This window comes from Leptinotarsa decemlineata, unplaced genomic scaffold, assembly GCF_025532065.1.
Source record: "Leptinotarsa decemlineata unplaced genomic scaffold, Ldec_3_MD MMD2_tig00026314_RagTag_RagTag, whole genome shotgun sequence".
Classification (NCBI taxonomy): Eukaryota; Metazoa; Arthropoda; class Insecta; order Coleoptera; family Chrysomelidae; genus Leptinotarsa; species Leptinotarsa decemlineata.
This window is the reverse complement of record NW_027412684.1, coordinates 7,162,547-7,234,635: the sequence shown is the minus strand read 5'-3', so window position 1 is coordinate 7,234,635 and position 72,089 is coordinate 7,162,547. Positions and strand designations below refer to the sequence as shown.

Genomic DNA, 72,089 nt, shown 5'->3' with positions numbered 1-72,089 from the left:
TATGTGTAAAATTTCAAAATCTTCGTTAAAGATGTGATTTTCTTCTAAAAGATGATTTGAATATGTTGAACTTGTTTTCTTATTTACATAGCTCACATAATGTTCTCGGATTCAAATGCTAAATGTTCTGCCAGTTTGACCAATATATATCTCAGGACACGTTCCACACATTGATTCATTTAGGGGAGACCAGGGCAAGATGAAGTTCGGGGCAGCACGGGAAGTAAGCTTGTGTGCGTGAATAGTAATCGTGTTCGGAGCGGCAACAGCGCCATTTGCACGAACTTCACTCTCCGCTAGTGTGTCCAAGCAGAGCGAACAGATTAGAACGTTTTTGCGTTACAGAGAGAAAAAAAGTGATATTGCAAGTGTTTTACGCGATATTTGATTCGAAAACTGATGTACAGACATGTAAGTACCTGTGTTAATGTATTATTTCAATCCCGAGTTTATTATAGTAGTCCAAAACATTAAACTCAAACCAGATTTTTTCGCCGGTAAAGTTTGAGGTTAGAATTGCGTCATCTTTTTTACCTACGTGTGGATCGTGGCAAGATGATCGGGGCATAATGGGATGATATCCCGTTTTGCCCCGCCCTTGTGATTAAAATAACATTTTCTATGTACTGATAATCAAGTGACTGAAAAAGGTAAAAAACAAATAAAGAAACCTGGAAAAAAGACTGCAAAGAAGATTAAAAAGACAACTGATAAGGAAAACCTGCAGAAAAAGCGTCAAACCAAAAGGTGCAAAAAAGAAACTGAATCGGAAGATAGTTAACCAAGAAGAGGATGATGACTGTGCTTGCATCTATTGTGGGTACTTATACTCAGATTCAACCGAAGGTTGGGTCATCTGCGGCGTGTGCCACGGTTGTGCGCATAATTCATGTGCCGGAGTAGATGAGGAAGATGAAGAGGCACACATTTGTGAACGCTGTCTACCCGATTAAAAAGCGTACTCGTTTTGCCCCACAATTCACGAACGATAATCAGGTTGAATTGTTATCAATATTATGATAATTTCATTTATACAGGAACAGGAATTTATTTTCTTCATTTTGAACTCAATATCATATTGTTTAAAAATGAATTGAATTCCTGGTAGACCTGCAGTGATATCACTGCACGAACTATTCCAAATTTGAGTATGAGAATATTGGGGTGAAGCAACAAAAACTGTCAATTAACTCAAGTATACTTCAGTCACTCCGACGTGAGTCTAACACCGGAACTATAATACACTTCTCGACGCGCGTTTCACCAACTAAGTTGATGTCTTCAGAAGATGAAGTTTTCTTCATCTTCCCACTGTGTACGTTGGCTTGTAGTTGGTACTCAGTACTACTTTCATCGGAAGACAGAGGAGTCCCTTATGTAGTATCACAAGTTCTTTCCGTACTTGAGATCTATTCATCCAAAAATAAAGAAGCAAGAGTTGTCCACAACATGTCTGCATGGATCCTCTCTGGATGATCGCCGGCGTCCTTGAAGCTCTCTTAGTTATATTCAATAACGTACCATTCGCATATGATCAATGGATTCAGCTTGAGCTCTAGCGAATCATAAAGTAGAATATATCTGATGGCGTGTATTAATTTTTTTACAATGGAAAGTTGAGTTCATAATTTTTTATTTCATCAAGATCCGTTTCATTATCAGTGAAGAAATTGCTTATTCTTTTTATGTTGTCAGTTGTAGCAATTATCAAATGATCTCATCAGGAACTTGACCCTGATGAACGATAAATATGAGCTCCAAACAAGCATGAAATGAAAATGGGAATCCAAGATAGCAGCGCCATCATGTGTTCAGTTGCAGCTCCAGAAAATGAAAAATTTCAATCTCATATCAATGATATCCTTTTTATGTTGAAAACAAAGTGTGAAGGTTTAATGTCCCTAATGAATTCTCCTGCACTTGGTACTTCAACTCCTTTGGCTTATGTAACGAAGGGCGATGATATGTCCTCTTACAAAAAAACCATAGATGGTCCCCTCACAAAAAAGTCATCTATGGCTTTTTTGTAAGGGACATATCACACCTTTGTGCATCTTCAATATTCAGTAGATGGCGACTCCGTAAGGGGAGATGTCATCCCCCTTCTTTATTTAGGCTTGTACTTTACGGACAGTTGAGTCCAGTAATGTATTTGGTTCCAACCTGGGCAGAGGTTACCATACCGGTGTGATTTTCCTAGACCTCTTTAAGGCGTTCGATACAGTCTGGCACGACGAACTAGTGGAAAAAAATGACAAATTTCTGCTACACGAGACCTGTGTTGACTTATCGATCATTCTCTAGCGGACCGACGATGCCAATGCGAAGTAGGATTGGAACTCTTTTCACCAGGCGATTTCTGGAAACAGGAGTCCCACAAGTAACTGTTCTATCCCCAGACCTCTTCTCGGTTTACACAGCAGACGTACCTGAGTCGAAGAAAAACTCCAAAAAATTGACACAGATTGACTCTAGCTAGGTACAGGGAACCACCATGTGCACACTACACACAGTAGAGTCAGGTTTCACAAATGATCCGATATAAGGTAGTTAAAGCACTAGAGGCTGACTTTCGACCACAAGAGGTCAGATTTCAATCTTGCCTGAAGTGCCAAGCAGCAGCTTGAGGATCATTCGGTAGTGAGTGGATGTGGATTAATGAGATTTTAGCTTCTGCTACAGTGTGGGGAATATTCAATCTCAGGGCACTGAATCCAGATGGAGGGGAAATGATGGAAAGAATGCAATTCGAAGTCGAAACAGCGCTAGTGCTGAATAATAAATGCGTTGTGTTTGTGTTTGGTGTTCAGCTCCTATCAGCTTCAATCATTTGAGTATTGAACAGACATATTTGTTAATTGTCGGCCAGTTTTTCAGTTTAACAAATCGAAAATCAGTCAACGAGATGAGTCTTTTCGGAACTTTTATCATTTTCGTGAAACTATTATAACTTTCACAATTATTTTCCATCTTGCACTGCTTCTGATTACTCATTTCCAATATCCACTGAAATCACTGAGGTATTGGAATGAGTTTCATACTTGAATTTTCCATCCAAATTATATTACCGCTATAAATGTGGTGAAATTGAGGGGAAAAACTCTGAAAGCAGTTAATTTCTCTGGAATCTGAGCCCTGATAATGATCAAAATCATATCTTTTCTGAAAAGCACAGTCGAGATCGTACCAGTTGCTGCTGAAGATAGGATTCGTTGAACCGTTCGACTGAAAAAGAGAATATTTTATATAGGTAATTATTCGACATTGAAAATACGACTATATTATTCCACTTGAAAAATGATAATATGAATTCTCTCTGTGGAAAAACAGAAGTAGGTAATATTCTCATCATTTTAAATAACGAGATTTTTGCCTCGTCATGATTTAGACCGGTCAATATTAGCGAACAAAGTGTTAATCCTGTAACAATTTGCAAAGAGTTGAACATTGACATTGATCTTGAATACTCAGTTATATAGAAACCAAAATTTTTACCAATCCCAAGTATGTTTTGAATTTCATTCAGGGTCCAAAATAGCACTTTTGCATTTTTCCGTTAACAGAATGTATGTTCCAAATAGCTCAAATGAAAGTTTTAAATCAAACAATTTTGTACGAAAATATACCCATCTTCAGAGGTTCAGTATCAAGAGACTTCGCTTTGAAGAACCATTTAAACAGCGGCAATCGCTAACCCAGAGGATCACTGATTGTCGACACGAATAGAACTTCACAACGTGAGAGAATCTATCTCCAACACTTTTTTCAACAGGTGACGGGTAGTCTTCTTATCAACACATTTAGTGTGATCAAACTTCTGCTCGGCCTGGAATTTGACATAAATTATCAGGGGTATGTAGAAAATTCTACCGATGACAGTAATCAAACTATCAGTTCGACATGTCTGCTGGCCGGAAACTATGATAAAATTATGTCAAAAATTGTGAAAAAAAAATTCATCGGCAATTCATGCTCTATATGAATGATAACATAATTTCTGAATGTCAAGTAGGTTTCCGACCAGGCTATAATACATCGTCGGCTTCAATACAGATTACAGATGATATTATTAGAAATACCCATAATAAAGATCTCAGATCACTAATAACCCTAGATTTTTCGAAGTCTTTCGATACGATTAATCACACTCTACTTTGTTTTCATCTGAAATATTTCGGTTTTTCTGATGATACTATTTTTCTTATCAAATCCTACCTATCAAACCTTAACCAGAAAGTACTTATGAAAAATAGTAATGTAACTTCAGACGTACCGCAAGGTTCAATATTGGAGCCATTGCTTTTTATTATACACACAAGTGACATAACTTCGGTGAAGTACTGCAAATAACAGGCTTAGGCAGCTGATATTCAAATTTATTCAACATTTTTTGTATCAAGATGGAGTAGTAGAAAGCCAAAAACTTTCTTTTCTAAAAATTAGTCACTCCTAAAAATATAACCCTTTCAAATTATACTTATATGTCTTCTTTAATTTCAATGTTATGTGAAAAATCAATAACTGCGAATATTTCAGATGAACTAGCTGATAATGAACATGATACTAATTGAAACATGATTTCAATGATTCAATACCACTGAAACAACTTTACTGGATCAAAAATAATGATGAGTCAATACATTGTTTCTTCATGAGTTCATCTGCATATCCAGAATTTCGAAATCAAATATAATGTTTACATAAAATAATTGAACGCGATGTTACATCAGCAGTTATCAAAATGGGTAAACACGAAGTGTTTGAAAAACGTTGCTACGTTGAGTGACCGGGAGTTATAAACGATTCTCTTTTCTTTTTTATATATGGAGTATCAGAAAAACTGATTGCATCGACAACTTTAGATATTTAAATTTTGTTAAAAAACACGGGTGATTAAAAGAGTACAGATATCTTGTCTTCAGCCAACAGTTGATTCAAACGTGTTTTCTATCAAATTTTTTTGGTTTCGATAACCAAAACTGATCAAAACAAAGCCTTTATTTTCCTGTTAGATGATTGTATTGAGAATAGATAGTGAAAGCTAAATTATGAATATAAATTATAGACTACCACACTCAAACTAGACACACACACGGAAACGCATGTACACACCACATATAATTGATTTAAACAATCATCAACGCTCTAAAACGCAATTAAAACCAAAAACTGAATAATTTTTTTTTCAAACCTCTAATGTTTTGCTTCCTTTTAGTTCAGTTGGTGAAACATTAAACAAACGAGTACCTTTGATATTAATTCGCCCTCGAACTAGCGGAACTTGATATAACTTTTTTGCCTACTGTTAATTCTATAAACAAAGCCTTTTAAAGAAGTTTCACTCTTATTTTGAGGAATGAAAACATAAATTTCCATCATGTTCAGCAGGGTGAAATCAGTATGTCAAATTTCTTGAAGAAAGGTTTACAGGACTCTATGTAACTCATAGCATAAACTTCACCTGCGTTAGTTGACCAGAAACGGACACCACAGCGCAATCTCTACTTCACTTTAGCATAGTATAAAATTTTCAGTCGATCTAAAATGAGAATATAGCCCTGATTTTGTAACTTAAATGCTAAAGAATGCAATTTTGGTATACTTTCATTGCAATGTGTTTCAAAATTTAGGTTTTTATCAATTTCAACACCCATAAACTTGGTATTTTTCGACAATGAAAACGGATGATTATCCACATGATTATCCACAAGGTTCCAAGGCTGAACCTTGTGGTACTCTGAGTGATAGAGGTATCTGTTGAGAGTTAACTGTTCTTACGTTACCCTCAGTTACATTGATGATGGTTAATTATTGGCTTCTGCGAGACACAAATGAATCAATCCACTTATTCCAAATTTCCTAAAAACCTATCTCGTGTAACTTTTCTGAGAGTATACCTGAATGTTGATGCATGCCTTCCTGAAACAGGTCATGTGAGTAAACTTACTACTGTCCCAGAAATTTTATCAGAATCGTGAATACATAAATCTGAACTTGTGATGAACTGTTTGAAACCTTTGGTGTAGTAATTAATATTACTGGAGTTTTTTCCCAACACCAAATCGTAATTTTGACACCTCAACACTTGTTTCGATCTCCAAGTGATCATCTTCAACGGTTTGGTGTTGGAAAAAAAACTTCAGTAATATTGATTTACCATACAGTGAATACAGTGAATGAGAAAAGGTTGTTGCCTGCTTCCATAAGCAATGGTTTGTGATAAATCTCACCGCATAAAAATGTTTTTTGGATTCGTCGGAAAGTGAACGAAGTCTATGATGTTGAATAGGATCTACGTTTTCTTCGGCATACTTTCTTATCGTCCATTCACTGTTCGTTGAATTTCTCCATGATATTTCATAACTCTTTCATACTTTCTCCAAAAGTCGTAATTGTTTACGACACGTAAGTTTTCGTGAATGACTTCCATAAGGAGATAAAAGAAAAGAATTTTCTGTGTTACGTTGGTCTTTACGTTGTTCGTTTTGAAAATTCAGTATGGTCAATATTTTTTGAACAAAATGAGGTATGAGTAAGAAATTTTGAGAGTCTCTATTTTGGGCTATTTTTCTGAAAATTTTTTGCCAAAAAAATTATCCTATCAAATTTGTCTATTTCTAGTCATGTGTGTCGAAATAACCAATGAAACCATCATTACACTGATAACTACCCATGGATAGTTTTCACGGGTAGTTATCACTTATGTCATGACATTGCTAAGCAACCAACACAATAAAGTTGTTTGACATTTCAGTAATTCAATTTATTTCGAAAATGTCACTTCCTCGCTTTGGTGTTCAAAATGATGCGGCAATTGACAAAATCATTGAAGAAAATACACCAAAAAATACTGTCAATAGTAAAAAATACACTTGGAAAATATTTATGGAGTTATATCATTATACGAATTGTTCTTTTAATAACTGTGTGTTCTATAAATAATTTTGTTCGAATTGCAAAAAATTTTCTCACCGAATATCCCTCGAACATTGATAAATAACTCATAATTTTATCACAACTTCCTCAAGCACGTTGTTTTAGGTAACATCCCTCCGCCTTCGGCGTCGGGATGTTACCAAATAACGTGCTTTCGAAAACTGTGATAAAATTATTTCGTTAGTTATCAATGTCCTTGGGATATTATAGCTGATAATGTAATAGAAATTGTGGAGTATGAGAATTTACCTATAATTCCTTTTTGTGTTTTTTTGAAAACATCAAAAGTCAAAATGAAAAAACGATGATGATTTACATTTTCTATTGATAGGAAGTCATTTCTTGTGGGGAAAATCAGAGATTTTCATCGACTTTTTTTATGATTACATGACTATATTGGGTAACTTTATACGTGTGTAGAAAGGACAAATATTTTAGTTCACCCCGGTAAACTATTAAGTAATTTCCAAGTTATTTTCAAAAAGAAATATGTTCATCAGTAACTTATCGTATTTAATTATTTTTTCTATGAAAAAACGGTAGAAAAATATACAGATAGTTATTTCAACGTTTCGGTTGGTAAAGTTTGCCTCCGTTTTCAGAATTGCTGAATCTCTTCATTTCTAAACGTGAAAGATTTGAAATGTGGAATATGTCAATGTTGCTGACTTTGTACTACATTCTCTGATATACGTCCATTGTTATTTCGCCAGCATCCATAATTTTTTTCGAAACGGGTGGGCGAGTACGATCTATTTCTGAGGAGCTGATGAAAATACATTTCTGTTCAAATATGAGATAATACATTTTTTGGGAAAGAAAGTTTTTGGCTTTCTATCACTCCATCTTGATACAAAAAAAAAGGTGAGGGAATCTTCCAAATAAAGGAAGAAAGTAATCAATTTGAAAAAGTAGTAGAAAGCCAAAAACTTTCTTTCCCAAAAACTAATCACTCCTAAAAATATAACTACTTCAATTGGGATAATACCCTTCTTCATTCCTTGTTATTCGTCAATAGGGTGAATCCATTATATGAACAATATATAAAAAAACTGATATAAACAAAATAAAAGTTCATTGCAATTTCCGAATTTGTGAGATATTCGACCAATCTAGTCAATAATTCTGGAAATGTAGCTAACGTACTTGTAATGCCATTTGAGAAATACCACAAATAAATTTTGTAGTATTTAGACAAAGTCTTGGTTGAATACTTCTATATGTAAAAAAAAACAATTTTCAACAAAACTTTTATTGCTTGCATTAAAGTTATATCGTGCGAATTGAATCAGCTGGATTGGTGGTCTCATTATATACTTTATCAGTACATAATTGCATACCGCTACCAAAACTTTCATTAATAGAATAACGTCTGTACGACGTTTAGTATTACATTGACGTCGAATAAGTATGGATCTCACGAATAATTGAATGAATTATTTCTGAGAGTATATCATACTGAGTGGTTCAAAATTATTTGGTTATATGTTAGTTGAGAAAAGTATTTACGCATATAATATTTTCCACAATAACTCATCGTTGTTGAGTGGTTGTGTAATGAAGATACTTTCTTACCGATGTATTTCGTAGTGAATAGTGTACATTACCGTCACTCTATTGGGATTTTCAAACAGAAATACACTCAATGAATGAAGATCATATTTCAATGAATATTCACGATTATTTCAATTATATTACTTGTTCACCGTCGCTTGCTTACGCTATCATGTCTCGTACTGAACTGAGTCATAACCCACCTGTTGTGTGTTCAAAAAATAGATTTCAGGTTCATTTATTCAACCACCTGCTGTTTCCATACGAACGACATCCCTCAAGAGTTCAAATTTGTACAACCTGAGGATCGACGGGATTTTTCATTTCAACATGTATGTTTTAGCACACCCCAGTCATGGATATTGAATATTTATCCGTTCGACGTTGCTCCGCCCAGAAAACGGCCGAGATTCCACAGAAATCTCATTTCACCATAATGTCAACGAGGAACAAGAATGAAAGGCTCGAGAGTCTTCGTTCAAGGGCTTCTTCCAATAGAATCACTTATCGTTAGTTTCACAGTTTTAGAAATTTTGTTTCAGGGTATGTTGAGTCGGAGGAATTTGGCTCATTTTGGACTGATACTTTCTCTAGTTCCTTTTCATCGCTTTTTGTCTTAATGTAATATATTCTTCATTGTTTTCTTTCCCTATGAGTTTTACCGTTTTCTTTGATCTTTTTCGTTTTACTCATGATTTCATTGTATTCATCCCTTTCCTTCTTCTTTCTTGCTGTTCCAATTTCTCTTACATCTGGCGTAGTTTTTCTTCCTTCCCCAGTTTTTCTTATTTGTTTTGCTTTATTCCTATTAACTTCAATAACTGAAAAAAAAGTTGTAATTCCTGTCATCGCATTGTGAATACTTTTTTGAGGACAAAACACAAGCACTACAGGAAAATCCTTAAGGAGTTCTTAGAGCGGTGCCTGTGCGAAATTAGTGACTCACATTGGATTTGAATCGCTAGAGATTAAATTCATTTGGAAAAACGTTCTCAGGAAGTTTATTCTACATAAATGCCGTACTCCAAATGGAAGATTTCTTGAACAGTGAGTATTTGAACCTCGAAACGATGAGCAGCCACAATCCGTCGCGTATTTCTGATATGTACTGCTCTTGGTGGAATCGAATGTGCCAGGTCACTTGAACACTTTCCGTGAAAGTATCTATGGATGGGAGACACATCCCCAACATTTCTTCGATGTTCCAGGCTATCAAGGTTGCAAGTGATGTTCGCGTCTCCAATCAGATGGATAGCTCTTTTCTGGATGGAATCCAGCAGCTTCAGGGTATGTTTCGGAGCGAAACTCCTTACATGACAAAAATATTCCAAAGAAGGGCAAAGAAGAGCTTTACAAAGCATCACAAGTTGCTGAAGTGTGTACAGTTTTCTGGTTCGGAACAGTGTTCCAAGCTTTTTAGAAACAGCCTTTGGAATTCCATCGACATGATTGTGCCAAGACATATTGGTGTCCATTTCAACCCGTAACAAACTTATCGAAGTAGAAAGCGGAATTGTCTGACCTGACATTAATATATTCGGTTCAGAAACATTTATCTTTTTGGAGAAAACCAATGTCGGGGTTTTTGTGGCATTGAATTGAACCTGGTTACTTTCACTCCAATTCGAAATTACTTTTAGATCATCATAAAGATATCCAACCTCCTGCTGCCGGTGAAGATGTGCCTCCGCAGCCGATGTCCTGGAATTCAAATGTAATGACGAGACAAGCGTGCTGTCTTTAGCAAAGCAATATTTTGAATTCTTGGTTTTTTCCAATGAGTCGTTGATATACAATAAAAAGAGGGTTGGAGACAATATAGATCTCTGGGGAACATCATCGTTGATGGTGAAAGTATTCGAGAGATATCCTTTGATATCCTTTTTTAGGAAGCTGAGGAGCCATACACAAACATGATTTGACAAGCCATAGCATCAAAGTTTGGCCAGCAAATCCTCATCAAAGGCCTTAGAAATATCCAGCGCAACAGCTCTTGACTCTCCATGTTTCTCGATGGCGTTATTCCAAATATGGGTGATATACGATAGAAGGTTGCCTGTTGATTTTTGTTTCCAAAAGCCATATTGATGATCGCACAAGATGCTTTCCAAATATTTGAGGATACGATTTTACGGCTTTTTCCATGATTCTTGATATCACTGATAGCAAAGCGACTGGTCTATATATAGAACGGGAGCAATCTTCCAAGAAGAAGGAAAAACCCTTTCCTTGTAGAACAGGTTAAAAAGTCTACAAACTGGTCCGAGTTCATTTGCGCACTTTTTAAGTACGATGACGGGCACTTCATCATAAAAATGCACACAAATATCTATAATTTCATCAATTCTCAAAATTATTTCGTCAAAAATAAATGAAATGTCTGAATAATATTCAGAACCTTCATTATACAATCTAAGCAGAAATAAACTACAGGAAATACTCTTTTTAATTTTCGAATATATATTCAACACTACTCTATTTCTAATATTTCCTTCAGGTGTAATATCAGACTGAAACCAACCCCATCCTGACATCTGGTGCACGGAAACCAAACTTCAGTAGGAGAAAAGTAGTATTTCGTAAATAATTTCAACGGAGTTCACATAAAAAACCAGTGAAACCGCTGTATTCGAAATTGTTTCAAAATTAACATTTCAACTTCTTTGACAAGATAATAAGTAAATTTAAACATATTTAATAAGATATATATAGTCAAAATGACTCTAATAACACATAGATAAAATTGTGTGATGAGTAAATTGTCAAAATTGATGAGAAACACTGATTTTTTTTGAAAATAATGTCAAAAAAAACAAGTTTTTTGAAATCCAGTCAGGTCACCACCATATACAGGCAAAAACTGAATATTGTAAGAATTATGGCTAGAACTTGAATCACTTGGGAATCAAAATGTCCAACCTGTGCTATAATAATAATGATAATAATAATGACGATAGTGATAATTCCCATAACAATAAATAAGATTGTTTTATAATTTCACTATGAATGGAATAAATAATTGAGTAAGATTGTTGTTCTGATTATTAGAGCCCTCGATGAAATGATTTATACTCTACTCTCGAGTAGAGTAAGTGGCTCGAAGGCGCAGGTGCGCCTTCTCAACTGTATCGGAGCTTCGGGACAAAAAAATAATAATGAATGTTATATCTCAAAATGAGTCAAGGCGGAGATTACGAGGAGGATTTGCAATATGCAGCTGGTAGATGAAAGCATCCTGCACTATCTGAATATCAGAGAGACGTATACTTACCTGGAGGTGGAACAACGCTACTCACAAGAGGTAACAGTAGTGAAAAACTCTCTCCGCGGCAAGTATCAGCACAAATTACGACAGATTCTGGTCATCAGAATTGCCGTTCCAGTCTTATTGTACTCTTTTGAAGTAGTGAAGTGGACTCGGAAGGAGCTGTATCGGCTCGACGTTAAGACTCTAAAAATGATGCATCTCCATAGGAGTTTGCATCCCAAATCATCCGTTCCCGGTTGTACTCCCCCTGACAACAGAGTAGCTGTGTACTCTTGCGTTTGGAGTACCTACATGACATAATGGTACTGGATGAGGCCTGTGACGTCATGAGGAGTTCGGATCCCGTTCGCTGCATTATCCGCGGCCATGAGAGCAGAAATTGGAGCTTTCCTTTTTAGGGCAGCTGACCAAGAGGCTGATGAAATCGGTTAATTCGTAGTTTTCAAGACTGAATGAGTTGATAAGTCTGTCACCAAGTTGGAGCGCGTTCAGCGCGTCCACATGGAAGCCGCAGTGGCCATTTTACTCCTGCGCCAACACAAGAATAAGCCGATGCGTAGGATCTTCTTCAATATCATTGAAGACTGAACTTCCTAAACCTGAACCTCGCCTTTCACGGGTTGAGTGTGCTGAAGTCGGATATTGAGGATTTCATCATGGCCTTTCGAGGCGGTGATTTTAACGTCTCAGTTTCTCGTAGTCGCGTGAGTATTGAGGTTTCTGACACGAAGTGCAGGCTTACCGCAAAACGCCTAAGACTGTTCCGCAAAACACCTTAGTCCAAATCCAAAAACCATCATCAAGCGACAGTGGTAGCGAATTCTGATAATTGAAACAACGTGAAGTAAATTGATTTCAATTCTTTTTTTTTGAATATTCATCATTTAACTCTCACTATATTCTCATTTCAAAATTTCATTGTTTGTATGATGTATTTTTTAACTGTATATTTGAATAGGATGGCGACCGTTGAATATGATTTTGATTGGCAATTTGGCGGGAATTTGGTCAAAATGTTGAAGAAAACCAATTCCTAAATTGTCGACGTTTCGAAACTTCATTGTTTCATCTTCAGGACTCTGAAGTATAAGAACAAGACATACATATTTAAATGGAAATTTACAAAGCAGTTCTGTTAGAAACAAAATAAATTATGTAATATAACAATCGTTAAAAAAATAATAAACGTTTCGAACGCTTTACAAAAAAACAACGTTGATGAGTGCTTACATTTAGGGCGGCTTTTCGAGTTGAAGGGTGAAGTGAATAATTTCGACATAAAATATAAATACGTACACAGGTTCCTGAAAGACGTTGACAGAGACACGAAGGGATTAACAATCTGAACTGTCTGTAAATCGTTCTTTATAATTCAAACAATCCAATATTGTCTATAAAATACCATGTGCTGAATGTGAGAAAATATATATAGGGTAAACAGGCAGGTATCTCAAACAAAGAATTAGTGAACATAGCAGGGATTGTGAAAATATACACAACCCACTAAAAACAATGAAGAATCCTACTAGCCTTGCAGAAGATTGCAAATCGTCCCTTCATACTTTTGATTTTGAGTCAGTCAGTATTATAGGACAACAGACGATACTAAAAAAAGACTCCTGAACAAAATGGTTGAAATAACAAAACATGGAACAAAATGCGTTAACAAAAGGTCGGATATTGAAAACTTACACACCTCATATTTCAATCTAATAGAAAAAATCTAACAATAACTAACTTTGGAATCATTAACCGACTGCTTTTTCCAAACACAATTCTCATTCATTTCATGGGTTTTTTTGAATTATAAAGAACGATTTACAGACAGTTCAGATTGTTAATCCCTTCGTGTCTGTGTCAACGTCTTTCAGGAACCTGTGTACGTATTTATATTTTATGTCGAAATTATTCACTTCACCCTTCAACCCGAAAAGCCGCCCTAAATGTAAGTACTCATCAACGTTGTTTTTTTGTAAAGTGTTTATTATTTTTTAACGATTGTTATAGTACATAATTTATTTTGTTTTTAACAGAAGTGCTTTGTGAATTTTCATTTTAATATGTATGTCTTGTTCTTAAACTTCAGAGCCCTGAAGATGAAACAATAAAGTTTCGAAACGTCGACAATTTAGAAATTGATTTGCTTCAACATTTTGACCGAATTCCCAACAACATATTGTGAATTCATTTGAATTCATTACAAGTTACAATGATTTGTTTTTCTTGTTCATTTTCTGGAAAATGAATCAGTTGTTACAGATATAATAGACGGACTATATGATATTGATTATACCAGTAATCAGTTATAGTGGATGTAATACCAGACTGCCTAAAATTCGAAATTAATTCAAATTATTGTGGGAATATAGGAATTTAGACTTTCACGGCTAGCGTCAATGTTTTGGTTTGGTTGGTTTACCGTAGTCTTCTTTGGTTATAATCTCGTTTCAACTGCAAATGTGACAGTCATCTTCAGTAGCATGGCCGAAGTAATCTTCTTGACGTATTTATTGAAATGTCAAGAAGAGTACTTCGATCACGCCATTGAAGATGACTGCCGCAGATGTAGTTGAAACGTTTGTAGATTATAACCAAAGAAGATCATGACAAAACCCTGGAACCAACCAAAAAATTGAGAGAAGTGTCGAAAAAGTTACTTCTTTATGGAAAAACTAATGCACTACAAGACTGAAAAGTCATTTTTGTCATTCAACCTATAGGATGAACTCGAAGAAAAAAACTTCATCGCTGAATCAATATTCGTATCATTTTTGAATCACGTAGCAAAATTACTAGTGCGGTTTTGACTGGGTGGTAAAGCATCCTTCGGGCGTAAGAAGGTGAATTTTACCACATTAAATTACCAAATTTTTTTTCTGGAACTTCGCACACAGCTTCCTGTGTAACTATTCAGAATAACTATGTTGATACGGAATTATGTATTATATAGGTCAGCTAATTGTCAGTAAAATCGATTGCACCCCCTCAATCATAGTTTAGAATATAATATTTTTATTTCATAACAATATTTCCATGATCAGAACTTTGCTTATGGCTTCACTTATGTTACTCCACTTTTCTGGAAACTTTATGAGGACTTCTATTGGAAAACTTATTGATAACAACGTCATTATTATCTTCAAAAAATGAATGCTCGAATTGATGACAAATTTTGTGTCATATTCATAAATGAAGGATTGGCGAATTTCAGAAAAACTACTTCGGCTTCTGCAGGAGATTGTTAAAGGGAAATTGATATTTAAAAAATTCGCAATTAGGTGCAAAAACACTCTTTAAAAATAACTTTTGGGGCGCCATTTTGGTAGTGAAATTTTGAACGTCATAGGATTTAGGCCTCGACGAAAACAAATTCACCAAAATGAAGCCCCTGGGATTTCAGTCCTCTATATTTTCAGTTTCCAGACTCTTGATTTCTCTATTGCATATATCTGGTTAAGATTTGGTAGGAGTTAGATTCAGTACCCTGAAAATCATTAAAAAACTTTTTTGTTCCATCTGAACATGTTTTCTATGTTCTAGTAATATTTCTTCCGTTTTAAATGGAAACTAGGTTTCAGTTGACTGCCGCAGTTGCCGTTGAAACGTTTGGAGATTATAACCAAAGGAGACCACGACAAAACCCAACAAATTATGTGTAATGATTTTATCTACCAAACCACATAGGTTTAACCCTAATCCTAATATTATTAAATTCTTGTCATTATGGTCAAAGTTGTCATCGAAAAACCAATGAAAGACGAAAAAATTTCCAGTTTCTTTCATATTACAAAATATGTCGGTCTTTGCGTGAAGTAAGAAATTCTCAGCTCCTTTCGAATATGTATAAGCTGTATATAATAACGTGAATATTAATGATGCAATATGGAAGATCAATACACTAAGTGTTTTCAAGATGTATGCTGAAAAGTTGTCACAACTCTTCGAGTTATGTATATGAATTTTACATGAACTGGAATATAACACAATTTCCTGTGAATTATTCGAAATGAATAGTTCTGTATGACACTGTCAACTTGGTAGTTGGTACATGGAAATAGCCAGAACTTTCCGCGATGAATTTCAGTGGTGAGTTTTTTTAATTTTATCAGTCCAGCGAAAAACTAGGAGCAACATGCGAAAGTATAATTACAAAATTTGGGAATTTTCAAACTCATAATGAAACTGATCATTTCAGTCGTCAGACAAAAACTTTACAATGTTTCGCGTAATTTTATCAGCTTACAGAGGTTGGTCTTATATGATATGTGTACACACTGCAAAATGTATCACTTAATATTTAAAGAATGAAAATAATGTCCCAAAATGAATGTTTTTCAAAAACACATAATTCATAAACCGATTTATAGCATATCTCATTTCATTTCAACTGTCTTCGATACGAGAATCTAAAATATAGAGTAATGTTCCCCCAGTTTCTTGAGCCTATAGTCTCTTTCTGTAGAGTTTTCAGGCTCTAGCACTATCGTGTTGAAAGTGTTGTGACTATTTTTCGGTTGGGGCCTGATTTGGGCATCAGCGATAGAAGGCAGATACACCTGTTTCCTCACCAAAATATCGTAGACTACTGATAGAAGAGACAAGGCAGCATAGTAGCTAGCTGGAAATCATGAAATGAAGCAAAGTACTTACACCCTTATGAAAATACTCACTCTACGTCATTTTCTTTCTCTCCCATCATGACTTATAATGACTTACCATCGAATATTGGAGGCTCCAGTATTTTACTTCGTGATATTATTATAGATTTATCATGTGTAGCCACCTCGTGAAAAGCGAACCATTCAAATCATCGTCAGCAAAAATTTTCGGATATAATTTGTATAGTGAAAAAAATGTCCAGCTGATCATTACTAAACCAAATGGAAGAAGACAAAATCATCCAAAGAGAAGAACCCTGGTTTCATATAGGATTCAAGGAAGTTACATATTTATACATCTCTCTATCCTGGAAGATGCACTCACTTCCAATATGGCGATGTGGTGTTCAACCCTAGGGTTTTTAGCAGTAATCCATAATTTCAAACAAATAACGATTTTCAGTAAATTAATTCAATACTCTTCCTAATATTAGTAAGGAGTCAACCTCTTTTAATGTAGTGTATTGACATGTTTCAATCGTTTGAATGTAACATTCTTTTCGACACGGCCATCCTCTCTAACACTTTTCCTTGAAAATGATAATGAATTTTATCGAAACATTGAGATAACTTGTTTTGTAAGAGTACACTTCCGTTCTGCTGAACAATAATTCAAATGTGCAAATAATTATACCCAAGTAGACAAATTTGTTTACCTCTTCTATATCACTATTATCCAACCATAGAAGTAGGTTTTCATTATTATGATTTTTAAGTATCCCTAACAACCTCCATTTTGTTTTATTTACGTTCACCTTCAGCAGATTTGCAGAGCAATATCTATACACTCTTTCAAGACTACATTCATATTATCAACACACTCATGTACATCTTCACTACTAAAGTACAGCAGGTAGTCAATGAGTTTTACTTGATGAAAAATCTGTTCTCTTTCAGGTTTCTTCAAGAATTCAATTGGATCTGATGATTATTCACTTCTGTTAATGGCATTGCCAAAACTGGTCTTGAGGTCGATATTCATCTGACCTGAATCAAACAATTCCAGAGAAAAGAAAATAATTTATTGGATAACCATGATGATTTGTTTATTCGTTCAGACTGGTCTACTTTTGTATCTCATACAGAAATTTCATGATTATAATGAGATCTTGGTCGTTTTATCATCTATGTCACCTATTTTTCAGGTAATATTACCATCGGACAAAAATAACTCTATTTTCGTACTTTTTGTTTTCTACACTTTATAAAAAGGGTATGATGACGTACAATTTTATTTCTCAACTGAAAGATTTTCCAATTGAACTTTGAATATTCAAAAGTGAGAATACTATGAAAGGCCCGCTCCATGATTTTCAGAATATGTTAGGAAAAAAAGATCGTTTAATTCTACATTGAGGACATATCCATTTATGATAGTAATATTTACAATTATATTATGAATTTGTAGATTTCATATATTTATTTCAAAATTGATTTATAATCAATAAAAAACCATTATAAAATCATATCAGTTTATTTTAACAAATGTCGCAGTTGAATAGAAATAAGACTTGTGTAGGTTCCAGTCAATTATGATGGAGAAATACGAAATGGAGTTGAGAATATGAGTTGAATTAGAGAAAATGAACTTAATTTTCTGATATCAAAATGGAAAACGATTTCCACTATCTAGAACCAATGAAAAATGTGTTTTTCTTTCAGAAGAATAATAAAATCCATACGGATAGATATACATTAACAATATCATTATACCTCCATGAGTTTGATGAAAGTATAATCTAATATCATTTTGAATTATACATATGCTGTGATTCCAGTTATTGAAAAGTTTGGATTCGAATGCAAGATATTATGAATATAAGTTCGAAAAGAAAGAAATGCCGATTTATTTAAAAGAAGTACAGCAAGAAGAAAAATCACTAGATAGAATACATGATTTCTATTTATTATAATTAGTATGATTCAGATGATCAAAGAAATTAAAAAATTATCAATAAGATATTTTTCCCTAGATAATTCAGAGGAAACTGTGAAATATTTCAATTGAATGGTTTTGAAATAAAAACTGTAGGTAACATGAGAACAAAAAAAGTTGAGAGTTTAAAATTTTGATTACCAATGTAGATGTCTGTGATCTATCGTTTGAAAATATTTTCATCACCGCATTGTTGCCACATCACCATGTAATAGACAACAACTTGGAAATTTCAAATGGAACACCCTATATATTTTATCATTTTTGAATTCTGCAACGAAATCTAAATTACTTTTGTTGATTATGTTCTATACCTATCTCTCACCGTTTTCAAAATATTTTTTATTCTGCAATTTTTTTTGGCGAAAACATGGTATTTTTAATATTCAATATCGCATGAATGAACCTATACGTCGAACTCAAATTCTGGCAACTTTGAGGTAAGGTATGGTGGTTGTTATTTCGGAACGAAATTTAAATCTTATTTTATACAGTGTCTGAAAAATACGTCTCAATTTGTATCTGTAATAAACGACCATAACTATTTTTTTTCAAATGGAACACCCTGTGTATTATTCAATTTTTGAATTCAGCTAACCAGAACTTTGTCCTCTACCTATCTCTGACCGTTTATGGGATATGAACTATTTTTTTTTAAATTGCTTATATGCAAGCATAAATTTTCCGAAATTCACTCCTTCAATACATATGATAGAACTTTTTCTATTTCCAATCATCTACTCGAATATCAAAAGAGTTTTAACTTTGATTTTGAATTTCACAGCCGAATTTCGGCAAGAATAATGGTGTGTCATGATCTGAGTCTGATTTAAAAAAACAAAAGAATGGATTTGACAACAACTTGTTTAAAAATATTTCATACAGTTCACTGTATAAAATATAGTACCAAAATAGAGTACCAAATAGTTTTTATTCAGACGAATTGGAAATCCACTGGAAATCCACTGGAGTCAAATCTATAGATTTCGAGATTGAAATCATATAAATATTGTTAAGTTACAATTATACTCAAACACAAACATTTTGACTGAAACTTCAGACTGATACGCAAATGTCTATCATCTTATTAGATCATTTTGTAACGCACTCTCAACTGAACTTCCTTGATCTGCATGTTGGCAGTGTTTATTTCGTAATGGAAATCTCTGGAAGCTGATAGAGAAGTCTCTGAAAATGTATCGAAGCGAAGCGCAAGTAGGCCTTGGCCAAATCATAATCGATTGAAGATAACCAGCGGTGGCCAGATTCAATTTTTTCAGGGGAGGATACAGCAATATTCTCTACAATAGAAAATGTTGGTTCATATCGAAATTATAAAAATGTTTGAGAAAACAAAAAATACATGATAGTTATATTCTATTCATCATATGTCAATGTATTACCGACTGAAAATGGGTGAAAATTCAAATTCTATGTGGTACGAAAAAATTGAGTAATACTTTTTTTTTCATTTTCGAGAGCTGAAGGAATCATTGAAAATTACGGAATTTCGCTAGATTTTATGTAGTGTGGACCAATCATAGAAAAATTTCACATAGGAATTTCTTAGGAAAAATTTTGAATGGCCATGTAGATAGCATTTTTCTCACCAATCAAATATGCTTTTATGTTTCGCTGCCAGGTATTCGTCTGCGACAAATTAATTTTCATGTCAATCAACATAAATCCCCTATTGACAGAGTTTTTCCAATTTATAATGAATACAAAAAGAACTTTAGGTTAGGTATCTTAGAGGTATCATATTAAAAACTCTAATCTTGCCTAAAAGCGGTTATCAATTCCTGATTCTGCTGATGAGTGTGAACGTATCCCTATATTTCCCTACATCCATATCAGTTCACTAGGTTTTTGGTATTGACATTATTTTCAGAATTAGTCTCATTTTTGTAATCTGATATTCTTATTTTTTCTTTTTTATGTGAATTTTTTTTTTCATTTTTCAATTAAAAATTGTACTTGTGGCTACTTACTATGAAACATATTAATAGGCTCTGCCTATTTGTTTCGGAATGAATAAATAACAATCGAACCTAATGTCGTACTTCCGATACTGCGTATTCTGAAAATTATCATTTTTAACAAGAATCTGATCGATCCTTGTTTGCTTCATATTGATTTGCAAAATCTTCATATTCTTATGCAGGATTCAAATAATTATTAGCAAATGAATAAAATTGCTCAGAAATATCTGATTTCAAAAGAGTTATTTTTTTCCAGGCAGCATACAAAGTTACAGCTCTACATAAACATTCGAAAAGAATCAGATTTGTTTTGAATTCCATGTGGAAAAAATTCTGGCCGCACGATCTGGCAGAAGGAACAAAAGAAGCCTTCAAGTCAGGGTACATCACAAGACTATGGATGATGTTATTTCTGCTAACCACTGGTTTTTTATTCTCCTTGGCGAGTATCACATCTCCAATATTCAGCAAGAACAGAGAATTACCATACAAGACGCTATTTCCATTCGATTTCCATGCCACACCTATTTACCAGATAATATACATTCTGCAAATTGGAACACATTACCTGATTGACATGAGCGTGTGCGGTTTCGATTTTTTATTTATGGGCATATGTGCAGGACTTACCAACCAGTATATTTTACTGGGAAAGACTTACGAGCAAGTGGGAACTGAAAATATGGTACCTCTGTATAATAAAATCCGCAAGTTGGATGGTAGAAGACTATTAGGATTTGGTCAGGACAGAAAATTCTTGAGGTTGTGCATTGAACACCATCAACTGCTGACTCGGTAAGATGAGGGGATTGATGATTTGTCAGTCAGTGTTTATTTGTTCAATACACGAAACTTTACATCTCCTAAATTGTTGGGAACGTTTCATTAGAATGGATTGGGTCATGTTTGCAAAGCCCTTGGAATCGTTTTCACAGTGCTTTTGGAATTTGGAATTTTTTTCTTATGGTTCAGGAAAAATCGTATTTGAAAAGAGACACGCCTGAAAAAGTTATTGGATAGCGAAACACTTGTTGCGGTTTTTGTGAACTGTCTAGTGAAAAGCTCACAATGAAGTACTCTCTCAAGTACGTTATAGATTTCCAAAAAGTATTCCATCACATATTTGGAATATTAGGTGCTTGAACGTCGGTCCGAAACCTGAGTTTGTAGAGATAAGCAGGCTTCATGTGTAGATTGTTTTGAGGTTTCAAGATCAGTGAGACATGTGATATAAATCTTAGCAACGGATTTAGCAGCAAACCAAGGTTTTTTTTATTGCCATGTTCTCCTTTTATTGGTAACGACACATTATCGATAGTGGCCTTTTTTTTAGTTGCTGACCTCCCGAAAAGCATGACAAACGGTTTGTTGACATTCACAGAAAGATAATATATTTTCGAAAATTCAGTCAGACTTTTCAAATCTATAATAATTTTCAGCAACTATCATCTACAGAAGTTTCCTCGAAATGCATGTATATCTCCGTATCATCAACGTAACTATGTATGTTTTTGTAACGAAGGCAATGAGGGGATTGAGAGGTATATATTACAAACAAAAGTGGGCCTAGGATGGACCCCCGTGGGACACCATTCCGAGTAGCAAGAAAATCTGATTTGATTTTATTTAATATAACAGATTGGGAGCGATCACTAGGATAGTTTTCCATGAGTTCAACTGCGTTGGGTGAAAATCTGAGATATTTTAACAAAACCAGTAAAAGCTGATGGCTAATCGTGTTGAAAGCTTTTGAATAATCTGAGGTTCATGAATTTTTCTAGCGTTATTGAGATTGCACAGAGGATGCTAATTGGGCGAAGGTCATTGATACTCTGGAAATTTGCGGTTTTTGGCAACGAAATATTTTAAGATTTTTTCCATAATGAGAAATATGCTGATTGTTGGATGCATATATTGAATATATGTGTGACATGGGGAATGATAAAAGGAAAACAACGCAATAACATTTTGATGCTGATATTATCGGCACCAACCACTAACCGCATTGGATTTTATTGAGAAAAGTGTTTTATACACCTCATTCTCCGCAAGCAAAACTGTGATCATCAAAGGAATAGTTGGTAGGAAAAAATGATATGATATCATTACCTGGATTCGAGATAAGTGAAGAGCTATCACAAAAGAAGGTATTGAGATCATTGGCATTAGAGAGCTGTTCAGGGATGATTTTATTGGATTTTTATTGTATGTCCAAGTAAGCTAAATCCTTCCAAAATTCATTTCTATGACTTTTGAGGCGGAACTCCAGGTAGGCCTTCTTTTCCAACTCAGTTGTGCGGTTTGTGAGGTTTCTCATTTGCTTGTGATGATCCCAGTGGGAGGGGAGCTCGCTTTTTTGAATCTGGTAAATGCTCTATCCCGCAGTTTCATCATGAACTACAAGTTTGCTGTCAACCATGGAGTTCTTTCTTTCGAAATTCGAACAGTTCTAAGAGTTGCATGGGAATCGAAACTTTTTAGGATAATCGAATTGAGTAAAAAAGTTTTTTCATCTATATTTCTCTTTTGATAAATTGAGTCTGAATTGGCGTTCGTAAGATCTACAAAAAAGCATCATTATCGAAATGTCTGCTTCAGTCTGATAATTGTTGGTGTGGTCTGAGATGATTCCAATGTTAGCTTCTGATCGGATTAAACTGCTTTTACCACCCTTCCTTGCCAGAGAATCAGGAACCTTGTTACCTTCTAGGTCAATGTGACCAGCTTTTCAGACCAGATTCAATTTGCTGAGCCTACCTATTGAAAAAAAGCTTTTTCTGTTACTTTCTCTAGGGAATGATTTACAATAGTTGGAATGTTTCGTTTTGTGAGGCAGTTCGACTACTCGCATTCCAACATTAGGACGAAAGACGTGAGAGAGGGTGAAAATTACAAAAACAACCAGGCAGTTATCATCAAAACGGCCACCCTATTTGGCACGACGTGAATTTGAAAAATGTTGTATAGCATGGGGATACTCTGAATTGAGGGAAGACAGACAGCAAGTTGCGAAAGAATTTCTTAGTTTTCTTGTGAACAGTCTGAATGATGAAATGTTGGATTTGAATGTTACATTGAAGAGGGAGAACCTTCTTATCATTCTGCTACGGGCAATGATTTAAGTAATGAGTGGGAGGTTAAAAAAATAAAAGCTATATTTACATAGCTTTTATTTTTTTAAGAACCAACTTTGCCAGTACACCGATAACCGACAACTAAAAACAAGCCTCTCAACATTGGGAAAGTGAAGATGATCAATGAATCACTGAGGTATTCGTCTTCGAAAACAGATTAGAGGGAATGATTTCGCCGAAAACTAATGACCAGCATGAAGCGTGGGAGCTAGTAATACTCTGCGAACCTCCCCTCATTCTTATATTGAATTTGAAGTTTTTCAATTATAGCCACGGTGGTTGCAAGAAGATTATCGAGTCTTTGGAATTTGAATTCGACTTGAAAATTGATTCGATACTGGTTTCATCGAAAACACATTCTCCAAAAGAGAAGCATTACAAGCTATTCGCAGTTGTGTTGCATGACGGCAAAGAGGCCAATATGGGACACTACGTATCCGATGCCTTCCACGTCGGCTTTAACTGTTAATTGAGGTACGACGATTCCTCGGTCAAGAACGTATAGAAATACTACGTGCTAAAGCCCCAAGGAACGCGAGTTCTTTATTTATTGTTCTTCAGGCGCAGCGATACGATCTGACTGAAATAATATCCCCTATCTCATCATCTGTATATCGTACACAATTTCCTGATCGAGTTTCTTACGGTTTTTTGTTGGTTCTAGTGGATTTTTATTTCCTGTATTGATTATTTGATAAATCTGAAAAAGTTAACCCATTTACTGCCATGGTTGCGATAACGCAACATCAAAAATATAATTTTTTTCTCAATAGACAAAATCGATTTTTTCATTAACTTTCATTGGTATCGAATAGTGAAATATCTAAATATACTGAAATTAATTTTTTTGGTACTGAAAAATATTTGAAATTTTGTATGACGATAACCATTCCTTGATAATTTTCCACCAAAAAATTCGATAATAATAAAAAGTCATTATAAAATCATCGATTGACTTTTTTTTCATCATTTATCAAAATATTCATACGAAATAAACTTCCTAAAATAATACTCATTTGCCGAATGAGAATAAAATTATTGTGGAACATTTTTTCAAGTTGTTTAAATATATGGTTGCGAAAACGCAACATTGGTACGAACAGTGTAGTAGTTGTGGAAGTCGTCAATTTTCCTGTCGGAACTTGTAGTTTCACGTCTGGACGATTTCACTGTTCTTCCGTTGCGTAGGTACTAGGTAGGGCCATTTTATTCTCATATGCGCAGTGCTATAGGAATGTTGAGAAGGTTATCGTGCATTAGAATATCGTCATCTTGAGGACTGCAGAGTAATAGTGAGTATGTGAGTATTTCTTGTTGCCCAATGTGCGTATTTCGAATATTCATAATTCTTTCAGAGTAGAATGAACAATAACGACTGGAAGAGACCATTGACTCTTCGAGAATTAGAAGCAATTGTTGAGGATCTGGACCTGAACGAGGAAAATGATATTGATATTTGTTATATACCACCCGAGGTCGATAATCTTACGGATGAGGAGAATATCAACGAGGATGTGACAGGTAAACTAGAAAATTTGCCTGTAGATTTAGCAGGAACGTTTGAAATAATGCATGTGGCTAACGATGGCGAATTTGAAGAAAATATGCCACATGAGGCAGCCTTGCCTCCACCAAAAAAAGCGACAAGGATGGAAGATATAATTTGGTGTAAAACACCTGTCGACTACGATATTGATGCTACTTCAAATGAGGAAAGGGACGTAAAATCTATGGTTGAGAAACTTCATGGAAAATCAGTACTAGATTTCTTCAAGCAAATGTTTGATGGGGAAGTGATGCAGTTGATAATAAATGATTCCATCAAATATTCCAGAGATCATAACCGTCCCAATTTTGAGTTAGAACAGGGTGACTTAGAGATATTTTTTGGAATATTGATTTTGAGTGGATATCACACTCTTCCACAATCACAACTCTACTGGTCTTCTGATGAAGATAAAAGAGTTCCATTTGTGAAAGATGCAATGTCTCGAAACAGATTTCTTGATATAAAGCGAGATATTCACCTTGCCGACAACAATCAGCTGGATAAGGAAGACAAATTCGCCAAAGTTCGACCACTAGTTGATATTTTGAATGCGAATTACTTGAAATATGGTGTTTTCAGACATCATCTGTCGATTGATGAACAAATGGTACCCTATTTTGGTCGTCATTCGGCAAAAATGTTCCTGAAGGGAAAACCGGTACGTTTTGGTTTCAAAATGTGGTGCCTAACTTCTAGTTATGGATATTTATACCAATTCATACCTTATGGTGGGAGAAATCCTCAAAAAGTCAGAAAAGAATTTGGTCTTGGTGAAGAGGTTGTTATTGATCTATTGAAAGTGCTAAAAACTAGATCAGCTCATAAGATTTATTTCGACAACTTTTTCACAAGTTATAAGCTACTAGTTCACTTGAAAAATGAAGGATATTTTGCAACTGGAACTGTACGCGAGAACAGGATTCTGAAATGCCCATTAGAGAACAATAAAACTATAGGAAAAAAACTGCGTGGTAGTATGGATTCCCGTTACGATCACGTGAATGAAATTTGCATAGTACGTTGGAATGATAATTCCGTGGTAACAGTAGCAACCAATTGTGAATCTGTGCAGCCTCTTGTATCTGTGAAAAGGTACAATCGAAAGGAGAAACGCGAAACTTTGATTCTCCAACCTAACATGATTGCCAGATATAACAAATATATGGGAGGCGTTGATTTACATAATAATGTAATCTCAAACTATCGAATCAATATTCGTGGGAAAAATGGTGGTGGCCATTGTTTATAAACATGTTAGATTCTTCTGTGGTGAATGCTTGGAAACTTCACCGGCTGTATATAGTGACAAACCATCTTCTGTCAGACTCGATAAAGTTGGTCATAGAATAGAAAAAAATTCAGAGAACTGGAGAAGACGATGCAGGTTATGTAAAAGCACAACGGTTTTCATGTGCAATAAATGTAGAATTCCACTACATTCGAACTGTTTCAAGAAATATCATGAATAATATTTTGAAATTGTTTATGCATTTGTTACCAATGTTGCGTTTACGCAACTCAAAAAAGTATTGTTTAGTTTTTAATTTTTTTTTTGTTCAAACCCCAGAGATGTTTTAGTATATATGATTAAATATGTATATGTCAAAAAATTGGAATTTTTCTGAAAATATTGGTAGTGGTTTTAAATGGGTTAAGGAAAAAATAGTTCAGACGTATATAGCAGCTCTAACTCAGTCGAACGGAATTAGTTTTATTCATTTCCTGGTGATGCCGACTTGGTTAGTGTAACGCGCGTCGAGAGAGTACTCTAATTTGCATTAGTTTGATTTCACCTCAGAGGTTTCAATTCGTGAATATATGAATGGTGTGTTTACGTTTTCAATGATATTTGTTCACATTGACACAACTATATAAAAAACGGAAAGATTATAGTTATATTTTTTCAAATTGATAATGGATGAGTTCCAGGGGAGATTATTCTTCTAAATGTTTCCTTTCTTTCAATCTTTGAAAGGTTCCCACATTTTCCGTTATATTGTTTGTGTATGTTTGTAATGTATTTCAACCAGATTCAATAACTAAGTACTTCATTGACCTATTTTTTCCCATTTTCACAAAATTTAAGAGAAATTTCCATGATACTTGCATACTTGTTTCGTGACAGAAATTCCATACTTTATGAAAAATAAATTGATATTATTTTTGACTCTCAAAGACTGCATTACATCCCATTCTATGGAATGGGCAAAGTTCCTTTTATAGGTGACAATCACAACTGAATGTTTTTCACTGATGCCAAGTAATCTCTGATCTCACACATGTTATTTTTCAGGACAACTGTAGTCGTAGAAGAGATATTCAATGTAGTAGCTTTTCTACAGTTGTGTAGTAGTGTACTGGCGACTTGTGTATCAGGTTTCATAGCGACGAAGGTACTATTGCGTTTTTTAGTATCACAAATAAATATTCAAATTATGAATATATTGATCCATGATGATACTTGAGCAATTTCATAAATAAATTGTTTATCCTAGACCCGTTTCATAAATCATAATATCTAAGATATTCCTTCATATCTGACAAATAATAATTCCCGATTAACTCCAAACAATGACTGTGCCTGTGAAAGGGGACACCTTGTCGGCTTCTTTAAATCTATCAAAGGAAATCACATACGAACCCATCAAAAAAATAATCGGTAATTAGGTGAAAAATCTATTTGTGAAAATTGCTGAAATAATATCATGAATAAATAAATATTCAATAGAGTGAATTTGATGCAAAATATTAAGATTGGAGAAACCATCCACAAAAATATATATTCAAATCTTCTTCTGAAGATATTGAGGTCACATAGGAAAATTATCATTTCCTGCATAATTTCTCGAAGAGAACATTCTGAATGTTCTAGTCGAAGCTTTCCTTTCATATAATTCAATATGATATGATATAATATAATATAGGTAATATAATATAATATAATATAATATAATATAATATAATATAATATAATATAATATAATATAATATAATATAATATAATATAATATAATATAATATAATATAATATAATATAATATAATATAATATAATATAATATAATATAATATAATATAATATAATATAATATAATATAATATAATATAATATAATATAATATAATATAATATAATATAATATAATATAATATAATATAATATAATATAATATAATATAATGAATGACAATATTGTACTTCAGTGTTTGTATGAGAATATGATCTTCTACTTTATCATAGTAATCACGCTTGTTAAAAAAAAACAAGATTTGACGTAGGCAAATCATTTCCAAAACTAATAATTCAGAATCAATATTGTTGGTAACTGGTGGGTGCTACGAAATAATTGAAGTAAATGAATAGTTGTCATTTTGAGAATGCTTCATAATGATGTTGTCAGACCAAAACAATCATCAGCAATTTTTGAGATATTTTCTGAAAATTGAATATGTCATGTTTATGTTTTTCGCTCTAGCATTCTATATTCGTCATTATCTAGTTAACCCATTTTTTGATACGACGCTTCGTTCATTAAAATCCTTCATCGAAATATATTTTTTGAATACCGGCCGCTATATTTCGTTATAAATGTTGGGTGTCATTACGATCAAAAAGTCATTGATGTATCACAGCACATTCATTTCAAAACTCCCACGTTTTTACTGAATATCATCAATGATTTTCTAATACTTCTCAATGCATTATTTCCATTGATTGAATCCTGTTGATATACTCATTTTTTCAAAAGGAATATGTCGGTAAAATATCCTGTGATCAAATTTTTAAGACATTCTCGATGAGAAAATTCCATTTGGATTTCAATGACATTATGAAATTTGTGGAATTTCGAAAAGGAAACACTCCTAATAACATGTGTTTCAATACATCAGTGGATTTGTAATTATGGTGATTAAAAAATATCATAACAATTTTGCAAGTGCGTATTACTATTTTTAATACGATTTTAAATGCCACGAAACGTCGCATTAAAAATTGGGTTCAACCAGATCATGACAAACATGAAATGAACAGAATATCTTTCAACCACTTCTAGATATAGTTTTTTGAATATAATTCAAATTAGGGGTGTTAGCGCAAAAAACACTTTTCATGAAATATTTCAAAAAATTAACATTTTTTCGATCTGTGAATATTATTATCTCACTTGTCCAAAAATCAATTCTGATCCAACCTCGTAGGACTCACCGTTCCAGAAATAGCAATAGTGGTATCAGCAAAAAAATGACCTGAATATCTACTTTACCACATCACCACTAAAATTCACTTTTCAAAGAGTTCTAGAGTTGGTTTCAATCCACACAATATAGCAACATTTTGTGATTGTTCTAATTCTAAATCCCAAAATATGATACTATCATGATAGTACCGATAGTTCCAAATGTATTGAGGAAATTAATACTGACTTTTCAGGGGTTTTGCTTCACGATGAAACAAAGATCAAGTGAAAAACAACCTACTATAACAATTTCAGTAATTGATTTGATAGTTCTTTATTGATATGGAATTGCATGTTAACCCCTGAATTTTCTAAAATTGATACAAAATTAGACTATATAAAACTATCCTTTCCAATTTTAGGACGATGTTAGTAGTTCCCAAATAGCAATCATGGGCCCGTATTTGATTGGTCATCTAATACAACTATATATCTACTGTGGAGTGGGGAATGAACTTTATCAGGTAAATAAATTGCAGCAATGAGTTTAAGTGTGCTAAGGTGACCTCCAATTGTATGTTATTCCCTGAACTGAAATTTATTTCAATACATGTGAAATTGCCGTTTGTAAAATATCAGCTCAATTAAATGAAATTTCCCAGAATCCTTTGAATTTTCGACTGAAATTTGATTTATACTAATGTAGTTGATATCGATAATGACATCAATAATATTGAGAATATTGTAAGCAAAATGGAATAACCCGATTTTATAAATGGAATTCATTGCAAATTTGAAGCTAGTATAGTCAAAAACAGAAATACGTGGAATCAAATATAAACGAGACTTTTCGACCTTCAGGCACAATAGTGGAGGGAGAACGTTCCCGCTATGTTTGTTGTTGGGTAGGTTTTTCAGGAGTAGAGGAATCACGTGGGCTCGCCTCCTCGACCCTCTTAGTGTCCACCATGACAATATCGGAACAATAGGTATATCCGTCAATTACGCAACGTTTTGTAATCAATTTTCTCGCCGCAGAGTGTTTGCATGGCATAAACACTTCGTGTAGGGTCGTGATCGTGTTGAAAATGAGAGTCATGACCGCAGACCTCGCACCAAAATTACAGCGAACAACATCAGCAGTGTTCGACGGCTTATTGAAGATGACAGACGTCGTACCACTTCTGAAATTGCAAGTGAGGTCGGGAAAAGTTATGAGACAACTTACTCCATACTCAGAGAGGAGCTGGGTACCGTAAGGTGTGCGCCAGGTAGGTTCCTCGCCTTCTCATAGCTGACCAGCAATTCCATCATCTTCAGGTGTATGGGCGTCTTTTCGCAGAATTTCAGGAACGAGGAGACAAATTTCTCACTCACATTATCACCTATGATGAAACATGGGTGCATCATTACACCCCAGTGTCTAAACAAGCGAGTATGGAGTGGAGAAAACAAGGAGAACCTGGACCAGTGAAAGCCAAGTCACGTTTGTCGGCTGGCAAGGTTTTGACTACCGTTATTTTTTGACCAGCGTTGATTGCTGTATCTTAATTGTTTGCAAGAGCGCAAGACAATCAATGCGGCCTACTACTGCGACGTTTTAAGTGAGGTCCGACTTGCATATCGTCGCAAAAGACGAGACCTATCGATCAGGAAAGTGGTTCTTCTTCATGACAATACTCGCCCCCATACAGCAGCCTTGACTAGGGAAAAAAGGGAAAAATTGGAGCAACTGGGGTGTAAAACATCGGAACACCCTCCTTACAGTCCAGACCTATCACCCTGTGACTTTTATGTGTTTGGCCCTGTCAAAGAAGCTTTGGGAGGCCAAAGATTCGATAGTGATGCTGAGGTTGAAGCCTACGTGCGCAATTGGCTGCAGACACGACCTGCATCTTTCTACGTGGAATGAATTGGAAAGCTGCCTATCTGCTGAGAAAAATGTGTTTCTAAAACAGGAGATTAGGTAGAAAAATAATATATATTCTTTTTTGCGTTCAAAATAAAAATAAATTACCAAAAAAAAACTCGTTTATATTTGATTCACCTAGTATATAGAAACCGGCACAGAAAATAAGAGAAATCAGAGGAATGTGAACCGAAAAATCACCGTTCAGTTATCATCTTCATCTACCAGCATTCTAATGATCCTGTTCAAGACGCAAAACATACTTTTGTTGGGATTCACAGACTTTATTCTTTTACAAATGTACAGGCTTCATATACTCGTACATAAATTGCACGACAAGATTCGAGTGACATTATGAAAGTAAACGAGCCAAGTACTCTGAGGGTTCAATTTTCATATCATGAGGATCATTTTTCAATAGGAATGGTATATCATAATCTATAGCGTCTGCCATTAAGCGCTTGCTGTCTTCAAATTAGAATAAAACAAAATGTGTGGGTGTGAGATATCATCGAAAATTTTCATGTCATTGCATTGATGCCATTATGTGAGGAATATAATATCGTTGAAATATCCGCCACGGCTTCTTTGGGTGCAAAGCATTCGGAACGTCCAATTTGACCGATGGCATGGGTTATGTTGGCTTTGAGGGCCGCTGTGGTTTGTGGCTTATTCGCATATATACTTAGTAGAAGTAAACGATATTGTGCACATTAAAAGTTAGCGGCACTCTCAAAGGTCAAAAAAACAATACATTGAAATGAAACGGCAGCGAACTAGTCCACGTGGACTGTAGACTTGGCGGTTCGTATTGGATGATTTTAATTAACTGAGTTTTATGATTAGCTGAAGAGTCATAAAACTAAATTTCAAGTCATGTAACGGTGACGAATAGAAATCGAGGAATGCGGGGATGGTTATCGCCATCGTGTTCAGTTCAGGAACTGATCGCGATTTGAGTGTTGAAATTTGATATTGGTGCAGTTATAATTACTTGAAATTCTTGTTATCTGTTTTGGAATGTGGCGTCTTTGGACAAGTATTGATAGTAATAACGAATGTGTTAACAACGCAGAGTTTTTCTAGTGTAGTAATTCCAATAGAGATGGAAACAATGCGAAAAAGAGATACCACTGAATAAGATTCGGATGCATTTGAATATTGAAACAGAAACACATAGAGTTTGTTTCATGGTATATAAGAATCTACATCTCAAGATTGGTTCCGAGGAAAACAAACTATTACAAGCAACATCAGATTTGACCGAAATTTCTTCCTCAACTGTATGTAAAATAGTCAAAAACAAACCTTATGAACGCAAGACGCGATGTGATTCAGGATTACCAAAACCTTTATATGTTCATTCAATAAAATCATTGAGAAAAACAATATACGACTGTTACAAAAGCAATGAGACTCCTACAACTTAAATTATAAGGAAGAAATTGAATACTTCCGGCCATATCAAAATATCAGTGCACATTGTTCATGCACAAAGAAAAAATATTCAGATAATTTCAAAATTGTTCCCACCAAACAGTGCAACCTAGTTTATTACATATTCCTTGTCATAATTTCCAATAAATAGTCAGGTAATGAATTATGTATATTTTTGGGATTCTGTTTTGCTCGATATTCAGTCAAATTTCATCTCTGAATCACTGTATGAAAAAAATGTTCCTGAATAGAATAAAAAATTCAAATTCCGAAACGGTACTTTCCAGTGAACTTTTTGAATTGAGAGTATTTGGGAGTCACCTTTACACTTTCCATTTGTGATGAAATTTTCCGAAGACTGTATTGGAACAAGAGTAGTTGATGTGTGTGATGTGTTTTCTCAATGAACAATTTGATAAACTGATTTACAATGGTATTATTTTATGTCGAATTATCATTTACATAGAATATTTTCTTTTTCAGTCGAGTAGTTTAACGCATAATATCTTCAGCAGCAATTGGTACGATCTCGATTATGCACATTCCAGAAAAGATATGATTTTAATCATGAGAAAGGCTCAGATTCCGGCGAAATTAACTGCCTTCAAAGTATTTCCTCTCAATTTCGCCACATTTATAGCGGTAATATGATACGAATAAAACTTTCAGACATGAAACTCAGTCCAATAACAAAGTGATTTCATAGATTATTGAAGATGAGTAATAGTTCCATATGATAACAGAGAAAATTACAAGTTAGCCAAATATTTTCAATGAATATTCCAGATTATTGATTGTTACGTTAGTAATACGTTTTTTTTTTCAGGTGATGCGGCTATCTTTCTCATCTTATACGCTCCTTGCAACCATCACAAAAGAATGAACTATTTATTGCTAAAACACATATTGTCAACTAGACTACAATTAATATCATTTGAAAGTACTAACGTAGAAAACAGAATTGAAATTTTCAAATTTCACTGATATTATCGGGGTTTATTTCGCTACTTTTCCCAAAAAAAAAAATATTCGCAATGGAAAACTATAGATAAATTCCAATAATTGATTATTCACCAGTAGTTATCAGTACGTAGGTATTGAACCAGTCATCACATTAAATCGAAGATTGGTATAACGATACTGAGTTGTAAAATTGGATAATTATTTCACACCACAGTACTTTTTTGCACTTCCTCATCAGGAAAGCGAAGTATTGATGCAGATCTGCCTGGATGCCTGAAATATAATGAGAGACATTTCTGAGTGTATCATTTCAATTCATCATCGACGTAACCATCAATATATTTTTCAGTTATGTATTTCATTTACCTACTTTTTATAATAATGTATTATTCTGCTAATTTTCCACTGAAAATAATAAATTCAATTTTATTCAGAAAACCATTAAAAAAATTGGACGGAAGCCACTGTTTGAATACTTCCGAATCTTCATTGAATGTTTTCTGAAGTATTCTGTTTTGAAAAAGAGAGGTTTCAGCTTTCTACCCCTCCATTTTCATACAAAAAAGTGAGGGAATCTTCCTTTCTTTGATTCCCACATTTTTTTTAAAAGATAGATGAGTAAAAAACCAAAGCTTTTCTGTCCGAAAAATTAATATGCCCGTTTCAATGAATTTCATTTTTATTCACAAATAAAAGTACTGAAATGTCTACGTATATGAAATATTTACAAGATGATTCAATTTGACAAATATTTTTCCAGGCACCGTTCTTGATGGAAATTCAAATTCATCAAATATTCGTCAAATTTCACCCCATTTATTTGACTGTATTGTTACGTTTTCCTCGTGAGTTGAGTAATAATTGACTACACTGAACAATAATCAAACTCAACTTTTTTTCACTATCAGTACAACAAAATGCACAAACTTCAACTATTATTCAAATGTCTACCGCCTTATTTGATCGCTCTGCACCGCAAAATACACGAGACTTGACTTCACTTGCCTATGTCGATATGCGAGTGGTTCGAGTTTATATACGGTGAAAGAATTATCTCGACGTTGATAGAGAATTCGGCAGAATTCCATCAAAACGGCGGGAACATCAAGCAGCCGCGAAACGTCGGCAGGGCTGGGCATGGTCTTGACGTCACAATTGATTTATGGCTACCAGCGGCGGCCAGCGTTATTTCCTTCAGGCATGATTTACAATAGTATATCATTTTTTCCATTGCCTCTAGAATTTTATGAGAGTTGTATTTATATTTTCATATCCACAAAGACAACTACTACGTGATTTTCTCTATTTCTCTGAAAGCCAAATTGAATCGGACCGAACTCACATGTTTTATCAAGAAAAATTACTCACTTTTTTTTAATGTTTTCATAATTGTAGGGTGTAATCTCAATAAGTCTATTGAGTGATTTTTTTGCATCACTATCAAATATAGATCTTACTGAGGCATGTTTTAATTCATTGGTTGAAATTTCTCCTGTAACATATTTGGCAATAAATTACCGTTAATTGGATTATAACAATTATTCAATAAGTTTCCAAAGTGCACTGGATTTTTACAATCTGAAATAAGAACGAGATCCGAAATTTATATTTCTCCAAATATAACTTTCCCAACAATGAAACTCATTTTTAGATTGGTAACAATTTATAATGATGATAATGGTAATAATATTAATTATCAATGTAGAGAATATTATTATAGCTGAGATGTTAATACTACCCTTTCAACTATCAAAGTTATCACTCTGCAACATGAGATATAATTATGGACATTTTGTTTCAATGCTTTCTCTCAGTAACAGAAATATTGAAACCACCAGTTTTTTTCAATATTATATCGGCCTGTAATTTGAAATCTTCTTCTGTCTCTGAGCAATGTATCTGGAATTTACGGAGAACGCCTGCTAGCAATACTTTCAATTTCAACATCGCATATTTTCGACCTGAAAACAGAACAGAAGTCAGGTGACCGTGGTGATATATGGAATTCAAAAAAAAATTGAATCAATCAAGCAATATATTTCTTTCGAATTCGAATCGATATTACAGGCTAGACATCGCCAATGTACAGTGAATGGTCCTGAAATGAATAAAACTGTATAACAATGGTGTCATGTGTATTTCGAGTCACGATTATATAACCTCCCTCAGAAAAAACATGACTAAAATAATGGAGTTGTACTCAGAAACGCTCATATTCACACTATGTGTTCAAAAAATGAGGTGAATAGTCATTTCTACCAGAAATATTCATTTGTTCATCAACTTTCATTTTGTCCCCTTTGAAATAGCCCTCCTCAATCTTCAAAGCCGTTCCAACATGCACTTTTTGGTATATGCTTGAGCTCTTGGGATCAGAATAGAGCCGCATGGGGGCAATTCTGCTGATAACGGTGGTGTTTTTGGCCAAAAAATCACGAACACGCAATGATAAGTGGTGCAAAAGCCATGAATTTTTGAACAATACGTTTTCTTTGTATTGCTTCTCGCAAGCGGCTCATAACTTCAAGATAATACTCCTATTAACCGTACGACTATATAAAAATAAAAAGTGAGCAAAACTTCGACATTTGATCGAACTTGGTGTGCATTTTTTGGTAGTGGCTCTCCTGGACTCTTCCATTGGGACGATTGGACTTTGGTTTCGATGTCATAACCGTATACCCATGATTCATCACCAGTTATGACTCTTTTAGACAGTAATCCTACTGTAATGCGAAGGTTTTTCCTGGTCCTCGCCAGATATTTCTTCGGTGCCAGCTTCCCAGGGTCGCCCAAGGTGATCCTGGCAAGATTGAATCCTTTAATTCCATTCCATTTCTTTAGGGATTGAGCATGGGTGTAACATTTGACTAGTTCCCCCATTGTCGAAGTCATCAGGCCGTAGATGCCACTGAGTCCTAAAAGTCTTAGTCCAGCCGCTTCATTGACTAAAGAGTCGGCAATGCACTCCTGTCGTGCCTTTTAACCCACCTCAGGATAATGTTATTATCTACCGAGGCTTTGGCTGAATCTTGGTGACACTCTAGTACTAGCCCTAAGGTTACACGCTGTCTGTTCAAGGCTAAAAGGGTTCGTCTGCTCTCAATGCAGAGTGTTATGTTTTTGTCAGAAATTCTTTTCCTGGTTATTTCTATTATGGCGATTGAGATACCAGCCAGTTCTGTTTGGACCACGCTGGTATTTTTCCCATTCCACTTAATCCTTAGGCTTAGTGATCTGTAGTACACCCCACATCCTGAGCCTCCTCTGGTTTTTGAGCCGTCTGTATATATGTGTATAGCATCTGACTCTGTGTTCTGTTTTATTTGTATTTTGTAGGGTTTATAAAACACAAACCTGGGTTCAACTGCATCACTGGTTGCCTGCAGCAAAGGTTGCGCAGTAAGCGCCATAGGCCCAGCCCAAATTGACCCATTCCCACTTCGAAGTTTACACCAGCCGTGCGCAACCGTAACATGACCATTACCGCAACCTCGTCAACGTACAGGTCCAGAGGGGTCCATTGCCGCGGTTGGTGTTGTTCTCATGGCTCCTGTGATGTTTAAACAAGCCAGTCGCTGTATTTGATATAATTTTTGGATGGCCGTTGCTTGTAGAACTTTCTATCCCCATGCAATGGTTCCGTACGTTAACATAGGTATTATTATTGCAGTGTAGATCCAGGTAACCACACGAGATGAAAGACCCCATGCGCGTCCCACTGTCCTCCGACATTGCTCATAAGCCACATATGCTCTTTTTCCTCTACTCTGTAGGTGAGTGTTTCATGTTAGCTTCCTGTCGAGGATAGTACCAAGGTATTTCACCTCTTCAGAGAAGTTTAGTTTGCTTTTGAAGATTTCGGAAGGTTTTAAGCCCAATGAACTTCTTTAACTGGTGGAAAGGACCATCTCAGTCTTCTTGGAATTGATCGACAGTGAGTTTTCCTTACACCATGTTTCTATCAATTTGAGCCCATCCTGCGCTCTATCGCACAGTGTGTACATTTGCCGGTCTGCAAAATAACTATGTCATCTGCATATGCAATTGTGTAGAACCCATTTTTGTTGAGGTGATTAATCAAGGTATCCAGAACTATGTTTCAGAGAAGAGGTAATAAGACTCCTCCCTCTCACTGTCATGTCTTCTACATTGACACTTATTGCTCTACTAGAGAGCATCTTGAGTATCCATTCTCTTACTACCAGGGGTACATTCCTGGAGTGTAGTTGCTGGGTAATTGTTGGTAAGGTTGTTTTATCAAACGCTCCCTCGATATATATGAATATACCTAGGGTGGATTCTTTGTTGTACAATGATCTCTCGATTCTGCCAAACACAATAGAAATCTGTCAAGAGTCTGTTGGTTTATTCTAGCCGTAAACTTGAAATTCAAAACAAGATTCTATTCCTTTTTTCCTAATACTTTCTTTGTCATACACCGACCCATACTTTACCCAGATACGATTTCTCCCACCGGCCATGACTCAGTTCGGTAGCTGTATGTATTTGTTTTTATGAACTTTCTATTTGTTCGTATATTTCAATGAAAAATGTTAAAGTGTTGTAAGTTATCTTGAAGTTCTCAATATGGCAAGAGATAGTATCTGAAGCCCTGCGTCAATTAATTTCTACATGGCTGTTTCAAAGGTAGGTTTTTTGACATGTTCAGTAAACCACCATCTCATTTTGTATTTTTTTCAAATATGCGTTTTCATTATATTACCGGTATCTCGGCATTGCAGTAAAAGCACCGAAGGTGACATAAAATGCACAAGGGTCTCAGAAGCCTCAAGGCAGGCTCTGCATCTGGTGTCATGGAGCTGTAAACCCATCACGCGACAACGGTGAATCAAGGTGTTGGAGATAGCATCTGCTTTGATAATTCGAGGTATTCAAAGTTGTTGAAAAAGACCTCATGAATCGGATTATACGTGAATACTCAGCTGGTGGTGAACCTAATCGAATTGGCGTCGTGAGCTAAACCAAGTTCATCGGCCGCTCGGGCAGCTGCTTCCAAAAGAAATAATCCGACTACTGCTTATTCATCATCACGGACCAAGCGGAGGGGAGAATGCGAACCCCTGATGACTTCACATATTCCAGCTCCACGGAATTAATAACCGTGGAACGGACAATTTAGGTCGAGACTTTATGTCGAGTCGGTGCAGTTTGTCTAGAGCCCACTAAACTCCTCCAATAGAGTGGAATAGAATCGAAATGCAACCATTTTTCCCACAGAAATTTTATTCTTCCTTGACAGTTCCGATGATCAGATCAGTCCGAGTTTGTCCTGATAGGCTTGGAAAGAGTTCTTTATACTGTATTTATTTGAGAGTGCCGTTGTTTCACCTCAAGGTAGGTGAACGTCTCTCCGGCATCCAGATGCTTTCGTCTATGAGATGCACATCCCTTCCCTAGTCCCGAAGTCATTTTTTTGAGACGGACCGTTGCTCATTTGTTCATTCCTAATTCCATACCGATAGCGAGCGATTCTAGTATAACACATATATCGATGATCAGGTTCTCCTCACAGACAGCGATTTCTTTGTTTGACCATCTCCATATGTGCGTTCGAATACTCATATTGGTTTGTATAACATGCTCGTAAATAATTCAGCACACGAATTCAAACATGTTATAGGTCTGTAATTCTTCAGTATGTATCTATCGAATATAGTTCATACTGTTTTTTCCACTGCTGAGCATGAAAATGACCTAACAACACTGGCCGTGATAGTATGCTCTACTTCTTGCTCCACAAGTACTATATTATAACAACGTCATACACATACACTACAGAGCCTTTTAGAAAATCCGAAGGACAAAGTCGAGAATTCAAAAAAAGTCTGGGGTTTACGAAATTAAATGTAAAGACTGCGATGCAAAATATTATGAATAGACTAAAAGATCTATTAAAATAAGATATGAGGAACACTTAGCACACCTGAAATATGGAAAACCAGAAAAATCAGCAGTTGCCCATCTTGTTCTGCATCAAAACAGTTTCATAGACTTCAGTTCGTTAGGATTAGTTAGACAAGTTAAGAACGGCTTTGACAGCTCAGAAATGAAAGTCAACATAATATCATGAATGAAGATGGTGGACCAATGCCTGATATGTCACTATATAGCTTGTTGAAATAATATTTTTAGGTATCAGATTTACCTAACTAGTAGATGAAACAACATTGTGAAATTAATGTTAAGACAATTAAGACGCAGGTACCTAGCAGAGGTATCTATGATGTAAATAAGGATAACATTGTATGTAGATTTAATTTGATCTTCCTCTTGAAGATGATCACTTGGTGATTGAAACACATGTCGAGGTGTTGAGAAAACGGTATATATACGATATAAAAAAGTTCATATGATTCAATTGATAAGATTTATGCCATTCATTAGTACAAATTCGCGGTGTCAGCTAGTGTTTGGATAAAGCATAATTTTCCTCTAATACAGAATTTGGATGGATGAAGTAAGTATATAAATGGAAAAATAATGAAGTTGTCTTCATTATTCATTTGTTCGAAATATTCGATGAGACGACTGTGTATAATTTCACAAAATTATATGAAAGCTCAAAGTCTTTGGCTGAAACAAATGTGTATCAAATGAGAAATCAAAAGTAATGTTTGGCATTGTTACTGCAAATCAACATACCGACACAACTTCGGGGTCCAGCACTGAAAGGAACGTAAGCATAATACGGCCTCTCCTGGCATCTTTCTGGTAGGAAGTTATCAGGATCGAATTTCAAAGGATCTTTGTAGTATTTTTTATTTCGGTGAATCAATACCTGGCAAATACCCACACTTGTTCCGGCAGGAATTATATAATCTCCAGTTACTGAAAATCAAAATGATGAGTTTAGTTTCATGAACAATTATCTGAATTTTGTTCACAATTGCAAACCAGTTTAATTTAACTTCCATATATGGCATTCTTCCTATCTGTAATGTGCCTCCATTATGTAAAATCTTCACATTCCTACAGGTTATAAGTTTTGGAGCCTCAACCCATGGATTCATTCAAGTATCAAGTAAGCATATTCATTACAATTATTTACCTCCCTCCATAACCCTTGTCAGCAAAAATAAGTGAAGCTCTCCACCTCCCCGCCCCACGTTCACGTGAACATCGTTATATGCATTTTTTTTTCAATGTATTCTGTTTTGTTATCCATGAGCAAACGGGATTCAACAAAGGGTAAGGTACAAATATTATAATCTTAAGTAACTGATATTACGAAAAAAACAAACTTATTTAAAATTTTGGGCATACATAACAATTCCCATTGTCTTCAGTTCATAACACCCGAATCCGTTATCCTAAGTTTTCAATGACATTGCTGCTCAATGTTCTGTGTCTGCTCACCTTCATCCGATTTTGGGATGTCTACGTCGTTCTCATAGAGACATTTCAACAAGTGGTCCTCTAAATTTTGAATACTGCACAACAGTTCATTAGCAAAACGAGAAGGGACTATTATAGGCCCAACTTTTACATTAATGTGCGTGTTTACTTTTTCATGGATCTTCTGGATGTGAGGATAAGGTGACTTGACGAAAGCATGATGAAGACCACACGTGTTGCAGGTTCGACTTGATAGCTTCAATTTCATTTGCAGGAAATCTTTGAGTGGACCATTCAAGCGTAGAGCTAAACTGATAAATTGCCCTTCATCATCCAAAACAAAGTCATCAACTGTTTGTTTTACTTTTACTGGTGGTGGAAGGAACCTGTTGTCTGGTAATCTACATAGGCCACCTCTTGGACGAGAGCATTCTATATTTCTACATTTTGCATTTGGGAGCAAGGATTGGCTTTCACGCACATCTTCTGTATACCATTCAATATCTGAGAAATCTTGTTCCCACGGCTCAGCATTTTTGCAATCACATGATAGCCATCAATTCCCATTGAACTCCATACTTCAGCTGAAACACTTCCTGCAAACTACAAATTGGATCTTTTTAGATGTTCATCATTTGTAAGACCACGTTCATCCAAATGAGATCCAAAATTGGCATGAGGCAATATTAAACCAGCCAGTACACGACTGGCGCTCTACTCTGGTATAAGAACTTCTGCCAGGAGCATTGGTAGCTAAAAACAATGCATAGAGATCATGTCGTTGAAGTGTTGTATGGCAAACCCTATAACTTTTTGATAACGCGGACAAAGCCTTCCATCAACCGTCATGACTACCATTGGTTTTACCAATCCGTGGTCAGTTTCAGCTAATGCTTGAAATTCTCCTAGTTCAATAAACGTATCGGAATCCTGAATATTAGTATTAGCAGTGAATGAACTATGCTTTCCACTTCGAATAGCGATGTGAGTTAATCCAGAATATCCAAGTGCATGCGATTATCCTAGCATACTGGAAATGATTTTACTACCAGCATAAACTGATGGTATTAATTTTTGCCGATCATAGATTACCCGGTCATGATCAGATAGTTTGATATATTCCATGAGCATCAGAAGATGCGCTTGCTTTGCTTCAGTTACACCAATAGGGCCCGAGCTTCATCATCTTGTAATATGAAAAATACTCAATCTGGTCCACACAAAGACAATGTGTGAGTTGTCATATGTTTAAAAAAGTAAATAACTACTGCTGACATAATCACCATTTATTCCCCCTGCCCCCACTTCATCAGAAATAAGTGAAGCAAACACCCCCCGCTCCCCTATAGTGATAACGTATCACTTGAACGGACTTCATCCCACTATTTGATCCGACCTAATTTTTCAAAGTTGATAATAATATTCACACATTCATTAACATGGTTAAGATTTGTAATAAATACTGAATAATGACCTGCAGAAAAACTATCCTATGCATCATCCATCATCATCCACATCACTCAATATGAATACAGGGTACGCCACTGAAAATTGAACATTGTCAACTTTTCATAGTTACCGAATTGTTAATTGATATTTTTTTGTTGCACACAACTCTCTAACCCTACTACAGAAAGGATAACAAAACGAAACTCAAAAATGTACAACTATTGGTGAAGGAGTAACGAGATTTTCAGTAAAATTGGCTTTCGAAAAATAATAAAGACTTCTTCAGGATGCTTCAATTGGAATACAATACTCATAAGTGAATTTCGTTTGATATATTTTGAACTCGATAATCATACAAAAAAGATTACAAAATTGAGACTAAATTGATACTATCAATTATACTATCAATTCATTGAAATATATGACACATATCTGACTTCAGTAATATTATGTCGAAAGCTAACTGTCAAGACTAGCTTTCATCTTTTTTAAAATTCAGTATATCAATAAAATTGATCCATTTCATTATTTCGGTTTTCAATATCTGTTCTCTTATCCATATTGTTCTGGTTCTGTTGATTTGGATTATTTAAAACATTTTTGTGAACTTTTGTTCCGTCAAATTTATTTTTGTGTCCTGTTGATGCACAAGAATTTCTGTTCAATCTCATATCCCTTATAAATGAAGTTTTCTGATATTCATCTAGCTGACTACTTACGATAATATTTTAAATACTGTCCTACGTTTGTAGTAAAAATGATTTTGTTGAGTAACTTTTCTGAAAAAGAAGTTTTTCATACAATAAAAGTTGTTCGTTTCTTTCTCAGTGGAAAACAAAATGGATTTTTGATTCTATTTTTCAAGCAGAGAAGAACATTTTCTGTCATAGATTTTTCCTAAAATGAATGATAATTGAATACACATAAAAGTGACATAATATTAAACAAAAATTCCTGTCTTCTAACACATTTTCTCGAAGCATCACACAAAAATCAATTTCACGAAACAATTATCAGATTCGGAAAAAAAACATGTTCAAAAGGCTTTTTCTCGAAATGATTTGAATTAACCAAGGAGTATGAACTAGAATCGATTTTGAAAATCTAATTACAGTAGGATCCCATCAATCCGGCACGATCAAAAACAAGAGGATGCCGAATTATTGGAATGTTCGGATTACTGGTATGTAGAGAAAATCGTAATGAATAAAATAGTGTCTTGTGTTTCCGTTTACTTCATATTTTCAACTACACACTCACTCAAAAACAACAGGTAAATACGTGCGTATGTTACGTACGTTACATATTCACACATACATTATTACCCAAGAATGAACAAGTATTGATTCAAGTGTTTGACATGGGGAGGTAGAATATTGTAGTTAACATCGATAGAGTTTTGCTTGACTTTTTCAGTCTGAATCTACTGTCCCTCAACAAATTACATGATCGTGTAAACACAATTTCAGTTCAATGTTGATTCAGTTTTATGAATATCTATTAAAAGGTGATACAGATAAATAGAAGGTACTGTCATTATTTTCATCGAAAGGAAATGAGGTCTACAGGAGTCTAAGAAACCAGCTCCTTACGGCCTTTTTTGTAACATAAATACCCTACTTGCGTTTGTACTATTTTCCCAGAAAATTGTTCCATATGAGATGTGAGAATGAAAAAAAGCGTAGTAAGCTGATAATAGCGCCTGTTGAGAGATTACATCTTCCAATTTCCGAAGAAGAAATGTGTTGTTCTATGTGCCCTAACCAGTGTTTAAAGTATCATCTAGCTAGATGTATGCATAAGAGATTAACACTGTGTCCTTCAACCCAAGAGGTGTTTGATGTAACAATGATGTGTTGAGTTTCATTTTCGTTCAACATTAGATTGCTTCTTTTGAACCATATGCCAGCATTCTTTCGAATTTGATTTATATTGCGCACCAAATCAACTTTGATATTTCCGGATGTCGTAAGAGTAGTATCATTGGCGAAAGCAAAACAATTATGAGGTGACATGAAGGAAAAGAGATCATTTATATGGATTATGGATATAAGAGGACCCAGAACCGAGCCTTGGGGAACTCCACGTGTAATTGGAAGTCGGACACATTGTTCGAGTCAATTGACACATATTGGTATCTGTCTGTCAGATATGAAGAAAAAAGAGACAGTTTATTGGACGTATCGGCCTATTGAAGTGCCGAATTAGTGAGACCATTCATGAGCAAGGTGCATAGTGATATCAGTTTGTTTCAAAAGTTTTATCCGATATAATGTCATTTGTAGTTTTATATTTCGAAGAATATTTATTCTACTATGTCGTGGTATATGTAATCATTATGAATGCTATTTACAAGCTTTATTTACAATGATATACAGCATTAATTTTATATTTTGCTTTTTCATTTTCATGCACAACGTGTCTAGTTTCACCAAACAAAGCCAATATCTCTGTTCTTCCGTCAGTGTCAACTGTCATTTCATAGTACACGTGTTAGCGACACCACTAACAACCAGAAGGTACTATGCACATGTACTACATGGTATATACTGATCGATTGAAAATGTTGTAGTCAATACCTGCATCTATACTCTATTATACACGGTGCGTGAAATGGCGAAAGAACTGGGCAGAAGCTCCTATGCGGGTTCTGGTAGTTTTGAACGTATTGGAAACGTCGAATAGCTCGAAAAGTGGGTGCCCCACGAGTTGAACGATCGACAGAAATTGTACTGTTTCAATGTTTGTTCTTCTAGGTATACTTTTGCGCAACCAACACAACCTTTTTTGGGTCGGATCGTCACGTGGGATGAAAAGTGGATACGACAACGAGATACATTCAGGACAGTGGGTGGACACCGGAACTTCCCAAAGGAATGAACCCACCAAAAAAAGATCATGATAGCTGTATGGTGGTCAGCAGCTGATGTGATCTACTATATATTCCTGCAACCGGGTCAAACCATCACAGCAGAGTTCTATTGTGGAAAAATCGACGAATTGTACTGTGAGTGTTGCGTTAGCAGAAGCCGGCACCGGTCAACAGAAGACGTCTGATCCTGCTCCACGTTTCATAAATTACCGTCTGAAAATTGAACAAATTGAGAGTCGGAGTTCTTCCTCACCCACCCTGACCTTTCGCCAACCGACTACCATCTGTCCAAGAAGTTTGATAACTTTCTCACCGGTTGAACCTTCGCCAATCAGGACCAAGCAAAAACGGCCTTCGTCGAACAATTTTTTTTGCTAACGGAATCAATCGACTTGTTTTTCTGCACTGATTGCACTAATGGCTCTAGTTTCAATCGAATTGAATGAGTAATCACTGATATAATACACTTCAAAGTAGACTCATAAAAACGAACAAAACGTTCAAAACAACATTATATCAGCACTCTTAATTCTTCATAAAATAAAGAGATCCAATATATTTCGGTATTCCATTCAAAGAGGAGCTAAGCGCACACCAATGTTCACATTTACAAACAATTTTTGTTTCATCTATCAACATGTGTAAGTATAAAATTGTGTCAATACCAATTTTTGTGTCGAGAGATTTTGACAAAACACAAGTGAATCAGTGAAAACAACAGAATTCCTACGCATCTTTTCATGAAAATATCTTTTTCACTTTCAATGTCAGTCTTGTCAGTATAGTTAACTCTGGGCTTTACATTACTTATGTCAGATGTTTTGACATAACATCAACTTTGTAATCTTCTTCGTATAATACTTATCAATTTTGGAATATATTGAACTCAGTTTACTCAAATTATCAATTTTATTAACCTGAAGATAGTAATGGTTTCGAAAATAACGAATATAGGTGTCAGCTGATTCATTTCGAATGAAAAATCACTATTTTTTCATTTGAGTTAAATTTCAAACAGACTTCGTATGTATAGATATATTTTCAGTGGTTTCTTCTAAAATTGTAACTCTCACGTCCTTTTTTTATTACGAAGTTTCTACGTTAAATCGCGATACCGAGTAAAGTATTTATCATCCACCCAAAAAACCTTTTTGGCTTTCTACTTCTCAGTTATGTAGAAAAGAGGAAACTTCGAATGAAAGAGAACAAATTAGATCAATTGTACAAAAAGTATAGAAGGAAAAGAATAATCTAAAACAACTACTTTTTCTTTTTTGATTCATAGTCAATTGACGCTTCATTTCGCTATACAATACCTAGCTATTGTATACGTTGATTTTCCTCAAGTATCGGCCAATTCTGTCACAATTGTTTTTATTTATTTTGTACACCAAATACCCTTTCTCTTCTTTCCACTCTCTATATATTGATAGATGAAATTCTTTCAAAAAAATAATCTTCCTCAAAAATATTACTCACCCAATTTGACGTCCTCTAGAACTTTTCTACCAATGAGAGGTACTGGTGGATAGAGCCTCAGTGTTTCTAGAATGACCCTCTCTAAATATTTCATATTAATTGTGTCAGCGAATGTGATAGGTCTGTCCATGTTGTCCTGGAAAATGTCTTTCAGTTCTTCGTAAACTTTTTGTTGGATATCCTGATGAATTCCGAGTAAACACAAAGCAAAGCTAGATCCAGCTGCAGTGGTGTCATGACCCTGAAAGATAACATTGCATTATAACACGGGCTGAGAAAAGTCCCGGGCCTACGAAGGAAAACGTGTTTTCTTCAGAATTGTCTTCATTCATCAACATGATCTCCATCAAGAGCCACACAATCATTTCAGCGCCGCTCTAACATTTCAATACCACGTTTGTAGAACGATTTATCTTTTGCCTCAAAATAAGCACCAGTTTCGAGGGAAATTTCTCACTGGTGAGCATTTTTTTGAGGTCTGCGAATGGCCAGTAGTCGCTGGGAGCCAAATCTGGCGAATACGTTGGATGTTGCCATTGTTTCGATTCACTCGTGACACGGTGTATTGTCTTTGGCCATATGCGGTCGTTTCTTTGCAATTTTGGCCTTCAAATGCTATATAATATTTACTGTTGATGGTATTTCCCTTTTCAAGATAGTCAATGAATATTACACCACGCACATCTCAAAATATCGAGGCCATAACCTTTCCAGTTGATTGTTGTGCTATTGGGCGCTTTGGACGAGATTGCGAGAACCATCAATTGTTCTTCACTCAGATAGCGATCGTTTTGATTCCGGACTGAAGTGATGGATTCACATATCGACGTTCTTGTTGTTGGTCAATAGTGAGCTTCCTCATAGTCAAATACTCATATAATGTAGAGCCAACACGTTCTTTCGATATCTTTACAGTGTCAGCTTACTCACACAACTTCACTTTTTGAACATTCAAAACAATTTTGTGATTTTTTTTCTGCTGTTACTGCCTCATTCGGGCGTCCACTGCGTTTTGCATCATTGGTGTATTTACGACCACGTTTGAAGTCAGCAAACCAACGTTTGATTGTTGTTTCTGATGCAGCAGAGTCCTCATAACACTTTTCAAGCCATTGCTTCGCTTGATTTGTTGGAAAACGTCTATTTTTTCATATTATTTTCAAAATTGTATTCTGTGCTATGTGTGAGCTATTAATGTGGTTATACAAGCTATTATTGTGATTATACAATATCTCATTGTGGATTATGTCAAAGAATATCTCTGAGAGTATAATAAGTACGTAGTCTCATTCTTTGCGTTACATTGTCCCGTGTCATATATTGGTCAATAACAGTACCAGTCTGGTCTATGACCAGACATTTACATTCAAAACTTTTCGTGCATTACCAGATGGCTGATCATCTCAATTGAATGAAGAAGTTATAAATTTTGTTTTTTTTTACACTTGAACTCAATGAATCATTATTCAGCCAGCGAATGAGTTTACTCAGATTAGCTTCATAAGTTCCGCCCAACTTCCACCAGTAAAGATCATAGCCGTATCATTAGCATAACACATTTTGAACCATCAAATTTATTATTCTGCGTTATTGCGTTCATGTAAGTAAGAAAAAGGATCAGGTTAAGTACTATTCCCTGAGGTATACCCACATTGGTTTGTAATGTTGCACTGAGATTGCTACCAATTTCTACAGTTTGTGTTCGTTATTTTGTTCATTCCTGCATCATTTCAAAAGCATGACCTCTAATACCATAATTACACAATTTTTGAAGTAGGATTTCATTCGACACAGTATCGAAATCCTTCGTCAAGTCCATAAATATTGCAAGACATTTCAAAGACTTATCCAATTTGTTCATAAACCAGAAAGAATAAATCTAAAAATCTAAAGAAATCTATCATTCGATTTTTGACAGATTGTTCGAATAGTTTAGGAAAATTATTGATGACAGAAATTGGTCAGTAATTGTACATATCATTTTGACTTCCAGCTTTGTTGAATGAAGTTACTCTACCTACTTTCCACTGAGACGGTAAATTACCCTTTTTCTAACACAAATTTATCAAATGAACTAAACCATAATAGTAGGCACCGAATTCACAGAAATATTATTGCATTAAAAGATCCTAGAAAATACAGAATTTGACTTTGTATTCGTAACTACATTGATTTTCAATTGTTTCGTAGAATTTAATGCTACGATTCGAATTGATGTTGATTTTCACAAAATAAAGGGCGAGTTTTTTTTTCGAAAACTCACTATAGAGGAAAATAATAATCTGCTTGTGCTAGAATTGGATGAGAAACTAATAACGGTTCATTGTAGTATAGGTTAGTTCACGTTTTTCGTTCATTGGAATTCTTTGTTTTCTATTCGTGAATGAAAAATATTTGAATAATTAATGAAACATCACTGAAAAATATAGGAAATTGAAGTAATTCTCAAGCACTCACCTCGAACATAATTGTATCAACCTCTTCTTTGATTTCTTCATCGGTAATATTATTTCCTGTTTGACTTGCTTCAATCATAAAGTCCAAAAACGCCAACCGTTTCTTTTCACCTAAAAAATGATTATGCATCTTTAAAAAAACATCAGTTGATTTTTGAAATCAACAACTTCAAACAAAAATATTGACATATTATGAAAATGTTGACTCCTTACTTGATAAAAATGAATCAAAATACTATGATGACCATCAAACAATTTTCACATACTATCCAAGACTCATTTCACCACACGGTAGCCCCCAGTCTAACTGATGAAGCTACCGTGTAGGACATGTGCTCACTGTCTCTCACTTACTGAATCAATTAACTTTCAGCTTCTTAGGCTAACCAACTGAAAAAAAGATTCAATGGTGGTTGACGAGCTGCTATTTCTGAAAAATCCATTATATGTGTTCACCTTCAATTATCAGGCAGTAAATATAACTTCAATTACTGTTTTATATTATTATTTCATATTTATAATATAATTATAATAATAATGATAATAATAATAATAATAATACCCCGAAGCCCCAAATGTATCGGGGCTTCGGGGGATAGGACCTGACCAGTGCACACTACGGTGAAAAAAAATATATAACATCCAAAAGGCCAAGTTCAAAACTGCAGTGTAGAACACTACTGGTTTGTTCTACCATGTTCTACTATGTTGATATAGTTAGGCGAATTTCATTTCACAATTTGCTAGTTTGCATTAATAGTTTACCCGCTGATTAATGATTAATCTAAAGAGATGTTCATACTATACTCAACTATTGTTAGGATTTTTCCAAGTGATGAGATATATGACAATATCTATTGAAGTTCTGATGATAATATAGTATGCAGGAGGAAACTATATAGATTTCAAATAGCTCACCAACATCGTTGTCGTCGTTTTCATCCAAATCGTCTTTGATATAGTTGGTCATAATTTCTTGGCTGCCTTGATTATCTTCGTAATCCCCAGTTTTCACGGCTCTCATGTACAAACTCGTTTCACCTGATTTCTTCCGTGCCATATAATCTTCTTTTTTTCTTTTGATTACCTGTGTAATTCAATATCATTTGTTTCTACAAAAATTTTGAGAGTATCTTGTGTTTAGTTGACACCACGAAACCCCAAGGACTAGAGTCACTCCCAATAGCACCATTTAGGTCTTCATCAACTATGAAGCAACCAATGGATGCGTTTTTGAATTGATCATTTTCTCATGAATGGCTTTTTACCTCTTCATTTTTATATGAAGTAGGACTCCACCAAAGAAAAGAAAAAAACAATTAATTTCAAAATGACCTCTTCACAAAGATGTGGAGATCATGTAAAAGAAATTACTTTCAGACACAAAACTGGAGTCTTAACTGAATAAGAAAAAGTGTTTTTTGTATAATCAATGTTCATTTGGAAGGAGTTGTTTTTAAAAAAATTTTCTTTCGTGTAATTCAATGTTCATATGTGAGTAGTTTATAGTGAGTGTTTCTAAAGGGATTTTCCTTTCAGTTCCGTGTCTGAAAGTAATTTCCTAGCATGATCTACAAATCTTTGTGAAAAGTTGATTTTGAAACCATTTTCTCGACGAAAAATAGTGATAGTTTCTGTTGTGAAGTAATAGCGTGATACATTTTTTTCAAAAGCAGTAGATCCATGATGAAAGTAATAGCAGTGGCAACCCTGAATCTAACCTGGGTGTGGAAGCATGTACTCTGAGCATATAGAGGAATTATCAATAAGAAAGGGGGGTCGAAGGTACGCTTTCTATAGTTCAAGGTCCTTACAAGGATGGGGGAGGACTTCGAATCGGTATAAATCAACTACTACTATACCGATGAGTATATAATTGTCTATTATTCATGAATTCTTGAATCATCACACAAATGGGCATAACATGTTTATGACGTGAAATAACGAGTCATGTAAAATTCATACCTATTACATGCAGTTCACAACACAAGGTTCGGGCCTCAATTCCCACAACTTTCAACTTCTTATAGATTTTTTAATCCAAGTGGGTATCATCAAAAATTCTTACCTGTCTAGTGAGGGAATGGATGATATTTAGTAAATTCTTCTGATGGGTAAACATTTTCGTCCAGCGGAATAAGAAATCTAGCCTGAGCCATACTTTGTAATGCCTGAGATGCAATATGTTGCACATACTGGAAAAATACGGAAAATTACATTAGTCGAATAATTTTGCAAAATATCGCAGAATATCGTATCAATTAACCAATTTGAAAATTGAAGTTTCCAATAACTTCAGATGATAAATATTCACAATCATGTTTCCGGAAAGACCAATCCAAAAAATTCTGCTGATGAAAATCTCAAAATTGCATATGAATAGCAGTTTTCCAAGCTGCTCCAAAAGTGAACCAGTGGAATGAGTAGTGAACTTTATGCTCTTCATAATAATAATAATATTAATATTGAATTTGTTCAGCTATAAAACTTCTGAATACAAATAATAAATAACACAATACAAACAGATCATTATAATTGGTTAATAACATGAAATATAAAATTGTATTATTTTCAAGTAAACGATATTTTGAACAAATAAAGGGTTGGAACGGTACCACCTGATTCTTGCCGGTTCTAGTCAAACCATGCATCTCAGTATAGGCGTACTGATAATTACTTGTGTTAGTTTAGATCGCTATTTTTGGGAAAATGCTCATCAAAAAATAATATGGTTAGGGTACCATTGGAAGCAGAATTGAACGCCATCAAAATGATGTGCCACTTGACTACCCCACCTAGGGGGTTGAAACACGAGGGCTACAAATAGTCCTTGAAAGTGTCCCCCTTGATAATGAAATTGACCTGTTCTTTTGATTCCTGGAAGGAAAATATTGAGGATGGAAAGCTTTCAAAATAGACACCCTGTATAGATACAACCTGTGCAGTTTTCCCGAAATTTAAAAACTGGCTTGCATTCAGACATCTATTGAAGAATAAGTGATGAGTTTGCTCATAGTCCAGTAATAGAAATATTACAGGGCACCCGTCAGAACCACAACCTTTATTTCTTTTCGTCGTAGATGAGACTTTCGTATTTGTTAATTGGCTAAGTTTCGAATCAAGATTATTTGAGTGTTATGGTGTGTTTCCACGGGAAACATTTTCAAAGAAATAAATTTCTCCATATGGCGTAGTTAGCAAAATTTTTCCACTAACCAATGTCATTATTATCAGTAATCTAATATTTTCATGAATGCAAAATATGCAAATTTTAAGAAAAGTTACAATTAAATCAATATGAATATATTCAAATTTTGTTTTGCATTCCATACTTCATGAGAAATAAGCGTGTTTTGAATATTTCTTCAAACAACAAGCTAGTAATAATAAACAGTTGGCTTTATAATGAAAATAGAAATATCGCACTTTCAAAGGCTACAAGAAATACTTGGACTGAAAATTGTGCTGCTTTCTTCAAAATAGTCTGTCAAACAAAATTAACCTGAAGGATAGGTATTGAGTTGAGTTTAATTGTCATGCTCTTTTTGAGAATCATATACTCACTCCATTACTGCCATAGCATAATCGAAACCAGTATTGTCTTCGTCAGTTTTGACAACACCCATGGATGTTTCTGAAATGAATTTTGAATAAATTAATCCATTATAATCAGATTTTCGAGAATCATCAGTACACGGCGTGATAAATAGACATTATATGCAAATATAGTAACATTTTTTAACCATTTTTTGCAAGTACCTAATAGTTGACTTTCGTCAAATATGAAAATTGCAAATTGCTAATAATATGGAAATTTACAATTATGCACGGAATAATTTATTTGTTATGCGAAATATAAAAACGGTTTGAATATTTACGTGCAATGAGTTTTGGATCAAGGTTTGTTGTTTCAATAATACACGTTTTTCTCAAATCTGATTCTAATTTCGTCAGATATGTTCGGAGTTATTTTTTGTCATTTAGCTATGATTTATTGATGAGTATCGGCAAAAATATTTTAATGAGTTGCCGAATATTTACTTCTAGACTTTATCAAAAGAAAATTAAGTATAGACTCAATTCAGGAAAACTAGCGGGCCACACAAATGGATCTCTTCTGATCATATAAATGAGTGTGCCAGATATATGACTTCAAATGCCTGGTGCTAACTCACCATATATTTATAAAATATTGTGAATTATCAATGTAAAAAGTAGGATCATTCTTCTGAAATTTCTGTTGTCAGTGGTTCGATGACAGTTTTCAATATATCTAAGTGAAGTTCATCAGTTGAATCTCCTGAAATTGAAAGCGGTCACATTATTTGATTTTGTGATACGGCAGCCAACAATTTCAGTTTTGAAGGTGCTTTAAATGAACATCTTTCAAAAATGACTGTTATGATTGAACTAAAAACGGTGTTGAGCCAAATTTTCCAAAATTGATATTTGAACAAAAATTCTGTATTCGTCCGATTAGACTTTTCTTAGGTTTCATTTTCTATTTGGGTTGGTAACTGGGTTACCATCAAATCTTCGATTTCGTCGCAATTTTTTTTATTGAATCAGGTATATTCCTGTCCAAATCACTGTGGACAGCACAAGCGTCCTGGGTTGAATTAATTCCCTAATGCATCGTCTTTTGACGTTTCCTCTCACACATGAGAGGTTCACAAATGAAAAACGTACAATACAGAAAATAGCAGCCACTAACGGTTTCTCGAGGGGTATTGTAGATCAAATAATGAGAAAGAAAAAGTTCAGGTTGGTAGGTAGGACTACAAAGTCTCTTAGGAAATCCAAAGGACAAAGTCGAGAATTCAGAAGAGTCTGGAATTTACGAAATCAAATATAAGGACTGCGTAGCAAAATATTCAAGACAGACTAAAAGATCCATTGAAATACGACATAAGGAACACTTAGCACACCCAAAATATGGAAGCCAGAAAAAAATCAGTAGTCGGCCATCATGTTTTGCAACAAAACCATTCCATAGACTTCGGTTGATCAAGATTGATTGGACAAGTTAACTACAACAGGCATCTAGATGCTTGTGAGAGCTTGTAAGAAGTCAATATAATATCATGAATAACGATGTTGGACCAATATCTAATAGTTTCACTTATAGCATATTTCAGTTATCAGATTCACCTGACTAGTAGATAAGGCAACGTTGTGAAATTAATTTTAAGACAATTGAGACGCAAAAACGTAGCAAAGGTATCTATGATATAAACAAGGACAACATTGTATGTAGCTTTAGTCTAATCTCCCTCTTGAACATGATTACTTGGTGATTGAGACATGTGCTTGGCTGTTAAAAATAACGGTTTGGTGTTCAGATATAACTCCAGTAATATTGGTTATAATTATCATTATTAAGTATGACGGATGCGTCGCGGCTATTCGCATCACACTTCTACCGACAACCAAACAGCACTGCCTTGACAGGATGCGAATGCTAGTGACCGCTTAAAGTCACTATTGAAGCAAGCGAACAGCATCGCGGAAAACCTCAAGTTACAAGAGTTACCTTTCCACTCATTCCAGGAGTCTCCTCTTGTTGTGAGTAATCCGCCGACCACTGATCAGGGGAATCATTTTGGAAGGACATTTATGAATACTTCCAAGTTACGAGAGTAATATTTCCACTCATTCCAGAAGTCTCCCCTTGTTGTGAATAATCCGCCGACCACCGATCAGGAGAATTCTTCTGGAAGGACATTTATGAATACTTCCAAGTTACCAGAGTAATATTTCCACTCATTCCAGAAGTCTCCCCTTGTTGTGAATAATCCGCCGAACACCGATCAGGAGAATTCTTCTGGAAGGACATTTATGAACACTTCCAAGTTACGAGAGTAATCTTTCCACTCATTCCAGGAGTCTCCCCTTGTGAATAATCCGCCGACCACTGATTAGGGGAATCCTTCTGGAAGGACATTTATGAACACCCGCAGCCACTCAACTCAGACACTCCAGCCCCAATGTAGTTCGGAGCTTACTGTAGAGAGCTTCGACAGCCTGAGCTCAATGAACTGCTCATTCCGGATTGGTTTATCGAGGGTCGGACCGTTCTTATTTTCTAAGGATTACAGACCGATAAAATGTTCGTTTTCGTGTTATGAATTGTTTACAAGCATCTCGTACACACGAATACTCACCGCATTGAGTGAGTATTCGAACAGGTATTGAGCCGAAAGGGTCGAAAAAAGGAGTTGCTGGATACAAAGAAAACCTGCTCATCGATAGATGTGTAACGTAAAACTCGATACAGTATAACCGTGAAATCTCTATGACCTGGATCGATTAACGCAAAGCATTTGATACAACATCGCATACAATATGTAAGGTGAATGCAATTGCTCGGATGCCTTGTGGTACCCAACAAGATATTGTTGATACAAATCTGGCAAACCTGCTCCACTATATCGTCTGGTCAGTTGTGTTTGGAGGCTCTTCATGTAAAGTCATCAGAAGTTCGGATAGTCTGTGATCATGAAAAATAATTGTGAATCATTTCTCTTTGAAGTAAATGTCCAAGCTGCCGATGAACTTGACGCACAACGAAATGACTACATCAAAGCCGCAGAGTTTACTTTATATCTGCAGGTACACAAAGATAATCCGATCCATGTATTCTTCAAGAATATCGAAGACGAAGGCTTATAATTTGGAAATAATTGCCCCAACTTCTGACTTGGAAATTATCATTATTATATGTTCAGTAAGTAGCTAGGTATCATCAATACTCTAGAATTTACTAGAAATAATTATGTAGAATAAACTTCCTGAGAACGTTTTCCCAAATGGAATTGATCTCCAACGATTAAAATCCAATATGAATCGCTGCTTTCGCACAAGCACCGCTTTAAGAACGTCTTAAGGATTTTCCTGTAATCTCGTGTTTTCTGTTTTATCTGAGCAGAAATTATTTTATTTTTGTCAGTATATCAGATGATAGTCATTGTTCAAAAATATTTTTAGCCCTATCTCATTTGAAGCTTTTCAAATTTCAAGTTTCAAGTTATGCATTGCCAATAATTCATCATCAGTGCCAGTGCCATTTCTGTAAATTTCGATTTGTCTAGCTCCACAATGATTGATTTAAAATGACTTCACTTTGCATATCGTGTTCCACTTTTTCAATCCGTTTGATATCCAGATATGGAAATTGTTAACCGCCATTTTGCGGTGTCTGCCTAATTCGATTCAAAATAATGTCACTATGCTTTTCGTAGTCCACTTATCAAATCCTTTCATTCGATACACACATCATATAGGTTACCGTGGAAATGATAAATTACTATCTTGTGGCATCCACAATATTATATTCAATTGATCCGGCATTATCACGAGAACTTAAGGTATCTGTAACATTTCAGCTCGATAGCGGTTTTTATGGAAATTGTTAACCGCCATTTTGCGGTGTCTGCCTAATTCGATTCAAAATAATGTCACTATGCTTTTCGTAGTCCACTTATCAAATCCTTCCATTTGATACCCATGTCATATGGGTTACCCTGGAAATGATAAATTAGTATCGTGTGGCATCCACCATATTAGATTCAAAATGAGGGAATTCAATTGATCTGGCATTATCACGAGAACCTAAGGTATCTGTAAATTTTCAGAAATCTATATTACTGGAAATCTATATTACTGGAGTTTTTTTCCAACACCAAACCGTTATTTTAACACCTCGACACGTGTTTCGATCACCAAGCGATCACCTCCAAGAGGAAGGTCAAACTCAGTTTGATCAATCACTTGGTGATTGAAACACATATCGAGGTGTTACATAACGGTTTGGTGTTGAGAAAAAACTCCAGTAATATTAATTACTACACCAAATGTTCCAAACAGTGCATCACAAGTACCAAGAAATCTCTCTGAATTGCCAAATCCCAAAAGTTATTAATGAGGTACGAGTATTCATCTGATTTGGCTTTTGGAATTCTTCGATTTTTACGCACGACCTACGAAGCGCCTCTGTACCAATTTAAAAAGGTGAATATTCGTGATAACGATGATTTGTCCTGAATAGTACTCACTTACCTAATAATGTATCAACTGTAACAGCACTCATCTGATTATGAACGTCAAAAACTTTCTTTTCTTTTTTAAACTGCTCCACCAAGTTATTCGCGTTCTTGTTGAATACTGGCATGAAGGATTTGAGAATAGATGTGTGGAATGTGGGAGCAATCATTTTTCTATGCGACCGCCATTTTTCACCTGAAAATTATAAAATAATTCAAGTGATGAGAAAGAAACACTTCTATACGTTCGAGTGGGAGATTTTAGTGTCTCAATGGCTGAAAACGCGTGCTTCGGAAAACCAAGATTGTATTTGTAATTCCTGCTAAGATGTTCAATTAAAAAAAACATGATTTTCCATATCCAATTCAATACAAAAAAGTGTTCATGGATTCAACTCGGAATGGAGTTTGATTTCAAATTTTGATTTGAAAATGACTGGCTCAAAAATGAATGTGAAATTTCGACTGTGGAATGGTACTTATTCATAATTTTGATTTCTAATTTGAAGACGAAATTATAAATAGTAATCTTGAATTTTCAATAAAAAAACTGAATTTCGGAAATAAAAATTGGAATGAACGCACTATGTGGCCAGGAAAAAATTTTGGCGTCTACAAAATATTGATTATTTTCAATCAGTAGATAATAAATATTTCGAAAGAAAATCTCGAAATATTCATCTCTGCCAACTACCAAACAGTAGGTTCTGGTAAATGCCTGCCGGAAAACAACTACTTCCCCGGGTAATACCACGCTGGGTATTGAATTATATCCGACAGACATTCATGCAAGATACCTCACAGAGGTTAGTCTAGCAGATGGTTCTCGTTTATCCAGCAGCAGAACCATACTGAAATTATCCGAGTACTTCACTTGCACAGTAAGAGGACTGGTCATGAGGGGTGTCCACAGGGAGAGGTCTTATCACCCCTTCTCTGGAACATAGTTCTGGATACCCTGATTAATCACCTCAACAATAATGGATTCTACACAATTGCGTGATATGCAGATGATATAGTTATCTTGCAGACCGGTAAATTTGTGAACACACTGTGCGATAGAGCGCAGGGTAGGCTCAAATCATTAGAAACATGGTGTATGGAACACTCACTGTCGATCAATCCCAAGAAAACCGAGATGGTCCTTTTCACTAGGAAAAGAAGTTTATCGGCCTTAAAACCTCCCGCAATTTTCAGAAGCAAACGAAATTTCTCTGAAGAGGTGGAATACCTTGGTACTATCCTCGACAAGAAGCTAACATGGAACTCTCACCTACAGAGTGAAGCAAAAAGAGCATATGTAGCTTATGAGCAATGTTGGAGGACAGTGGGACGCGAATGGCTTGTTTCACTCCGTGTGGTCACCTGGATCTACACTGCAATAATAAGACCAATGTTAACGTATGGAGCCATTGCATGGGAATCGAAAGTTCTACAAGCAATGACCATTCAAAAATCATATCAAATATATCACAGGAGCCATGAAAACAATACTAACCGCGACAATGGAAGTAATTACTAGTTTGACCCCTTTGGACCTGTACGTTAAGGAAGTTGCGTTAATGGCCTTGTTACGATTGCGCACGGCTTGTGTAAACCTCGAAGTAGGAATGGGTCAATCGAGGATGAACCTATGGCGAGAAGCGTTTACTGCGCAACCTCTGCTGCAGGCAACCAGTGATGCAATTGAACACAGGTTTGTGTTTTATAAACACTACAATATACAAATAAAACAGAACACAGAGTCAGGTGCTACAAATGCAATATGCATAAATACAGACGTCTCAAAAACCAAAGAAGGCTCAGGATGTGGAGTGTAGGTACTTCAGATCACTGAGCCTAAGGATCAAGTGGGGAATGGAAAAAAATAAAAGCGTGGTCCAAATAGAACTGGGTGGTATCTCAATCGCCACAAAAGAAATAACCAGGAAAGGAATTTCTGGCAAAAACATAACAATCTGCACTGATAGCAGACAAGCCCTATTAGCTTTGAACAGACAACGTGTTACCTCAGGGGCTAGTACTAGAGTGTCACCAAGATTTAGTCAAAGCCTCGGTAGATCATAGCATTATCCGTAGGTGGATCAAACAGCACAACATAAGTAAAGGTAATCGCATTGCCGACTCTTCAGCCAAGGAAGCGGCTGGACTAAGAATTTTAGGACCCAGTGGCACCTACGGCCTGATGACGGAACCAACCAAGCATTACACCAATGTTCAATCCTTGAAGACATAGGATGAAATCAAAGGACGCAATCTTGCCAGGATCACCCTATGCGACCCTAGGAAGCTGGCGCCGAAAAAATATCTGGCGATGACCAGGAAAAATCTACGTTTAACAGTGGGATTTCTGACTGGCCATTGTCAACTAAGGAAACACCTCCATAATATGGGTTCAGTGGACACACCTCTATGCAGGATGTGTGAATAGGAAGATGAAACTGTAGGGCATTTCCTATGCGAGTGTCCGGAGTGTTCGGCGAGTCTTGGCATACACCTGCCGATATAGAAGTTGTGGGCCTACACTCACCCTCCCTACTATACGGATACAGAGTTTCACCTGCAGACTGGTTCCGAGGTATTATCTCTCATCAGTGCAGGAAAAATCCAACCCAAACAGCAAAGTGCCTTGGACCCGATTAATTTCAACCCGGCTCAAGTGCATGTATGAAACCTTCGTCTAAGAAAAAGATTGTTAACTACCAACAGCTACATCTAATAAACAAAGCCACAGGCGGGGAAATCATTCACTGATTAATCTCGTAATTTCGAAATTAAAGTCGAAATTTCGAGATTGAAGTCAAAAATTCGAGTTTGAAGTCGTAATTTCGAAATTACGAGATTAAAGTCGAAATTTCGAGATGAAAGTCGAAATTTCCAGATAAAAGTCGAAATTTCGAGATAGAAGTCCAAATTTCGAAATTCAAAGTCGTACTTCCAAAAAAACAAATAATAAAAATATGTGGCCCTTCTGCGCTTCCGTAAACGTTTCTTTTTCTCTTGGAAAATTTTGATCATAAATGTGATTTTCATTGAAGTTTCTTACTCACCTTTACTTATAAGTAATCCATCTCCTAACCAAGGTTCAAATAATCGGTATTCCTGAGGTTTTTCTAAATGGACGCTACTTCCCAATATTAACTAAAACAACAAATTGATTAGAAAATTCTTTTTGGCAATCCTCTCATAGTATACAGGATGTTAATGAAGTCATTCGTTTCAGAAAATTATGCTTTGTGATATTTTCAAAGAACACAAACATGAAACAAGTACGGAAGTAATAGACCTTTAAACCTTTAGGAAAAAAATTATAGAATCAATATTATTTCCCAGTTCTATGACAGAATGGTTCATTCATCAGGATGTGACACTCAAATTTTTCCACGGATATTACGCATCATTCAAGTTTATAGATGTGTTTGATATTCGTCGCCGTTTGAACAAACTTTGAAAAGGAAATTTTTTTGAAAAGTATTCAAAGTAAAAGTATTTTGAATAGTATTCAAACTTACACTTAATTTTGAATTTTATTCGGAGAACAGCACATGCCATCGGCTCGGGGAGTTATCAACAGTGCCTATCCAGTACACGAGGCTAATGGTCTTCAAGCCCGTGGGTTGGCCCTGTCCGGGAAGCCAATGTGGTCTTACGGACGGGGTCGCCGGATCCTTGTCAGTGGCAGAAATAAATAGGGTGAGGAGAACTGAAACCCACCAGAAGTCTTTGCAAAACGTGCCACCGTGGACCAAGCTAAGTTGTAAGGAATCGTGCCGACAGCTGAATGGCCGCAGGGTGATATACGGTCACGAACGATCCCCTATGGGGAACTGGTCGAAACCTCATTGTAATCAGCCTACATCTGGTAATGCGGGGTTCTGCCAGAGGTGACCAACTATTCTTTTGCTACTCGTGGGAACATACTGAATGAAACAACAGAAACAACAAAAACCAATCCCGAGGCTGGACAGAAGTGTTTATGTCAATCTAAAGCGATGGCTGGGGATGAACAGAAATGTCCACCCTAATCTACCGCTGGGAATGAGGCTGCACATAGCAAATCACCTCCAACAGCAAGGACGCTTCCTGCAGCGGGCGCCAAGAGCTCCGTCTTGAACAAATTCAAGGAACCGGCTGCCCCTGCAGGAAAGCTCCCTCACTTGTGCACCTCCACGGAGGGAACCTCAACAAGGTTGAAGAAGCCGCGCAACGGCAGTAATATCGCTTCGCGCTTCTTGGAGGCCACCGTGAGACACCTCAAGGTTGCCAAAGAGAGTGTCTGTTCGGCAAGTCTTGGCCTACACCTGCCAATATAAAAGAGATGTCTCCTGGTGAAAAGGACATGAGGGATGATGACCTAGTAGGACAACTCCTGGAGAGGATGTACAATGGCTCACATGTGGCCTTAGTGCTGTGAGTCTACACTCACTTTCCCTACTCTACAGATATTAGATACCAGATGGTCTTTAAGAAGAGTGTTATAAGGGTTTCTTATCCATGTCAACCGCGAATGAACTAGATGCTGATTAAATGTTAAAGAACATCAGAACTAATCATGCAAACATACCTCTGCATCTTCCGCACTGCAGATTCCAATGTATAGCTTTGGTCCAAAATACAGTTTCACGATATCGCTATTAAGTTTGTGGTAAAGGTCATATACCAAGTCGTAAACATCTGAAAACAAAAGATATCTAATTTCATTTTTTTTTATTGAAAAAATATCAGAAGATATTTAAGCGTTTATAAGGACATAGCAAATGTTTGTTATTATAACTTTTTCAGTAAAAGTAATCGGTGTATGCTACAGAAACTAACAGAAGAATAAAAACTACATTCAGGTGCAACAAATACGCCCTGTAATCGTTTATTCACCCTTCGAAGCTCGATACCAAACGGTTGTTGGACTACTTACAGTAGGAATGAACTACGATGTCTAACAGGCCTTCTTACTGTCATTTGAATCATCATATGCAGAGACTCGGACTGTCGAAAGACAGTGTGTGTCGTCTCTGTTCGGAAAATGATGAAACAGCAAAGCACATACTTTGTGCCTACCCGGCTGGGGACCGAATCAGATTTTCAGAGTTTGGCAGAGCCGTACTCTTAAAATCTGACCTGAAAAACAACTCATCTTACAAAATAATCGGCTTCGTTAAAAAACTGGGTTCATTTAGTCGAGTATGAATAGGTGTAAGCCACAATAAACCCTTGCGGTTTATTGTGAATGCTCGAAATTAAAATTCAATACATCAGTATTTTTTTCATTATCAACCGAAATAGTTCAAAGAAAATTGGATTTTCACGACACATTCGTAAAACATATCACATGCTGAAAACTCCATTAAGATTCACAATGTCTTCCAACGAATTTGTACTCCAGTGAATCCAAAATGAAAAAATCAATATCTTCCAAAATAACAATAGATTTACAGTCGTTTTCCTTCAATTTTTTGTGGTATTATTTCGTGTCGACTTCTTGACAATGACAGATGTCAAAGTTTGACGTGTTTGGTTAACTAGTGACGCTTCTAATTCCTATCGGTATCTGTTGAAAATATCTATAAATTTTCATTATACAATCAGAAGTTCCTCACTTGTAACATCTGAACGGAACTAGATCTCAAGATCGGACAAAATTCACATAACAAAGAATTTATTTTTTATTTTTGATACAGAAAACAATGTGAGAAATAAAACTTTCTGTGGGATTTTGAGGCGAAGAAAATCTATTATTTGCTAAAAGTGTTTTAAGACAAACTGTTTCTGTGTGATGAATGATTGCTTCATCTACTATTGAAAAGCGTTGATAGGCAGAAGTAGATTTTTTAGGCACATTCATACTGAATGAATCAAGATAGCTGAACACAAATACAAAATAATACATAATTACCTGTAGGTGACTTTCCGATGCCCATATGAATATGTCCCAAAATTGGCAGAGTTCTCGGACTGGGTATATTGTCCGTCAATTTGACATGCCTCAAATTTTTGAACCAGTAGTGATAAGCTGTCAATATCGCCGTTAAACAGAGAATGAATGTGATTGCAGAACTGACGAAGGAATAAGATTCTCCTTCCATAGAAATCTAAAAAAAAATATGGCATTACGAAAATATGTTACTCTCAGAGCTTCATAATCATTTTTAATCAGCTCAACCGGCGAATAATAAAAATAGATAATGAAAACACAATAGATTGATTGAATAAAAGTGATTCAATAATCATCACCAGTAATACCACTAGAGTTCAAATTATAACTGTTGATTTCTACTGATTGTTGTAGCTCAAAAGTACCATTTATGGAGGAAAATTATAATATTCTTCCAATTCATATTTACTTGAGCTTGCTACAAGTGATAGAAAATTATAATTTAGAGGTTTTTCGGGAAGCTGCATAAACAGATTCACAGCGCGTGGCATCAATTATTTAGGCTTTTAAATTAGTAATTTCTACTCAATGTAGTTGCATGAAAATACCATTTCAAGATAGAAAATAGTATATTCTTCAATTTCACATAAGACATAGACACCTAATTGAAAACATTCAAAGTACTGCATTTTCGCCATTAAGAAGAGAGGAGGTGTCCGAAGAATATAGAAAACATCTTAGCTTTGTAATTGAAATGTATCAAAAACAAATATTATGTGAACAAATGAAAACCAATCTGTCGAAAATGGTCTGTTATTGTAAACGTCAAAAAATTTTCAGTATAATTCGCTGTTGGGTATCCCACGAGAAAATATGTCCACTAAAATACCTCCATTGCCATGGTGATTTGTCCAAATAACGCATTTTGATTGGTTCAAAATTACAGTTGTGGAATTTTCATGGAAGTGAATTGAGTCATCAGTAGATTTCCACTCTCAATCAGCAGAACATTAGCTTGAGTGCCAAAACAGGATATCAACTGCATAAACAGTAAGCCTTGCAAGTCTGAACTCAACACTCCGCACTTGCGATTATTTTTCGTCCTTGTTTGCAGTGGATTGATTCACAATATTCCGAAGTCTAATTGCATTTGGCCTTCGTTGTGAAAGTGTCGATCTTCTCACTCGCGTAATTGTTAATGAGACTGTGATGATTATTGCTCAGTTTACTTCTATTACAACATAACAATTATTCATGCACGAACAATCACAAACGTCATAACCTAAATTATATCCATCGAATGGAATAATACATGATGATTTAGTCGATATCTATTTCAAATTGCATTATTTTGGATTTCTTTTAACTTTCATCGTCAAATATTTGTAGACAAGGTTTTTGTAGCGTGTACAGTTTACCAGCAAAAATACTGAGTTTCATTTATTTAAAAAACACGTTTTCTCATTAGCTTAAAGAAAAGTATCCAACATAACACATATTCATGTTGTTCAATGCCACTGAGATGAAGATCAATATACATCATGAATGAAATTATGGAATACTATTTTGGTCTATCTGCAGATGCAGATAGACCAAATCAGTTATCCCAGTGCCAAAATTTCCATATTCGTGACTTCAATGTCCACAATATCGATTGGCTCAAAGATCAACAGGCGGCTTTCGTATGTCACCCATATTTGGAATAACGCAATCGAGAAACTTGTGAGTGTGTGGCATGAGGGTTTGCTGGCCAAACTTCGATACTATTTTTTGTCGGATCATTTTTGTGTATGACTCTTCAGCTTCCTGAAAGAACGTTCCCAGCAAATTGCCGTCGATGGATATCTCTCGAATACTTTCACCATCAACGCTAGTATTCCCCAAGGATCCATATTGTTTCCAACCCTCTTTTTATTGTATATCAACGACTTATTGGAAAAAACCAAGAGTCCAATATATTGCTTTGCTGGTGAGAGCATACTTGTCTCGTCATTCCATTTGGATTCCAGGACATCGTCTACGGCGGTAAATCTTCACCAGCAGCAGAAGAATGCATATCTTAATGATGATATAGGAGTAATTTCGGATTGAGGTGAAAGTAACCAGGTTCAACTCAATGCCACAAAAACCCAGGCATCGGTTTTCTCCAAGAAGATGAATGTCTCCGAACCGGATATAATAATGTCAGGTCAAACAATTCCGCTTTCTGCTTCAATAAGTTTGTTGGGGGGTTAAAAGACACCTATATGTCTTGGCACAATCATGTCGCTGGAATTGCAAAGGCTGCTCCTCAAAAGCATGAAACACTGTTTGGAACCAAAAAACTGTACACACCTCAGCAACTTTTAATGTTTTATAAAGCTCAGATCAGACCTTCTTTGGAGTATTGTTCTCGTGTATGGTGCTCTGCCCCCAAACATACCCCGAAGTTGCTGGATTCCATCCAGTAGTGCTTGTGTTTTGAAATCAATTTGGTGAATAAATCAGAAATCATGACAAAACAGTTTCGTTGAATTTCATTCACTCACGTCAACAGGAAATCCCCATTAATGCGTTATACATTTTTAATGAATGTATCAAATGAAATCAAAATGTACCTTATTAAATTGAATATAAGATACACAACTTAAAAGATATTGAAGATAGAATATCATTGTCGAAGTGTTATCAATTTAAAGATTATAAGTTATACAAATTAAAAGTAGTACTTGATTTCAGAAATTTGGGTTGGAAAAGTAATCAGAAAGTAATAATATATATGCTACATATTGAAATAAATTATAATAATAATGAATATTGTCATGCAACACATAAATGTAAACAAAAGAATATAAAAACTATCAAGCTTGAAAATATGAAAGTGATTGCATAGAAAATAAAAGTGAGTGTCTACTTCGTAAACATTTTCAATACAGTTCAGAGCCAAATGTAAACATCAAACAAAAAGTTGAAAAAGTCACATAGTTCAAATACCAGTGGGTACTGAATACAATAATAAAAATTTATTGTTTATATAATTTAAATTTATGTCTGAATACAACTCATCTAACGAATAATAGGCCTTTGAAATCAAAAGCTTTTTTACAGACTTTCTTGATTTAGTAGTACATGTTATGCCTTTGATCTCCATTAGCAAATGGTTAAACATTTTTTTCCATTATATATGAAAGACCTCCCAATTTTTGATGATATTGGAATTGGTAAACCTATATTGAGCCTATTTCTGGTATTTCGTCGTGGTGAAATGGAAATTTCCGTCCATCCTATTTTCATTGTTCCAATCCTATCCTCCGTATACTTTTATAGTATACTATTTGGTATTGGTCCACCATCGTTATTCATAATATTATTATGGACAGACAAAAATATCTATTAAAATAAGAAGTAAGGAACACTTAACACACTGAAAATATGTAAGACCTGAAAAATCAGCAGTCGCCCATCATATTTTGCAACAAAACCATTTCGTAGACTTTAGTTCATTGAGATTAGTTAGACAAGTTAACAACAACAGGCATCTAGATTCCTATGAGAGAGTGGAAATAAGTTAACATAATGATATTATGAATGACGGTGGTGAACCAATATCTAACATAGCTTCTTAAAATAATATTTTATTTACTAGATTTACCTGACACATTGTGAAATTAAGACTAGTAGAAAGGCAATATTGTGAAATCAATTTCATATAGCTTATAATATTTCAATTATTAGATTTACCATACTATTACATAAGAAAATATTATAAAATTTATCCAAAACTGGTTGATAAGGCAATATGATGAAATCAATTTAAGACACTTAAGACGCAAGTACCTAGAATAGGTATCTATGGTATAAATAAGGATAGTTTTGTAAGTACGATTAGTTTGATCTTCCTCTTGAAGATAATCACTTGGTGTTCGAAACACGAGTCAAGGTGTTAAAATAACGGTTTGGTGTTGAGAAAAAACTTCAGTAATATTCATTACTACACTAAAGGATCCAAACAGTGCATCACAAGTAGATGTGATCAGTTAACTTTTATAAATATTTGAATGAAGTGCAATAACTATCATTCAAATAGCTACACTATTATTTTTATAATGAAACCTCGAATAATTCTTTCCTTTCACAAAAAATATATACTTTTGAAATTCATTTTTCAAACAAATAAAACTTTTTTTCGAAATTCCTGATTTTGAAAATTGAAGAATAATTATGAAGGTCTTGTTGCATCACTTTCGATAATGAAAAATAATCATCATTGATCTCATCATCAAAGTATTAATCCAGAAATATTTGCATTGCCGCTCTAAAGAAAAACAATAAACTATTACGTACCACGACTTGCTCCGACATTCTCGTTTCACATTTGCTAACAAACCACTAACGTTCGAAAAAATAATTCAGTTGTGAACAATTTGACCATTAATATTTATAACAGCTGATATAACAATGACTATTTTTTCATATCAACTATCCGACTCATGTGAATAATTTTGATATGTAGGACGTTGAGGAATCTTTCGAATGACCAGTTCATTAATATGCTGGAAATTTTAACAAACAAAATATTCTACAACACAATGTTCACAATCGCATGAAAGAAACATCACTTGACCAACCAAAACTAGGTTATTCGAAATCAATTTATACAGGAACAACTATGACCTTGATCGTCTTTCCAAATGAAGGAAAGTTTCTAAAGCAAGGTTAGGTTCACGATGAAAACAATGACAGGGAAAAATCTGAAACTTAATCAAAAATTATGTTATTTCCCAACAAAATCGTAGAAGACAGTTCATCTGTGAGAATGAATAACGACAATAAATTACTAGAGAATAGATCAGAATCAAGATGAAAAAAAAAATGAATTCACCAGGTCCGATCTGAACTGAAGTAACTGAATATGAACTACAGACGACGACAGTGGAATTGGAGTAGAACTGATGGAGGAAAGGAACGAGGTTACCTCTACATACAGAGGTAGACAATTTGACAATTGATAACGGCCATTTTGTTGAAGCTACATCCGTCAAATTACTTGTCGTTTATTCAGTCTGTTTTGCTAAATCACCATGAACGTATACAGTGCATTTCTTTAATGTTCACCCCTCCTTTATTTTTTGAACGGGTCAACTCAAAAAATTTAAATTTGAGATGATGAAATGAATGCATGAATACTTTATTTTGAAGTGGAATTGACAGATGAAACTTTCAAGATGGGGACTGGGTGCATCTGGGGAAAAAAATTAAATAGAAAGGGGGGTCTTGTGACACATCATTTTAAAGCTTCTGGTGGATACTTCACAACCCTAGACTATGAGTCAATATTTCCACCTACTACAAAATGGCGGAACATTTAATAATTTCCTGAAGACAAACACATTAATATCGATATTTTAGAAATATTCCTTTTTATCTGCCATATATGACAATTCCAACAACCCGATAAGGTTTGTTGAGTTATTTTTTGTTTATAAAAACGACAAAAAATGTCAGTACGACAATGAACATCATCGTTCAGTTAGAATACTCTCATTCAGTTTTCGGTTTTACTAGTAGAAAAGAATCACTTCAACAATCTCTAAAATGGTCAATTCTCGTCCATTGGAAAAAAAAATTGAAGCGATTTCGATTTACGGTGCGACGCGTAACTTTCACGAGATCGAAAGAGTTTTCAATGAACGTTTTCCGAATTGAACCCCCAGGTCATCCGTCCATTCCGGAAGAACAGCGAGTGCAAATAATTGGTAAGAAGGTAGTAGATCCTGAACACTCTACTTATTCCGTCGCGAATGTTTGTGAGGTATCTCCTTCTACTGTGTGGAGACTATTGAAGAGGAATAGGTATCATTCATACAAAATTAAAATGGTACACCAATTAACTGAAGATGACCCTGATCGATGAACAGAATTCTGCGGAATCATGACGGAAACAATTGTAAGGCCTCCTACCTATCTCCACAATATTTTTTTTAGTAACGAAGGTACATTTCTTCAAACGGCAATGTTCACTGACAAAATTGCCGTTATTGAAGTCACACCAACTCTCACGTTTTCCGGGAAACACATACACAATATCCAGAAAAAATTAACGTTTGGGCAGAAATATTGGGAAACCATATTGCAGGACCTCTATTTATTGATCAAAATTAAACAGGGGAACTGTGTTTGAGTATACCGTAAACTACTGTTGACCCTCTCATCACTGAAATCGTTGAAGCGAATCCTAATGAATTCGATATGGATATTGTATTCCAACAAGATGGAGCACAACCACATCACTCCAGACGAGTAAGAAACTATTTGGATACTACTTTCCCCGGTCGTTAGATTGGCCGTCGAGGTCCTACAGAATGGCCAGCCCGCTCGCCAGAGTTGACACCTTTGGACTTTTTTCACGGGGTCATTTAGAGCAAAAGCTGAACAAAACTGAACCTGCTTCAATATTGGGTATACGGCAGAGAATAATAAATATTTGTAGAGATATTGACGTTACTGTGTTCGCAAATGTTCGACGTAAAATATCGGATAGGCTGTTCATGTATCAAGAAGTTCAAGGCAACCATTTCAAGCATCTTCTGAACTGACCTCAAGCTTATTACCTCATATTATATAGTTGAATGTCAATGTATTCAGGCAATTATTCAAAGTTCCAACATTTCGTTGTAGTTGAAGATATTGACATTATATTCTAGGGTTGTGAAGAATTTATCAGGAACTTCAAAAATATGTGTCACAAGACCCCCATTTCTATTCAATTTTTTTCCCAGATGGCGCCCAGTCGTCATTTCGAAAGGTTCATCTGTAAATTTTACTTTAAAATAAAGTATTCTTGCATTAATTCCATTATCCCAAATTTCAATTTTTTGAGTTGATCCGTTCAAAAAATAAAAGGGGGCGGGACATTAAAGGAAATCACTGTATATCATTCAACAACACGTATCAATAATAAAATTGTTTTGTCAAGATGAATGTTGTGTTCGGGAAACTTACCGCGCGCGATGAGGCTCATTTCTGAATGATTAGGTTCGTGAACAAACAAAATTGTCGAATTTGGGACGATACCAATCCATATGAGAGCCAAGAACGTCCAATGCATCCCAAAATGTCACCGTCTGGTGTGGATTTCGGAGTGGTGGCGTCAAGGGTCCATATTTCTTCAAGAACGACATTGTCCAGGCCATCACTATCAACGGCGAACGTATAGGTCGATGATTACCAACTTGTTTTGACCTGAATTGAATGATCTGGACACCAACGAAATATGGTTCCAACCGGACGACGCTACGCCACAAAGCTCATGCCACATTGAATATTCTGCACGAGCGATTTGAGGGCATGGTCATCTCACGTGGAGGTGATGTGAACTAGCCATCGAAATCGTGCGATTTGACACCGTTGGAGTTTTTCTCACGAGATTTTCTCAAGTCGCAGGTGTATGCGAATAAGCCACAACAAACCTCAGAGCCAAACCGAAGCCATCGGTCAAATTCAGCCTGATTTATGCGCCAAAGACATGGGAAATTGGACTTTTCGAACGCGCTCCACCCAGAAATTATTATTATTATCATTATTAGATGAATTTGAATATATAATGGTATACTAAGCACATACACATTTTAAAGAAAAATCATCAGTAGTACTCTCATTAGTGTGACTCGCTCCATTTAAATTGAGCGAACGTAGCGAAAAGTATGAAGCTCCAAGTTTGAATTAACCAATTAATTTAACTGAGAAATTACATAGAAAATTGAAACCAAACTCTCCAAACTAACTCTCCAACCTAACTGACTAAAATCTATGAGGCCTCTCGTCGTGTAATCTCTAATGCAACCATATTCAATTCTCACTTAATTGTATTTGTTTTATAAATAAAATTTTATAAAATATTTATTAAAGTAATTTTTCCATACCGCTAAGTTACTTTTGTGGACTATATTAGGTACATTTATCTATTCGTTTCATGTGATTGTTAATAAAAATAAATATTTAACCTTGTTTATCTACTTTCTTTGTCTATTCTAACAAAATAGTGTTCTGTCAAAGTCATAGGGGCCCCATTATCCTATTATGCCCAGGGCCTCCAATAGGTTAAAGACGGCCCTGTGTACACCCGGGTCTGAATCCAAGAATAAAGAATTTTTTGTGCGTAAAAATAACAGTTATTGGAAAGTCAAAAAAAACTATGATGCATGTTACCCAAACTATCAATGGAAAAGCTACGGAGGCATCATATTAGTTAACTATCGCATTGCACATGCAGGTGAAGCGCAAACTATCGCTGAGAATCTAATAAAAGCATGTGTGTTAGACATAACAAAATGTATTCTCGATGAAAAATCTGCAAAGCATCTTTCTAGTGTACCCTATCGAACGATACTGTTTCACAAAGAACTCATGATATCGCCAGCTTCGTCAAACAAGAATCAGTCCATAAAAACACGATTCGTCTTGTAAATAGATGAGTCGACTGAAGTCGCTGGTCTAGCTATCTTGCTGGTTATCGTGAGATATCCATATGAAAGTTCTTTTGAAAACATTCTTATGTGTTTACCGCTGCACATAAACATTGCCGGAGAAGAATTTTCAAAGAAATAAATATAATATTTGAAGAAAATAATCTCAGATGGAACGGTTGTATGGACATTTGTACAGATGGGACACAGCGATGACGGGTAGAACAACAGTAGTAGTGTCACGAAAAATAATAAAGCGCCTAATTGTAGTTCCAGCCATTGTATCCTGCCTATACAGGCTGATTCACGGTGGATGGCACATTAGACGTTTCTGGTGAACCAGACAACGGATCACTTTGAAAATTTAATGGAAGGCATATTCGGACATTCTCTAGCCAACTAAAATATTTTCGACAATGCGGTGTTGCCGCTTCTATTAGAAAGCAGTAGCAACTTTGATTTTTCAAATGGAACACTCTGTATATAATATTATTTTTGGAATCTCCAACAATTGCCCGACAACTTTTCTTGATATTTCCCTATACCTATCTGTTACCGTTTTCGAAATAAAAATTAATTTCAATTTTTTTCTTCGAAAATCATGACTTCTAAAAATGC

General features: G+C 35.3%; 2 protein-coding genes across 4 annotated transcripts; one reads left to right on the top strand and one right to left on the bottom strand.

Moving 5' to 3' along the window:
• Window positions 1–13,602: 13,602 nt before the first annotated feature.
• Window positions 13,603–33,912, top strand: LOC111502304 (odorant receptor Or1). Of its 3 annotated transcripts, XM_074181671.1 has the most exons (7): window positions 13,603–13,703; window positions 17,314–17,561; window positions 20,591–21,129; window positions 27,311–27,410; window positions 29,615–29,716; window positions 33,022–33,180; window positions 33,365–33,911. In XM_074181671.1, the coding sequence occupies exons 2-7, from the start codon at window positions 17,451–17,453 to the stop codon at window positions 33,419–33,421; spliced, it is 1,068 nt and encodes a 355-aa protein (XP_074037772.1). In that variant the 5' UTR covers window positions 13,603–13,703; window positions 17,314–17,450; the 3' UTR covers window positions 33,422–33,911. The 3 variants fall into 3 exon arrangements, with proteins under 3 accessions (XP_074037772.1, XP_074037773.1, XP_074037774.1); XM_074181672.1 differs by lacking the exon at window positions 33,022–33,180 and having other exon boundaries at window positions 33,365–33,912; XM_074181673.1 differs by lacking the exon at window positions 17,314–17,561 and having other exon boundaries at window positions 13,621–13,703.
• A 1,233-nt stretch (window positions 33,913–35,145) lies between these two features.
• Cyp4g7 (cytochrome P450 monooxygenase CYP4G7) lies at window positions 35,146–67,510 on the bottom strand. Its single transcript, XM_074181670.1, has 12 exons — window positions 67,351–67,510; window positions 63,049–63,244; window positions 61,723–61,832; window positions 60,209–60,299; window positions 57,175–57,354; window positions 52,681–52,750; window positions 51,185–51,311; window positions 50,035–50,203; window positions 49,118–49,227; window positions 46,661–46,901; window positions 40,168–40,353; window positions 35,146–35,462 (listed from the first exon to the last, which is right to left on the bottom strand). The coding sequence occupies exons 1-12, from the start codon at window positions 67,366–67,368 to the stop codon at window positions 35,299–35,301; spliced, it is 1,662 nt and encodes a 553-aa protein (XP_074037771.1). The 5' UTR covers window positions 67,369–67,510; the 3' UTR covers window positions 35,146–35,298.
• Window positions 67,511–72,089: the final 4,579 nt, after the last annotated feature.

Coding starts and splice junctions, on each gene's coding strand:
- Cyp4g7 (XM_074181670.1), bottom strand. Junction 51,312..52,680: donor TATGCTATGGCAGTAATGGA/GTGAGTATATGA, acceptor GTATTTTTCCAG/TATGTGCAACATATTGCATC. Junction 49,228..50,034: donor AAACGACGACAACGATGTTG/GTGAGCTATTTG, acceptor ATCATTTTTTAG/GTGAAAAGAAACGGTTGGCG.
- LOC111502304 (XM_074181671.1), top strand. CDS start 17,451: ATGATGATTTGTTTATTCGTTCAGACTGGTCTACTTTTGTATCTCATA. Junction 27,411..29,614: donor CAGGTTTCATAGCGACGAAG/GTACTATTGCGT, acceptor TTCCAATTTTAG/GACGATGTTAGTAGTTCCCA. Junction 29,717..33,021: donor TGGGGAATGAACTTTATCAG/GTAAATAAATTG, acceptor TTTCTTTTTCAG/TCGAGTAGTTTAACGCATAA.